Source organism: Schistocerca americana, chromosome 5, assembly GCF_021461395.2.
Source record: "Schistocerca americana isolate TAMUIC-IGC-003095 chromosome 5, iqSchAmer2.1, whole genome shotgun sequence".
Taxonomy (NCBI): domain Eukaryota; kingdom Metazoa; phylum Arthropoda; class Insecta; order Orthoptera; family Acrididae; genus Schistocerca; species Schistocerca americana.
The window spans coordinates 186,954,497-187,026,585 of record NC_060123.1 but is presented as its reverse complement, the minus strand read 5'-3'; positions in this window follow the sequence as shown (position 1 = coordinate 187,026,585).

Sequence of the window (72,089 nt, the reverse complement as noted above, 5' to 3'; positions counted from 1 at the left end):
GAGCGCATGGCGTTCCAGAATTTGAAGGGATTTGTAGAAGGTAGGAAGGGAGGAGGTCCAGGTGGGATGGGCATAGCAGAGGATAGGGAGGATGAGGGATTTATAGGTGTGGAGGATGGTGGAGGGGTCCAGACCCCATGTGCGGCCAGAAAGGAGTTTGAGGAGGCTGAGTCGGGAGCTTGCCTTGGCTTGGATCGTCCAGGAGAGGCGACAGTCAAGGGTGACGCCAAGGTACTTGAGGGTGGAAGTAAGGGTGATAGGACGGCCCTAGACAGTAAGATAGAAATCAAGGAGACGGAAGGAAGGGGTGGTTTTGCCCACAATGATCGCCTGGGTCTTGGAAGGATTGACCTTGAGCAGCCACTTGTTACACCAAGTGGTGAACTGGTCAAGATTGGAGTGGAGAAGCCGCTCACGTCTGTTACAGAGTGTATTTAAAGCAAACCTGGTTTGCATCCGCACACAGCTACCAACTTTACACTGCACGACTTCTTCTTGCGGCTGATATTTTTTCTCCATCAGCGTATTTGCAAAACGTTCAGTACTGGTATTAGTTCACAGTGGGTGATTGGTTCAACATTAATGGTATTTAATGTAGGCTTACGAATTAAGCACAGGAAACACTGCTAATGAAAAATTTCTCTTACCTATCTCTCGGTAATTGATCTCTCAGATTGCAAATCAAACCATGTGTGCGAATCGGAATTGGTGATGTATTCGTAGCACGACTCTGTAACTATCGGTCTAATACAACTTGCTAATTTTACTGCGAAAACGCGAAGTTAGCAGGGACGCATCAGAGATACGAAGGCAGCAGAAGCAGCTACGTTCTGCGAACGGACGGGGCCGGAACTGGCGGCAACATTAATTCCGCTGAAAGTAGCTGCTACAAAGGCGTAAGATAAACGAGTTGTGAATGTTTATGTAGCGGGCGGTAAATCAGCCGTCCATCGGATCCTGTTGGTGGTGGTGCCGGTGGGAAGAGGGAGGGGGAAGGGTGGGGGAGGTAATGAACGGGTGAGGCGGCGACCGCACGCGCCAGCGACCAATTTTTCATGACGCCGCGCCAAAGGTATACACGCGCCGGGCGAGCCCGAGTAATCACTTTAATTTGCCTGCCCGCCGCTCGGGGCGTTGTCGTCGCCGCCGCGGACCTGGGTGAAAAACAAAAGGCTGCTCTGGCTTTGCGAATTCTGCCGCCAACGGGCACGGCGGGGTTACCGTGCACTTCCTGACGTGACGGTAGGATTGTTGCTCCGCAGTCTTTTGTCTAGTTCAGAGCAAATCATCTTATCTTTATACTGTTGTCGATTTTAGAGAAATACACACACATACAGACACACACACACACACACACACACACACACACACACACACGACACCTGTCACAAATAAAAGGCTAGAGCAGCGTTACATGACACATCATACTACACCCACACTCTTTGAATCACTTTGAATTGCATGGCAGAGGGTACTTTCAGGTTTGCCAATTGGTTGGTTGGTTTATTTGGTGGAGGGAACAGACAGCGAGGTCATCGGTCCCATCGGATGAGGGAATAATCGTTAAGGAAATCGGCAGTCATTTGGCCAGTTATTAGCGTTTATTTCCGTTCCATTCACGTATGGAGCGAGGGAAGAATGACTGCTTAAACAAATCTGTGAAAGCTGAAATTGCTGTAAACTTGTCATTAGCAGCCTGTACACGATCATACATGTTTGTCAAGTCCGCTCTTCTTATTCACGGGTTCGTCAAACAAAAACATTCAAATAGCAACAACTGTTTTTGTTTTTTATTTTATTTATTTATTGGCTTTCAGAAGTTGTCGATAGGGCCTGCTAATCACAGGAAATATCGTAAAACAATAGGTTATTACAATTCATTGGGGTAGTCATTACTTAAGTCGTACGCTGGTACAAACTAACATAGGATTAACAAAGGACTGATTCGACATAAAATAAAATTTACAATCAAAGTTTACGGTGACGGGAAAACAAGACGAACACGGAACACAGGATGCGCATTGGTAGTATATTATAAAAATCCTATTATTAACACAATAAGAAATGATAAATCGCCGTTGGTACATATCTGGAATATTTCCAATTCATTCCATATTCCTGACTAAAATTAACAATAACATCTTCTTCGTACGCCCCGTGAGAATTACTTCAAAATTAATGGATCGAAAACTGAGTATTTGTGCAGTTCTTTAAGTACCATCTAGACATAACAGGAGAACAGTTTACAAGCGCCAGAGTTGTGTATTACAGCCACACAGTATTCAGAGTTGTACATTTAGGAGGTGAACATGCGATCATACAATTAAAAGCTAAGCGTTCCATAGTCTACAGAGAAGCACTCAGGGGTATGGACATTTAATTGAGCTTTGGTCCTTCCATAGAATTCTAAGTGCGAAGAGCATTAGATTTGCTACCAACAAAGTTTTTCAGCTATACCCCACTTTTGAAGCAGACGCTGTTCGTATCGTGAAGTGTTCTGATACTAGTGGGCATGACTAACAGTGCGGTCAAAGTATTTCTTGCGTAGTCTTTAGTTAGCACTGTGGTTAAAGAAGGAAAGGAAAACATTACCCTGGTCCACGGAATGATTGAAACTGAGAGCTGAATATACATGTGAAAATCTACTAAACGACATATTATAGTGAAAACATGATAATTATATCATATTTCTCAGAATGGGCTTGCAGACCTTTAGTAACGGAATTACTGCATCCTTACACTGAAAATTAAGAGAAGTATACGAACATCTGGAAGAACCGGAGAGCTTCAATTTTTTTAAATTTTTTTGTACTCCCGCTTGTATTTTATGCGTAGAATACTGATTTTCTTCTGAACCTCTTCCTGCGTCATACGTCGCTGGGAAAGACGCAACACCTCAACAACTTATTAACTGCCACGGCTGTTTTTAATCTTGATCTCAGTTTCCATAGTTGTGGAAACTGACGGCACAGTATGACATAGAGTAGTAAAACTTTTTCGCTCAACATGCTCAGCGAAACATACAGACAAACGACGTCCACTATCTTGTCAAATCTGACGTCAGTCAAAATTTCTCTCAAAGACGTCAAATACGCCCTGTTTTTGACAAACACGTGAAACAACACGGTGCACAGTCAAATATTTGAAAAGCTAGTAAAGTTTGACAAAGTGTTTGACGCTGTACAGAAGGTCTTTAACAATACTTACTGGAGGCACATGCAGGGGTTTGTAATACATTGCTGTGCAAGTCTTAATGGCGACGAGCATAAAGTACCATAACTACTCTTTGGAAATGACTGGAAGTGCGGGAGTATGTTGTCAGAGGTCTCCCAATCGTGCACAGAAGGCTGGGCGCCACATGGCTTGACATCACCGTGAGTACTGCGGCAATTAGACTATGGGTTGGCATCGTAACGCGAGGCAGTTGAGGGAACTGGAAAAGGCAGTGTGAGTATGTGTCAATCAGCGAGCAGTTATGGTGCACTGTGGTGCTTTTCTTGATTACAACATAGCCCGGAGACAACATCTGGATGACTTCACACGGCGAATCATCGGGAAACTGGAAGGAGGACGAAGTGTGACGAGTGTAGCCCAGGAGTTCGTCATTGCTCACAGAATGTAAGGAGAGTGTTTCGAATCACATGGATAGCTGACAGAAGGAGAGAAGGTGGTCGAACACTGTCAACTACGGCAGCAGACCATCGCTGCATAATGCAGAGGCATAAAGAAAACTGTGAAAACAACGGGAGCAATTGCAACCACATTTAGTAGGACTGCAAAGTCTCACACCCTACAGTGCCAGATCGACCGCATGAGAATGGTTCAAATGGTTCAAATGGCTCTGAGCACTATGGGACTTAACTTCTGAGGTCATCAGTCCCCTAGACCACTCAAACCTAACTAACCTAAGGACATCACACACATCCATGCCCGAGGCAGGATTCTAACCTGCGACAGTAGCGGTCGTGCGGTTCCAGACTATAGCGCCTAGAAACGCTCGGCCACCCCGGCCGACGCATGAGGATGGTTCCAAAGTCTGACGACCAGTACATTGTGATCCATTAGCAGCTCTACATTTGCAGTGCCATTTGCTACGGTTCCAGGGGCATAGCGTCTGCATGAGAGAGGAGTGGTGTCGCCTGCTGTTCTCGGATGAGAGCAGATTCAGTGTGAGCAGTTACTCTGTACGCGCCCTCTTGTGGCGAGAGGTGGCTCCGCGTAACGCATCCAGGTACATTGTCGAACATCCCCGATTTGGTAGTGTACGTGTTACAGTGTGTGGAGGCATACTGTTGAATGGCTGTACTGACCTACAAATCTGTGAACACATTAAACGCACTGGTCAACGTTAGTGAGACTCTGTGTTCCTTCCCCAGGTGCGTCTTTTCAGTGGTGCATTCGGCCGTGACTTAATTTTTATGGATTCATTCATTTCCTTGTCCGGTCAGTATTTCCAGAAGGTAGCAACTCCGATGGCCTTGTTGGTTCCCTCGATCAGGTCCTGTGTTGTGCAGGGTTGTTCAAGTTGAGGACATATTAGCAGATGACCGGGTCTTGTGTTGTTCCCCACTCGCAGGATGTATCTCTATCATCCGGAAGAATGCCCCATTTTCGCATGCTTGTCTTGCATAGAGGAAGGCCCACCCTAAGACAATTGAGCGATCTCCTAATAGGGTAGGGCAAGCTCTTCCTTTACAGGAATATCAAGTGGTAGCTTGCTCTTCCACCTGGTGATGCGTTTAGACTCTGGTGTTCCCTCTAGTGGTTGAGTTCTGGCGATGAAGCTGTCTCTCAACTACAGTCGACGTGCTACAGCCTGATGATCATGCAGTGGATGTCGGGGATGATAAGTTTGCTTACCCTTCTCTACATCAGCAGTAACAGCCCTTCTAATAGTGTGTGTGTATGTGTGTGGGGGGGGGGGGGGGGGGGGAGAAGAGCTATTCTAACAGTCGGGTAGATTTTATCGACTTGAGTTGGCTTCATACATCCCGACAAGATACGGACGGTGTCATTGATTGCAATATCAACCTGTTTGGTGTGAGTGGATGCAATCCACACAGGTGAAGCATACTCTGCAGCGGGCACACACAAAGCAAGAGCCGAAATTCTCAGGAAGGGAGGACTTGCTCCCCAGGCGGTGGATGTGAACTTCCTCACGATGTTATTCCGTGAACTAACTTTCAGCCTGGTGTTATGGCAGCGTTTCTTGAATGTCGGAGTCCGGCCAAGGGTAACACACAGATATACTGGTGTTGAACGATGCTCCAGTCGTGTGCCTTGCCATGTATCGTCCAGTTCCCGCAGGGCTTCTCTGTTTTTATGGATGACAATGGGCTATTGCGTCGAACAGCGCAGGTGGAAGAGAGGATATTCGGCGAATAGTGTGACCTGCCCCTATCCCCTGACCGTATCCCCGTATAGAACTCCGGCCGGAGTGGCCGAGCGGTTCTAGGCGCTACAGCCTGGAACTGCGCGACCGCTACGGTCGCAGGTTCGAATCCTGCCTCGGACATGGATGTGTGTGATGTCCTTAGGTTAGTTAGGTTTAAGTAGTTCTAAGGTCTAGGGGACTGATGACCTCAGCAGTTAAGTCCCATATTGCTCAGAGCCACTTGAACCGTATTGAACGTCATAGAACACGTGTTAGATACTTTGAGGGTACATACTGCAGCACAACCACGTGCACCAACGACCATCCAACAGTTCTGAACCGCGCTAGCGGAGGAATGGACAGCTCTATCACAGGAACTCTTTATAAGCTTTGCGACCAGCTGGCAGGACGTTGCAGGGCATGCACTACCGTTCGTGGTGATCACACACTCTATTAAGAACCATGCCTCGCTTTCTCTAATGGCCAGGGGACAGTCATAAATTGTGCTGTCTTAAATGTCGTTATTATCTTCGAGTAAAAGTGTCAGTTGTTTCCGTCTCATTGTGTAATTCTTTCAGCTGCCTTATGCACTATACTGTAGCAGTTGTTTCTATGTATTGTCCAAGTCTCATCGAGTTGAATTCCCTCGAAGAAAACGGTCTATTGACACACAGTCGCCGGCCGCGGTGGCCGAGCGGTTCTAGGCCCTTCAGTCCGTAACCGCGCGACTGCTACGGTCGCAGGTTCGAATCCTGCCTCGGGCATGGATGTGTGTGATGTCCTTACGTTAGTTAGGTTTAAGTAGTTCTAAGTTCTAAGGGACTGAAGACCTCAGATGTTACGTCCCATAGTGCTCAGAGCCATTTTTTTTGGAGACACAGTCAACGCAGATTTAGAAACCATCGTTTTGTGAAACATAACTAGCTCTTTACTCGGATGAAGTGTTGAGTGCTATTCAAGATTTTAAATTGATTCTGTATTTCTGGATTTCCGGATTGATTTTGACACTGTACCACACAAACGGTTTGTTGCGAAATAGCGTGCTTATGGAAAATCCTCTCAGTTATGTGACTCGATTCGTGATTTTCTGTCAGAGAGGTCACAGTTCGTAGTAATTGACAGAAAATCATCTAGTAAAACAGAAGTGATTTCTGGTGTTGCCCAAGGCCCTTATGCTGTTTCTTATCTACATAAACGATTTGGGAGACAATCTGAGTAGTCGTCTAAAGTTGTTTGCAGATGACGCTGTCGTTTATCGACTAGTAAAGTCATCGGAAGATCAAAAGAAACTGCAAAATGATTTAGAAATGAAATGTGCATTGTGCGAAAATTGGCAATAGAGTCTAAGTAACGAAAAGCCAGAGGTCCTTCACATGGATGCTAAAAGGAATCCGTTAGACTTGGGTTACTCGATAAATCAGTCAAATCTAAAGGCCGTAAATTCAACCAAATATCTACGAATTACAATTACGAACATCTTAAATTGGACGGAACACATAGAAATGTAGTGGGGAAGGCTAACCAAAGACTGAGTTTGATTGGCAGGACACTCAGAAAATGTAACGGATCTACGAGTACTAAGGAGACAGCCTATACTACGTTTGTCCGCCCTGTTTTAGAATACTTCTGGGCGGTGTGGGATCCTTACCAGAGAGGATTGACGGAGTACGTCGAAAAAGTTCAAAGAAGGGCAGCACGATTTGTATTATCGCGAAATAGCGGAGAGAGTGTCACTGAAGTGATACAAGATTTGCAGTGGACATCATCAACAAAAATGCGGTTTTCATTGCGGAGGAATCTTCTCACGAAATTCCAGTCACCAACTTTCTCCTCCGAATGCGAAAATATTTTGTTATCGACGACCTACTTAGGGAGAAACGATCATCATGATAAAATAAGGGATATCAGAGCTCCTACGGAAAGATATAAGTGTTCGTTCTTTCCGCGCGCTATACGAGCTTGGAATAATAGAGAATAGTGAAAATGGTTCAATGAACTCTTTGCCAGGCACTTAAATGTGGTTTTTAGAACATCCATGTAGATGTAGATGTAATTGTGTTAGTTGTTTGTGTCACATCATGCGAAAGTTACTTTCGTGCCTCAGTTTTGCACACGAGTATATTTAAACAGAGATGAAAATGGCACAGCAGCGATTCTGGAATATACGTGGAGATAGTAGTGTGAGCAGCAGCAACAGCAGATGGTGGCTTCAGGCACCGGGCAGAGGGCAGAACGCAGAGGGCAGAGGGCAGAGGGCACAGAGGACAGAGGCGGAGGGCGCCCGTGGCGCCGCGCGTGCGGCCAGCGGGCGTGCGTGCTGATTACGCTCCATTATGACGTAATTGTGATGGGGGCGGCGGCCGCTAATTAGCGGTGATTATGATCAGCAGCGAGTGTGATTCTATTAGCAAAATGCTAATGCACCGCCCTGCCGAGGCCGGCCGCTCGGCGCTCTGTGTCCGCACGGCCACTTACCGGGAGGCGGAGGCAGAAGGGGCGGCGCCAGCGAAAACGGCGCAAAAACGCTGGGGGCGGGCGAAGGGAAAAGCGGACCGGAGGGCGTTTCCAGAATCGATCCTCCTGGAGGGACGGGAAACAACCGAGTGAAAAGCGCGGTGTGGCGAACAGAGGTGAGAGGTCGTGCACTGTTGGGCATTAAAAGAGCAACTCCTTAAAGGCAGTACGCAACGTCCGTCAGATTTGATGCGAAAATGATTATCATATTAACAGAACTTCGAAAAGTGGGTAGAAACAATGCTGTCTACATTCTTTTTGTCGGAAAAGATTGCTCAGCAGGTTTCTCAATCAGAAAGAATACTCGTTGTTTGTGAGAATCTTTTTTTTTTCTTTATTATTGCTATTTCATTCTCCACCCACCATATGATCAGGAGGTGGGGTGGAATGTTAGCGGTAAATTCCTCCGCTCTTCAGCGAAGAGGATTCATAAAGATATAGTAAAGATGACAGAAGAAAATATGAAGACTGTTTATGTTTGAAATTGTTTTAAATAAAAATTTCTATTGAAAAGGCACTGGAGGACTGCATTTTCACCCACCACCTGAAGGACCTGCACTGTCTGAGAAGTATTGTAGGAGGAGAGAATATGATCCATAGAGGTTCAGGGGTCTGTTAGGTGGATAAGCTATAGGGATGATAGGTAGGAGATGAAGCGGATAGTGGAAATACAGGCCGTGGGAAGGACGGAGGGTGACGAGAAAAAAATGGTTCAAATGGCTCTGGGCACTATGGGACTTAACATCTGAGCACATCAGTCCCCTAGAAGTTAGAACTACTTAAACGTAACTAACCTAAGGACATCACACACATCCATGCCCGAGGCAAGATTCGAACCTGCGACCGTAGCGGTCACGTGGCTCCTGACTGAAGCGCCGAAAACCGCTCAGTCACATCGGCCGGCCGGTGACCTGAAGTAATGGTGTTTTGGGAGGGTAGCGGTACAAAAAAAAGGGATATAGGTGAGTGGAGAGGGAAAAGGAGAGAGGAGCCCTGATATGGAGTGGAATAGATGGGGAAGGGTTAAAGTAGGTAGGAAGGATAAAAATGAGGGCAGACCTCATTGATTGGGGAGGGTGTTGGCTGAAGCTGCATCTGGATAGGATACGGAGTGTGTGTAGATGTAGCGGTGAGGGCTGTATAGGCACGGCAGCCTACTGCAGTTAGTGATCAGAGGTGAGACAATGTGGCTATTGGAATCTTGTTTGCAGCCAGTATAGGATACGCAGAGATGTTCGATGTGGGTGAGGAGTGGTGGGAATTCGATGAGATGGTAGAGGATCTATGTGGGAGAAGGTAAACAGATGTGAAAAGCGAGTGGAGTACATGATATTCAATGATGTGGAGGGGCCTATGTAACTTTGGTGAAGCTGATATCCGTGCAACATTTGCCTATGAGAGGATGGTCGCATCAGGATTTTGTAGATGTGGAGAATAGCGGAGGGGTGTAATCCCAAACTCGGCCTGTTATTAGTTTCAGTAGTTTTTATTTATTGTCGGCTTTCTATTGGATGGTTTGTAGGTGAGCATTTTGCGTTAGTTGCTAGTCGAGGGTTAGTCCAAGATATTTTAGTGTGGATAGGAGCGGTTGTAAATGGTGAGGTAGAAGTCATGGAGGTGGAAGGTGCAGTGTGGGTGGTTCTTCCTATAATTATTGACCAAGTTTTGGACAGATTTATCTTAGGGAGCCATTGGTTACACCAGGAGGTAAACTGGTTGTGATGGGTTTGCAGGGATCGCTGGGATTTCTGGAGTGTAGAATAGAGGGCGAGGAAAGGGCTGTCATCAACATACTGAAAGAAGTGGACTGGTGGGGGTGGTTTGGGCATATCAGCAGAGTAGAGGAGATTTAGGAGAGGAGAGAGAATGGAGCCTTGGAGCGCTTATGCAGTATGATGTAAGGTACGGTCATTGATGATGTTTACAGTGACAATGGACAGGTAATTAATTGAGAACCTAGAAAATACACGATCAGTAAACCTCGTAGGGTAACAGTGGCACTACAAAGATAATTAAAGGCACGGAAATGTTAGTCGTCAGAAACTGGTAAGATTATTATTTCCTTCAAAATCCGTGGGTTATGACACCTCCGACTGTTTAACAATGAGCCAGTAAAATACGTTTTGAATCAATCAGCCATTTAGCTCATCTGTTAAGCGCTTTGCTATTCGCAGTCTTTCAATAGAATTACATCTTCCCTCAGTTAGCTTCTTATCTTTCAACATCACTGACAGTCTTTCTGAACCAATTCTGTACAAATGTTTATTCGATTTTTGTTAGTTTTTTCTAACATATTTTGTTAAGTACCTACTGAAGTTCTTTCCATATATTACCGCTGCTGTTTCTGTCCATCCTGTTACATCCATTGGTAATTTTTTTGTTTCACCTACTCACTTTTTATTACTTGAAAGCTATCACCCAGTTCTCTATAATAGTGCCAGCAGTGTAGCTAACTTATTAATGTTTGTTTATACTTTTCACGTATTTCGGTTTGTAATTGTCTGTTGGTTGTCGCGTATCATGGGCATTTTATTCTTTTAGTAGTGTACATCGTTATCGCAATTTTTAGCCATGTCACAACTAGAACAACTGATTACATTGTTCAATTTTTTGTTAATAAAAATTCCTCTGTTTAGTCTGATGCATTGATATTTTTATAATTACGTTAGATACGTATATTTTGTCAAGTTCTTGTATTCATATTTGTAGGTTATTCCGTTCTGCAAATGTCACGATGTAATAATAAAACAAAGAGAATATTAAGCAGATAGATAAATACACTGTAGGTTTCGTATTATCGACTATTTTGGATAAAAGCGAATATATTCAAAACTCATTGCATTCAAATAAGCTTAACTTTTATCTTTAAGAATGCCATGTAGTGAAATTAGCTCCAAGCAAAACCCTACTCTTCTATTACAAAAATGTTTCGAATGTCCCAGTCGGCATTTGGGTCAAAGTAGACGAAATGTATATTCTAATAAGTTTGAAGAACTCATTGTTGCACTGCACGTGACGTCAGGTAAATTTCCAATCTGCATAATCACAGCGATACATTTGTTTCTTGAAGTTTCCTCGGTATAGGAATTAATAATATCCCAGATGCACTCCCGAAAAATGATGGAATATGAGAGATGCAGCTTATAAATTTGGTAACATATACAAGAAGAGTATTTGACAATATATGCTGAATTTCAGAACAGATGATGCTGATCCAGCTTTTTAACAGTTTTTCTGACTGGCTGTACAGCTTCTAGCATATAGTTATTGTTACTGAAGTGTACTCTTTCCCTTTGTAGACGTCCGGTTATTGGCTGACGCTACAGATCTTTATTTATGAAAATATATAGTACAATCACCAACAAATTTTACATATTCACATACACCTTTTCCTTTTATCCAAATAAATACAGATTCATTAGGATTGAGTTTCCTTTTGTTACGTGTATACAATACAAGTGGAGACGTAGAGTCATAAGCAGATTTACCAAAATCTTTATTAGCAAGTTCAAACATATGCTAGGTACGTTAGGCAATTACATCTCTGTCGTTAAAACTTTCAAGTCCAGGCATGTTGCCTTACAGGAGATATCGACGTCGTCGTCACTCAACAGTTTACAAAACATAGAGAACGTCGAACTTACCACAACATCTGCGGACAAGGAGAATCGCATTCCAGTGAAGAGTGTTGCAGCCCACGCTCTCGTCGATGGGCCTTGTGTATTTCTTGGATGTTCTCTTAATTTTAGCTTGGATATTAACGATACATTCTCACATGGAAATGGATGGTTCACTGTTGCCATAGTGAGCGGTGGTAGTGCAGTGTCAAGTGTATCTGGACTTGAAAGTTTTAACAACAGAGATGTAATTGCCTATCGTACCTACCATATGTTTGAACTTGCTAATAAAGATTTTGGTAAATCTGCTTGTGACTCTACTTGATGTAATAACTGTTATTGAAAAAGTAGGGACTGGTGTCTTAGAATGTAAAAATACACGTGACACGCTACAATTATTTTAAAATTATGAAGTTTCCGATACTTGTGCGTGGCTCTGATACGTAACTAATTATGCGGCAGAAACTGAATTTAAAAAGAATGACGAAAGATGACTTCGAGAAACGGGAAACCAACGGAAACTCACATATCAGCTAATAAACCATATTGTTTACAATATATACAGAGGACAGCGAAAGTAAAACTGCTTAAAACAGCATAAAACATATCGACTGTACGAGAAAGAGGTACTGAATGCAAAAGTGAAGAAAGTGTCAAGAATGGGGGCGAGCTGGAAGTTTAGTTCTGAATGGAAACGATGTCAGGAAATGCTGTATCGTGGCGTTTTAGTCGCCTCCGTGCCTCATATATTCCGCTTCTCCTTCAGTAACAATAGAGAAGAAGTCGTTAAATGTGTTGTTATACGTCTAATCTTGTTAAATTTTGAGGAAGTCTTCCTCGTGTTTAGATGTATCCATGAAAGGTACATATAGCTTTAATAAGTTTGTAAGATATACGATATACATATATGACTTTTAATTTCTTCGAAAAACACAGAACAAAAGTTTTGCACACAATAGTGGAACCTCATAAAATGCCTTGTACGTAACACGGACTAACAGGAGTTTGCATCGGAACGAAATCGAATGGAACTGGTTGAACAAAAATGAGTGAAAACAATAGAATTAATCATTCTATTAATTTAAGAAACAATCCTGTATAGACGATTGTTAGTATCATTAGATTTAGCCACCGCTTCTCGTTGCTTTACTACGCGTAGTGTGTTTGAGTGGGTGAAATTCATTGAACTAGCTCACTTAATCTCAACTTTCTACTAGTAGAACCGTTATTAATCACATGCCTTTCAGCATGCAACTATAATGCTTAACGAGTTTACATTTAAGGAGGCACTATGTAGCATTTGTTTTCAGGTGTCACGATTTACTCATGCCACATGCAGCAAAACTTTCTCTTTTACGCCGCTGAAGCTGACAGTTAAATCGATTACGTCAACAGTAACAACGAAAGCAGAATGAAGGAGCCGTAGCAGAGGGCGGGGGAGGGGGGGGGAGGGGCAGGTGGGGAGGAGGATGGTGGTGTGAAACGAATTTGAAAACAAATTCTGAAACAATAGTGTGGCAAGACACAAAGTACTGGTTGTGTTATATCCTTGTATAGGGTCCTAATAACGTGAGCTGGTAGAAAGCTCGTGAGAAATTTAGGTTGCCGTTTTTTGAGATGATATACTGCGAACCCTGGATAAAGGGCAACAGGTAGATTTCATATTCTTAGTTTTCCGGAAAACGTTTGACACGTTGCCGCACTGCAGGCTGTTAGCGAGCGTATGGGATACGTTACCAAATATATAAGAGGTTCTGACATTTCCAACAGAACCCAGCACGCTGTCCTCGACGGTGAGTGTTCATTAGAGATGAGGGTATCGTCAGGAGTGCCCCAGGGAAGTGTAATAAGATTGCTCTTTTTCTCTGTACACATGAATGATCTGACGGACGTGGAGAGCAGATATCTGCGGCTGTTTGCTGATGACACTGCGATGTACGAGAAGATGTGGTCGTTGAGTGCCTGTAGGAGTGTACAAGAAGACTAAGACAAAATTCGTATTTGGCGTAATTACTGGTTCCTTGCTCCAAATGTAGAGAAATGTAGACGAGGAGGTAAATCAATCCCGTAACGTCATATAGCGTTACTAGTGTCCTTCTTTATATAGTCTCCCCGTCCATTAAATACCTGGGCGTAACGTTGCAAAGTGATATAAAATGGGACAAACACGTAAAGACGATAGTAGGAAAGGCGAATGGTCGACTTCGGATTATTGAGAAAATTTTAGGAAAGTGTCGTTCATCCATAAAGGTGCCCGCTTATAGAAAACTAGTGCGACCCATTCTTTAGGACTGCTACAGCCCTGTAGTGTTTGAATACAGCATAAGTAGTCACACACACACGTCGCCTAAATATGAAGGCGTAACGTTACAAAGTCTGATGAAATGGAAAGAGCATGTCAAATCAGTAGTTGGAAGGAGAACGGCCAACTTTGGTTTATTGGGAGAATCCTAGGAAAGTGTAAGTTATATATAGAAAAGACGGCGTGCAGAACACTTGTAGTACCAATTACCGACAACTGCTCTAGTGTTTGGGATCCCCACGAGATCGGACTGAAGAGAAACTTCGAACCAATTCAGAAGAGAGCTGCTAGATTTAGGTAGGTTCGATCAACACGTGAGTATTACAGAAATGCTTTGGGAACTCCAGTGGAATCCATGGAGGGAAGACGATTTTCTTTTCACGGACCAATATTGAGAAAAATTCGAGGACAGGCATTTGAAGCCGACTGCAGAACGATTCTGCTGACACTTAAATACATATTATGTAAGGATAACGAAGGAAAGATAAGAGAAATTAGGATTGGTACGGAGACCTAGATTCAGTCGTTTTTCCGTCACTGTGTTTGTGAGTGGAACAAGAAGGGAAGCGATAGGTAGTGGCATAAGGTACTCTCCGCCACGCCCCATACGATGCTTTCAGAGGACGGGAAAAGTTCTATATATGCACATTTGCCACTAAGCTCATCGGATGCGAACAATAAAGGACAAACAATAGTTACAATAACGTTTGGTAATATTTTCACTTCGTTCTCGAACACTCCATACCTAGATTCAGTCTTGAGTGTCTGACGAGATTTGTAGCTGTACTCGTCAGTTTCTATCATGTAGTACTCCAAATGACAGTCTTAACAGTATGAAGACGACATATGTAAACATAATTTCGAGAATATCCCAAGCCAGTATTAACAGTTATATCATATTTTGTTGCAAAAAATAGAAAAAATATTCACTGAGATTTGGCAAGCAGCTACGATGTATTGTTTAAATCATTTCGTACCACCTTCAGCTGTCATTTTCATTTATTTGTTGTACAGTTATACAATATAGGTGCTATACCATTATCAAGTATCTAAAATAGAAGCACCAAACATATAATCATTCTATTTTCGAGACTTGACAATGGTCTTGGATCGAAAATATACAGTTGTGCACAGTGTAATAAAAATGACAGTTCAAGGCCGTACGAAATCATTTAAACGAAAAGATCCGTGAGGCCATAGGCTCATTATACTGTTAGCTACAGGAAAGGATCCACCTCATAAAATTGTTGCAAATTGAAGCAAAACATATAGAGGATCCACAGGTGGTGCAGATACTGGCAGATGACCGAGACATTAAACAGTAACGTTTTGTTGAGGGATACACGAAGAGCTCCATTACAGATCTATTAGGTTATTGATGGTAAATCACTGGCAACAGGAACAGCGGTAAAATATGCAGCTGTAGCCGATCGGAACGACTTACAGTAGGATGAGGACACAAAATTACTTGTAGAAATAGCAGATGTCAGATTTATCGCAAGAGTCTTAAGGAAATGTAATTAATCAATGGAAAAAGTGGCTTACAGAACATTTGTTCAAGTAGTCCTAAACTATTGCTTCTCCGTAGAAGAATCTCGTTAGCCTGGATTAATAGAACTGACAGAGAAGATGCACAAAAAACTGCTTGTTGTGACGTGGGATCGCTTATTGCACTACCCAGATGTTCAGCAGACACCAGGCGCATGTAGTACAAGAGAAGCGTCGAGCACCACGCAGGGATTTGTTGTTGAAATTTCGAGAATATACATTTCAAGAAGGTGTGGACAACATATTACTTCCTGCCTCATACATCTGCAAAATAACAGTGACGAGGAAATAAGAGGAAGTAGAGCGTGTAAGAAGTTTATCACAAGTTATTCCTCCCCATGAAACATTAGCAAGTGGAGCAGGTGTGGGTGAAATGATGATGGTACCAGCAGACGGTCCACCACACATTGTAGGATAACTTGCTTAGTATACATTAACGGAAAAAAATCGTAACACCATAAACTAATTGACGTAGGGTAATGAAATGTAGGTAACATTTTTAAACGACTGAGGCTGAAAGAACACAGGGTAATGCAACCGCAAGCTAAGTCATTGCAAATGTGAAAGCTGGTGCGTTAATAACAGGTGTAGCCGCCAGAATGTTGAATGCAATCACGCAAACGTGTTGTACGGGTACCGGATGTCAATGTATGTTGCACTTGGTCAGTACAGGATCGGTCATTACAGGGATGTGGATGACTCTGGAGTTGTGGTCCGACGCTGTCCCATTCGACACGGTCTACAGCAGATTGGGTGTTATTCTGTTGGGAAATCCTCTGAATGCTCTTCAAGAATGGCAGCACAACGGGTCGAATCACCAGACTGACGTGCAAATTTGCAGTCACTGTGCGTTGGATGACCACGAGAGTACTCCTGCTGTTACATGAAATCGCACTCCAGACCGTAACTTGAGGTGTAGGTCCGACGTCAGGCGGCCATCACTGGCCCGAGGCAGAATCGGATTTCATCAGAAAACACAACAGACCTCCACCCTGCCCTCCAATAAGCTCTCGCTTGACGCCACTGAAGTCCAAATGGTGGTGGTTTGGGTCAGTGGAATACGCCCTACATGGCATCTGGTTCGGAGCTGTCCTTGAAGTAACCGATTTGTAATAGGTCGTTGTGCCACTGTGGTGTCAACTGCTGCTGAGATTGCTGCTGCAGATGCAGTTCAATGCACCAGCGCCATACGCCGAACAGGATGATCTTCCCTCTCGTGTGTGCGGCGTGGCCGTCCGGAGTCAGGTCTTCTTGCGACCGTGTGTTGTCATGACCAGCGCGGCCAGCAATAATTGACAATGGCTATATTTTTTGCCAAGTCTTTTTTTCAATATCGCAGAAGGAATATCAAGCTTCTCGTAGCCATAGTACACTACTGCTGTTGTGATCTTCAGTCCAGGGACTGGTTTGATGCAGCTCTCCATGCCACTCTATCCTGTGCAAGCTTCTTCCTCTCCCAGTACTTACTGCAATGCAACCTACATCCTTCAGAATCTGTTTAGTGTATTCATCTCTTGGTCCTCCTCTACGATTTTTACCCTCCACGCTGCCCTCCAATACTAAATTTGTGATCCCTTGATGCCTCAGAATATGTCCTACCAACCGATCCCTTCTTCTAGTCAAGATGCGCCACAAATTTCTCTTCTTCTATTCAATACCTCCTCATTTGTTATGTAATCTACCCATGTAATCTTCAACATTCTTCTGTAGCACCACATTTCGAAAGCTTCTATTCTCTTCTTGTCTAAACTATTGATCGTCCACGTTTCACTTCCATACATAGCTACACTCCATACAAATACTTTCAGAAACGACTTCCAGACACTTAAATCTATACTCGATGTTAACAAATTTCTCTTCTTCAGAAACGATTTCCTTGCCATTGCCAGTCTACATTTTATATCCCCTCTACTTCGACCATCATCAATTGTTTTGTTCCCCAAATGGCAAAACTCCTTTACTACTGTAAGTGTCTCATTTCCTAATCTAATTCCCGCAGCATCACCCGAATTAATTCGAATACAGTCCATTATCCTCGTTTTGCTTTTGTTGATCATAGTACACTATCTCGCTTAAACTCAGTAAGGCGTTGACAATGGCTTCCTTGTCGTCTTAAAGGCGTTCTTGACTAATATTAACTCAACAACTCAAATCTCAAATGCAGCTAATATTCACGGCCGTCACTGCGTGTACTTAGAGGAAACCACATTTGCAGCCTCATAGCTAGTAGCGCCAGAGTACTGACAAGCTTTTCTCGACTGCTACACTTTGCAGACTGTTTTCTCCTATGCACATGACCATGTTGTGCCTAGGAACATTCCTTAACATTTGGAAAACAGTTTTTGTAATTTCAGGAAAAGACTTCAGCCAAGAATAAGTGACTGCTACCATTTACAAAAAGAAATAATGAAATGTATTAAAATTTCTGAAAATTGTTCGTACATACAACACTCTCCTTTGAATACCTTCTCTGCGTGTTTTTCCACGTGCTTACGACGCTTTGCATACAGTTTTGAGACTTTTAATAATGTTTGCATAACTTGTGTAATACAATTTGTTTGTGTCAGTCACTCATTGGGTTTAGGGATTTACATTCATATCTTCAGATACTAAAACATTCAGCTGGTGACAACATAATATTTGTTGTTTCGTACCGATGTGACAGTAAAGCGTTGCAGTTGTGCGTTTTTCCTATAGATGAACAACCTTCAAATGTCACATATCTTTGGTAGCAATATTGCCTGTACAGTTGGAAGCTCTCGCTGTTGTACGATTAATGTGGACTTTCTGTTAAGATTTAAGTTATCTCATTATGGCTTAGAATGTAGAAAGCCAGTTCTCATCAAAATATGAAGTAAACACTGTTGTGGAATGTTAATACCGCAAACTGGGTACGCTTTGACCAAGTTTCAGATTCAAGGTGAGTATCGTAACTATTTTTTCAAATTCTGTGATATTTATGTTGGTGAAAATAGGGGTTTGAATGAAAGTATTACATACTAATTAGTACAATACATTTTCTAAAATGCAGAGGAAGTAATGAAAAAAGTTGCAGGTGGTAAAAGTTAGGTTGGATCTGGGGATACATCAACCGGGCCTATAATTCCACAACAGCTGTCAATTATCATTCTATTAGTGGACAGTATTTCAAGAAAACAATGAAACTTTGATCAGCTAGGTTAAATAATTGATCTAAATTTTTGTACTTGTTTTATTATGCCTTGTAAAAGAACAAACCTATTATAATACATAAATCAAACACCGCGAATCATAATCAGTGTTATGAGTATAATGAAAGGTTCTAGCATGGAGTACCGCTCATATAGTTCGAAAATTTAGTTAACCTTAATACTTTCAATTTAATTCATCTTAAACGTAAATCCGGGTTTCAAAACACCCAGTGGGTTAGAAGTAAGATTTTCAGTTCTTCATTTATTGAGTCAATATCTGGCACTTGTGAACAAACAACTTCACTTCTCGTTTCCAGAGACATTTAACATCATATGTTATATCCGAATCACTTCCTGAACCACAAAAGCTTGCAATTTGAGCAATATATGACTGACATTTGTTTTTCTTAGTTGTAGTCACACTACCAATTATAAATGAGACTTCGTCTATATACCGACGATTAATGTTAGTGTTTCTTAGTTCCACACTGTCATCTGCATCAACACTTTTTAATGAAGTACGTATCTGTAATACTAATGCAACAATGAGCGGTGATCAGAGTAACCCCAGAACAGAGAGATCATGCACATTACCTGAGAAATTGTAACGTACTGGCAGAGATGTATGTGAACAGAAAATTAATGAATGGTCTGTTTGGAGAACCCGATAGATTTTCAGTTAAATGATATCCGCGTATTTTGCACAACTAGTTTTTAAATAACTTTTTCCTCTATTATCGTAAATTGCAGCATGTTCGCCAACTGCTGCGCAAGATAATCGGCACTACGTGGTGCCATCTAGCTTATACTGATGGAAGTTTAGCACCAGACAGTATACAGGGTGATTCAAAAACAATACCACAACTTTAGGAATTTAAAACTCTGCAACGACAAAAGGCAGAGCTAAGCACTATCTGTCGGCGAATTAAGGGAGCTATGAAGTTTCATTTAGTTGTACATTTGTTCGCCATTTCAGCCAATAAAGTTTTTGGTCCCTTTTTCTTCGAAGGTGCTACTGTAACTGGACTACAGTATCTGGAGATGTTAGAGAATTGGCTGTTCCCTCAGCTCGAACAAGAAACACAACAATTCATACTTCAGCAAGATGGAGCGCCACCACATTGGCACTTATCTGTCCGTAACTACCTGAACGTCAACTACCCGAGGCGATGGATCGGCCGCCAGGCAGCCCGTGACAGAGCACTTCATCACTGGCCTCCAAGAAGCCCTGATCTTACCCCCTGCGATTTTTTCTTATGGGGGTATGTTAAGGATATGGTGTTTCGGCCACCTCTCCCAGCCACCATTGATGATTTGAAACGAGAAATAACAGCAGCTATCCAAACTGTTACGCCTGATATGCTACAGAGAGTGTGGAACGAGTTGGAGTATCGGGTTGATATTGCTCGTGTGTCTGGAGGGGGCCATATTGAACATCTCTGAACTTGTTTTTGAGTGAAAAAAAACCTTTTTAAATACTCTTTGTAATGATGTATAACAGAAGGTTATATTATGTTTCTTTCATTAAATACACATTTTTAAAGTTGTGGTATTCTTTTTGAATCACCCTGTATACTAAACAACCAACTGAAAGCCAATAGAGAGCCGTAAAAATTTGGTGTGTGGGTGGTGAAAGTAACCATGATGGTCGAAAGATGCCCGGTTTCGGTACTGTGTACTATTTCAGTTTCTAATAACTCTATTTTCTTTCGAGGTAACACGTAGAGCCTAATGATTGCCCCTCATACTTGTGCACTGTTCGATGATTCTGCTCAATTTCGGACGAGTCTACATCTACATCTACATGACTACTCTGCAATTCACATTTGAGTGCTTGGCAGAGGGTTCATCGAACCACAATCATACTATCTCTCTACCATTCCACTCCCGAACAGCTCGCGGGAAAAAAGAACACCTAAACCTTTCTTTTCTAGCTCTGATTTCTCTTATTTTATTTTGATGATCATTCCTACCTATGTAGGTTGGGCTCAACAAAATATTTTCACATTCGGAAGAGAAAGTTGGTGACTGAAATTTCGTAAACAGATCTTGCTGCGACGAAAAACGTCTTTGATGTAATGACTTCCATCGCAATTCGCGTATCATATCTGCCACACTCTCTCCCCTACTACGTGATAATACAAAACGAACTGCCCTTTTTTGCACCCTTTCGATGTCCTCCGTCAATCCCACCTGGTAAGGATCCCACACCGCGCAGCAATATTCTAACGGAGGACGAACGAGTGTAGTGTAAGCTGTCTCTTTAGTGGACTTGTTGCATCTTCTAAGTGTCCTGCCAATGAAACGCAACCTTTGGCTCGCCTTCTCCACAATATTATCTATGTGGTCTTTCCAACTGAAGTTGTTCGTAGTTTTAACACCCAGGTACTTAGTTGAATTGACAGCCTTGAGAATTATACTATTTATCGAGTAATCGAATTCCAACGGATTTCTTTTGGAACTCATGTGGATCACTTCACACTTTTCGTTATTTAGCGTCAACTGCCACCTGCCACACCATACAGCAATCTTTTCTAAATCGCTTTGCAGCTGATACTGGTCTTCGGAGTCATAAAGTTATGTGTGAATCTCGAATGTATTACCAAGATATCCACGTCTTCGATTGAGGAACAGGCCTTGCGCCGAAATTCTCCCGCACCGCTAACTGCTAACCCGGCGCACCGCCAAGTGCTCGGCAGTGCAGGGCAGTCGCAGCGCTCAGGGGCTCCCATCATGTGGATTGGTAAAGTTTAGCTATCGCCATCGCCGTGCGGGGCTCCTTCATTTATTATGTGCGGGCGCGCACCCGCACCGGCTGGCCGGCGGAGGGTGGTTCGCGCGGGGCAGTCCTCTGGCAAGTTTTAATGTAGGGCCGGCTGAATAAATCATGGCCGTGTGCGCGCCCGCCTGGCGCTCCTTGCCGACGCGCCGTCTGGCTGCGCCACTTCAGAAAAAGGAAAAACGACGAAAGGGGAAAAAATGCTCTCCTGGTAAGGTAAAAGGAAGGAAGCTTTTAAAACTGTTGAAATGTTTATCATACGCGACAGCTTATATATATATATATATATTTGCTCCGCGGGCGGAGACTGGCGAAAAGAGCAGGTCTGCAAGGAACTGGGAACTGCGCCGCGATGGCTGCTGCGTGCAGCGGAGAGACACGTTTCGCGAGGAAATGCGTCCTGCGAGACGGGGTCATTAGTGGCAGGCAGCGCTACCGGGCAACTAATTAGCTGAGGCTAGGGCACACGCTTCTCAGTTCGTTTTTAATGTGTGTCCGCGAATATTTGGTTGGTCTTTAGATACCTGTGGAAGTGAAGATCGTGATGTTAGTGTGCAAAAAGAAGAGCAGATGTCTGTGCGCCGACACAGCTCCGAAGCAGCCGTATGAACACCTGCGCAAGATTTATTTGTGACATTCGACGTTTTGCTCAGACTTCACCATCTCATTGCAGCTGTGCTAACTGCGAGCAGACGAGCACTGAGATTTCTGTGCAGTCTGTCTCCTCTGTCGTCTTATTAACGTATATAGTACCTCACATATCTCATCGACTTTCTGATCAACGTGGCAGAAACGCTTGATCCCATCATAGCAAAATATTTTCGTCCCACTGTATCATTTCGCTGCTTTCTCCATGTTGTTTACGGTAGACGGAAACCGATTCTACAAAAGCCACCTCCTGCATGTTGGACAACTGGATAACAGCTACACCTTCAGAAAAAGCTAATGACATACCTGCTGATTTCTTCCTTCCTACTTGAAACACTTCTTACTTCACTAAGAAGAAGCACCCTTCTTTCCGAGATCTTCCCCATAGACTAATCCATTAGATGGTACAGAGTACCTTAATTTCTCTCATTCAGAGCTCGCTATCTCAGAAAATGCCATTCTAGTACACCTGTAACTAGATTTTGTATCACTCACTATTACTACATTATTATTATTATCAGCGTTAATTCCCCCTTGAGGAGAATTCTTTCTTATTTCCAAAAACAATTCATATATTCACTGCGTTCCGCCGTTCTGTCTTCTTCCCGGTCTTTTTCGCTTGGGAGTTTCCCTGATATTTCTATTTTCTAATTTTTTTCTCTTATTATTATTCTTATCTACATGATACACGTAATTGAAGGCCACTGATTTTTATCATTAAATAAAAATATCAAAACATTTCGCTGATGCATGTCACTCATTTGCATTCCGTGTATAAAGGTTGCTTCTGGTATTAAAATCATCCTGTGATGAATATACGGTAAGTTCTAGTAATTAATGTTTCAATGTGATTCTATTAAAGTGTGGAATTTCACTTTCATTTAATTGCCATTGTCCAGTTGTTTGTCAGCCCGAGCACTATCATTTTGATATGCAATATAAACACCGGCTGGTGTGGTCGAGCGATTCTAGGCGCTGCAGTCTGGAACCGTCCGACCACTACCGTCGCAGGTTCGAATCCTGCCTCGGGCATGGATGTGTGTAATGTCCTTAGGTTGGTTAGGTTTAAGTAATTCTAATTTCTAGGGGACTGATGACCTCAGATGTTGAGTCCCATAGTGCTCAGAGCAATTTGAACAATTTTTTTGCAATATAAACAAAATAATGGAACATCGAGCATAATATTTGTTTCGTTTCCTCTATTCTCAACACTCGCGGCCCTGTATAATTTTAGGTCTCCTTTCCAAGACAAAAATTCACTTTGAATTCAGGAACTACTGACATAAAAACAAATAGAGTTAAAGAAACAGTTAAGGATTTACAGGTTTGTTGAAAGGAAATAAGATCTGGAAAATACGTAATAGTTACACTGCCTGACAAAAAAGGTGAAACACGCAGCAGACAACTTCATATGTCAATGAAATTTCGTACACCTACATACAATCGGTGGATATTAAATGGTAAGAGACACAGAACTTTTGTGGCAAGTGGAACGAACACCAAAGTGCATTAATGTTGTTCACGTGTAGTGTTGTTGCACGTATGAGCGGCGTGTGCAGCCTCAGATGTTGAGGAACGACTGGGAAGGGCACGAAGAAGCAATGAGCTCGTGTGAGAAAACGTTATCAGGAACTGAGAGAGTTTGGAACAGGCCTCATTATGACTTTCCGTTAGGCCAGCTGCTCAAACCGTGCCGTATCAACATTTGTAAAACGTTCGGATGTGTCAATGGTCGATTTTGGAAAGCAAGGGAACTTCAGGCCAGGCATATTCATCAAGATTCCACTCCACCCTGTCTGACCACAAGGGATGATCGCCATATTTTGCAACAGGCACATCGTAGACCCTTCAAGTCTGTGCTTGTCATCCGGGAGCAAGTAATGGACTCCGTGCATCTTACTGTGTCATCTCTCACCGTTGGTCGGAGGCTGTCACCAGCCGGACTAGGGACTAAAAAGTCCTATGAATAGATTGCCGTTAACACCACAAAACAAACGACTGCGTGTGTAGTGTTGCCGTGACCGGCAGAATAGACCGCTGATGAATGGCATCGCAGTGTGTTCAACGATGAATCACTGTTCAGAACTACCCCGGGTGACCATCGTCGGCGATTATGGAGCGACGAGGGGAGATGTTCCAATCATCTACACTTTTGAGAAGCAGAGTGGTGTTACTGTTTATGCCATGATGTGGGAGTCATTGGATTTGCCTTCAGGTCACGGCTGGTAGCTACTGAGGGCACTCATATTACACAACCGTACGTCACGGACATCGTGTGTCCTCATGTGTTAACTTTCAAGCGACAGAATCGTGGTGCCATTTTTCAGCAGGACAATTCTCGCCCACGCTTGGCACGTGTCCCTGAACTGTCTGTGTGGGATTGAGGTATTCCTTGGGCCAACAAGATACCCAGGTTTGTCCCTGATAGAACATGTGTGGGACTGGCTCAGACTTCGAGAGGTCCCCAGTGGTCGGATCGACTTTTTTAAAGCAAATGAGCGGTGATGTAGGTTAAGGTCCCAAGTATATTCAACACTCACGGCTCTGTGTAATTTTCGTTTTCCTTTCCAAGATAAAAATTCAGTTGGAATGCAGGAACTTCTGTCAGAAAAGCAAATAGTGTTAAAGAAACAGTTAAGGATTTACAGGTTTGTTGAAAGGAAATAAGATCTGCAGCCATTCATTCTCATGGGCCCGGATTTGCGAGTAATTGACGAAAAAAGCAATTGTAATTAATTGTGATTCCCAGTAACGTTAAAAATTTCAAGTTACAAAACCTGGTTGCGTGGAGTAATAGAGAGGAAAATAGCTTGACATGCATGAAGTTGTGAGACCGAATCTCGTCAGGTACACTATTTTTTTAATTTTTAAATCTTTATAGAAATGGTTTTGTTCATTGTTGTTATTTAGTTAATTGGTTTAAATGGTTTACAACATAACCTAAATACCTATTGCACTATGGACATAATAACAGAGATGAAAATTTAAATGAAAGAAAGGTTTATAATTATAAAGAAGTTCAGACAAAATGGGAAATATATATAATTAATGCGATAGGGTGGGTAAAGAAACAGGGTGACAAAAGAAAAGTAACTAAACTGAAATTAATACATGAAATTAATTAAAAACTCCTAATCAAAGATTTCAACCGAAAAAGAATGATAGGAAGAAAAACCGAAGCAAATGAAGAAGTTGATATTATGATTAAAATGATCTGAGAAATGAATGGGAGTAAAACATTACATTTAAATCAATTAGTTGAATTATCAAAATCATTTCAATAAAGATTAAAAAATAGAAAAATACTGCACCAGGCAAGATTCAAATTCACAACCTACTGCATATGAAGCTACCATCTTTTCCATTACACCACGCAAGCAGACTATTTGGGGCAACTTATTCAATGCTATTGCGTCTTATACAAAATTCCGAACTTTTCTTCCCTCAATTACTCGCACATAAGTGTTCACATGGGTGAATAGCTGCAGTGTGTGATACCTAGGATCTTAATCTATGCAACTGTCAAAAAATTGATCCCACCGCTAGTGAGCTCCTTGTGAGTCCCAGTGCCATCATCCACGATGTCAAGGACCAGTTACAACAGCAAGACAATTCCCGTCTACACATGTCATGTGTCTCTACGAAGCATCTGCGTAGTGTTGAAGTACTCCTGGGGCCAGCAAGATACCCAAGTTTGTCCCCAACAAAACATGTGTGGTACTTGCTCAGACTTCATCTCACAAGGAGAGGTCACCGGTGGTCGGATCGACTTTTTTAAAGCCAAATGTATGGTGATGTACGTAAAGATCCCAAGTATACTCAACACTCCCGGCGCTGTGTAACTGTCGTTCTCCTTTCCAAGACAAAAATTCAGTTTGAATTCAGAAACTTCTGTCAGAAGAACGAATATATTCATATATTCACGTAGTTACAACAGATGTGGATCAGCTTGTCTCAGGTGATGATACAACCGGTTTATGACACCCTTGACAACCGAATCAGTGATTGCGTTCAAGATACAGGCTTGGGAACGTCATACTGGCAAGTTGGCTCATACTGCCAAGCTCCTTGTGAATTTGACTGTATTTTGTAATCACTGAAATGACATGACGTACTGTCTCAACCCATGAGGTTTCATTCGTTTCCTCATACTCTTCTGGTTGCTTTACTTTTTTCACTTTAACACAATGATATTTCTCAATAGATGTGTCACATAGGGACTTCGGAGTTGTAGTTGCAGACTTGCATTGTTTTCTTTGATTTCCTTAAACTACTGAAGACAGCTGTGGGATGATTTTCTTGAAAACGCCATTACCGACTAATGATCCTATATCGCTGTCTCCCCCATTTTTATCCTAAATGTTGTCATCGTAAACATGTCATTGAAACCATAATTTTTCTGCTCATTTTGTACAGTTTAAGAGTCATATGGACACAAACTATTGACGGTGTCTGTGACCATGGACACGATATTCCACAATTTATGAATGTGCAGGGAACTTCGTGTTGATGTGCCTTTGATGTATGACGTCACGGGATTAAATGCCAGGTCCTTTCAAATTCAGTGGAACTCTTTTCCGAATATAGTCCAGCTCCAGAATGGAGCGAAATGGTTTAATTTGTTTGGGTGTATCCCGCAGTGCTCTCTGATCTGTCGTATACCTTATCGCCCTACAGGGGGCCGAGTTTTGTGTGTCGCAGTCAGGATCGTCACAGTAAACAGATTTGCGATTTTGATTTGATACAAAAAGAACGAATAAAGAGAACAACAAAATGAAAAGAGCGAAGAGTAGCAGCGGGCGGAGCGAGCGCAGGCTGTACCCGGTAAGTGGGTGGAGCGGAGCCGAGCCGAGGAGGCTGATAATTTTTGCTCCTGATTAAATTGGCCGGCAGTAAGCGGATTACTCGCAGCGGACTCATTAAATTTGACTGTGGGTCCGGATCCACCGAGCAGCCGGCCTGTCTCCTGCCTACTTCCCGGCCCACGGGTGCGTGCGCGCGCCTGCACTACACTTATACCACACCTCTCTACACTACAGTACAGCAGAGGAGACCAGTGCCTCGCTAGCGTTGTAGGCCGCAACCTCTGCGCCGTGTTCTGATGTGCCGAAATTTCGTCTGCATCTACAGGAGTTGAGCAAAACTGTGAGAACATCGTGACAGATGCCTATTTGAATATAAACACAGGTGCTAGCCAAGCCTGCAGGTTGTTCTGTTGTATTTGAGCAGGGATGGCGCCTGTACAATGTCCTCAATACGTCGCAGTGGTCATCCGTGGTCAGAACAGTGTCCAGTATAGCTGGGAGTAAATTTCAACTTGGGCAAATTTTAGAAGCTTGTACGGTAGGTGCTTGTATAACCAAGGGAATCGAAGAATGTCGTGTTTCAAGAGACACCATATTGATGTCTATACTGCATACTGGGTAAGAGGAAACATCATCGGCTGAGTCACAACGCGCGAGAAAGTTTGTGTTGAGTGATAGTAACGGACGGTCATTGAAGAAGACTGCGACGAAAAATAAGGGAACGACAACTGCAGAACTCACTGCAGAACCGAACGTCACACTTGCGAACTCTGTCAGCATCAAAACAACACCAACGAAATTAGTGGGCGAGCTGGAATTCTACCACCACTGATTGGTGAAGAAAATGCCCGAAGCAAATGCCCGCAATGGGAAAACGTCGTGCCAGAGCTACAAACCCTCAACTGTGGAGCAATGGAAGAACGTCATTTGATCGCAAGAGTCTTGTTTCACACTATTTACAGCTCCTGGCCGAGTTTACATCGCAAGACTGAAATTTGGTGAGGATTCGTTGATGATTTGGGCAGCCACGTGGTGGTGTTCCATGGACCCCATGGATACTCAGGATGATGACATTACACACAAGGATTGTGTGACCATTATGGCCGATCAAGTCGATCCCATGATGCAATGTTTATTCCCGAGTGGTGATACTGTGTTCCAAGAGGAGAGGGCTCTTGTCCCAACGCTCGCGTCGTCCAGGATCGGTTTTGTGAGTCCGGGGATGAACTGTTCCATCTCCACTGACCACGATAGTCAACAACTCTCAAGATTATTGAGCCTTTGTGGTCTACTTTGGAGACAAGTATGAGTGCTCGCTATCGACCTCTATAGAGTGTTTTCGTGAGAGAGTGCAAAAATGTAACAAGGTAAGAGAATGCTCCACTGAAGAAGTTGAAGTAGAGAAACTGGGGCGGAGAAGCCAGATTAAGGAGATATGGAAATTAACTTGTCTACCTCTTGGTCTAGCATTACCGTTTTCTAACTTATTTACAAGTAACATGCCTACAAGTTTACAAGTGCAATGCTGTTTCTTTACATGCACATTCTTTATTTCTTGCAAGGAAACAAGAAGGGCGAGCATGATTACTAGGAAGTCATGATGCAGGTTTTTTTTTTTTACTTTACTCGTCCATATGGGTCTCTGTTGTTTTGTATTTAAGTTGTCCCATGATAGGACGTGCTATGAATCAACGACAGACCCATTCGTCACTCAGTGCTAGTCAGGGACGTACAGTGCAATACAGTAGACCACTAGCGGTACAGTTTTTCCTGGTTGCTGGTTAGGAAGGAGAGGTCCTGTTCCACGGACTCCTAGGTCACGTGACCTGAATCTCCATGATTATTTCCTCTGGGTACATCTGAAGTCACTTGTGTATGAGACCCCAGTGGATACGGAGACGGAATTAGTTCAAAAATGGTTCAAATGGCTCTAAGCACTATGGTAGTTACCATCTGAGGTCATCAGTCCCATAGACTTAGAACTACTTAAACCTAACTAACCTAAGGACATCACACACATCTATGCCCGAGACAGGACCTTAGCAGTAGCGCAGCTCTGGACTGAAGTGCCTAGAACCACTCGGCCACAGCGGCCGGCATGGAATTAGTTGCCTCAATTGTAGCTGCCTGTGATGTGATTCGAAACACACCAGTGATATTTGTCAGGGTGCATCAGAATCTTTTTCGCCCATATCATGCTGGCATTAAGGTCCATGGCCGTCAGTTTCAGCATATTTTGTAAGATACAGTACGAATGGTAAGTTCATTAGATTGGATTAGATTCAGTTTTCGTTCCATAGGCCAAAAAATGAGATGATTCTCGCGTGTATGGGACATGTCAGTAAGTATTGCACAGAAAACATAAAAAATCTGAATATAATACTCAATTCACTGATCATTTGTGAGGAGATCGTCCGAATAGGTGAATAGATTATACTAAACTGGACCTGCTAATATTTACGGAATTAATACTCCGTCAGTGTTAGTATTAGCAGTTAACTAATGTAAATAAGAAAATACACATTAATGTGATTTTATTCGTACTAGTTCCTTAACCTGACTTCTCCGACCCCAGGTTCCTCACCTCAAATTGTTCAGTAGAGCATCTTCTGTGTCCCATTAAATTTTTGTACGCTCCTATGGAAACAACCTGCGTACCGCATACAGGGTACGAAGGAGCATGATCCTCTATGTCATACCGCGGAAGAAAGTGTGTTGAGTGATAGTAACGAACGGTCATTGAAGAAGATTGCTACAGAACTGAACGTTGCACTTGCAAACCTGTCAGCGTCAAACCAACACCAAAGGAGCTCCATAAGCAGGGAATTGAAGGGCGAGCTGGGATTCTATAACCACTCATCGGTGATCCAAATGCCCGTAATTGGAGAACGTGTTGCCCAAGCTACAAAGAAATGGAGCAATGGGAGAACGTCGTTTGTTCGGAAGAGTTTTGTTTCTCACTATTTACAGCTTCTCACCGATTTTAGGACCCAAGAGCGGAACATGGTGGACATTCGTTGGTGATTTGGGCAACCTTATCTTGGTATTCCATGGGTCCCATGACTACTCTGCGAGATAGCATTACTGCCAAGGATCATGTGATCATTTTGGCTGATCAGGTCCATTTCAGGATACGATGTTTGTTTCCCAGTGGTGATGCTGTGTTCCAGTACGAGAGGGCCCCTCTGCACAATGCTCGCATCGTCCAGGACTGGATTCGTGTGTCCGGGGATGAACTGCCCCTTCTCCACTGACCACCACAGTGAACAACTCTCAATATTGTTGAGCCTTTGTCGACTACTTTGGAGAGAAGGATGAGTGATCGCTTTCCATCTCTATAATCGTTACCTACACATGGTACTATTTTGCAAGAATAATTGCATTAGATTCCTTTGACAAACGCACACTATTGATCCGTTCCGACATGACTGGAAGCTGTTTTGAACGCCAAGGAGATTCCTACACCATTTTAAGCATAATAATGAGTTGTGCTTTTCATATTTCCGTACTTTTGTCCGACCCCTGTGCCTATTTACAAGGAGGTCTGTCTCATAAACCAAAAAAATGTGAACAAAGTTCCATGTCAAGTAGTGTAAGATGGAAGAGGTGGTGGGGGGGGGGGGGGAGGGGGGTAAATGAGAGACTGTGTTACCAAGAACGCGGCCGTCTTGGAAGCGACAAATTCTAATCTTCAAATAAAAATGGGATAATGTAATGTGTCAAACAGATAGCATCATTTATTCATTGTCGACTTACGTATATCACACTTGTTGCGGAGAGTGTTGTACGTAGAGGATTGTGTACCTAGGAACATACGCCGTGTTTTGGTCGGTACTTCAGTCCAGTAAATGATTTTAGAATCACACTAAGGAATGCGCAATAGCGAGCGCCACAAGCGGTTTCCATGCGTTTCCGGTTTTAAATTTATTTATGTTTTAAAGACCTGAGATTGTGTTTTGCCCATCATTTGTAAATATGTTGCGTTCTCTGATAATTCTTAAGAGTACAGTATCTTATAGTGAGTAAATGCTGTAAATTTATAGAATTACATATATAACAAGTGGACAGTTAAGCCATACTCATTTAGTCGTCTTGTGCTTTGAAAGAGAAGATCTTTTCCATGCAACGCCTGGTACTTGCAAATGAACTGAGTTTTTTTAAATGTCTTAACGGTTTTACCTGTTTTGAAAACAGAAATCTGTGCCTCCTACTGCTTCTATTTCAAAATTAAATTAACCTGCAACTGCTGTTTTGATATTGCGTGCGGTTACTTTGATTCCACTTTCTAATTATTGGTGTGCAACAGAGTAATAACGTAACTTATAGATTATGAAATACAGTATTGGCAAGATTTTTCTCAATTGTAATACATCTAAATTTCAGCCAAATATTTGTTCCTCTGTACATTACCATGATGTACCTTGAACATATTTTCATATTTGGAAAAACCATAATTGTCCTGAGTAATTTTTGTAACTTCAAGAAAAGACTGCAGAACATAAAACGTGAATGCCATGATTTTAAAATGGTGTAAGAAAATACATAAAATATTTCTTACAGGGGTGGTTAGAAGCGGAAGTGCGAAGCATGTAAACCGTAATTGTCCTGAGTAATGTTTGTATCTTCAGAAAAAGACTGCGGAACATAGAAAGTGAATGCCATGATTTTAAAATGGTATAAGAAAATACATGAAATATTTCTTACAGGGGTGGTTAGAAGCGGAAGTGCGAAGGATATACAGACTTGAATTAATACGTGTTCCGGCCTTGGTAAAAATTTTCATTTGTCGGCTCACTCTGCGTGTACAATGATGAGCCAAATCATTATGAACACCTGCTTAAGAGCTTGTTTGTCCGCCTCTGGAACAAAATACATCGCTGATTCTGCGTATCTGGGATGCGACAGTTTGTTGGTAGGTTTGAGGAGGTATGTGGCATTAGATGTTTACGCACAGTTCATGTAATTCGCGTAAATAACGGACCGCTGATTTGCCACAGTATTTACATCGGACGAATTGGGCGCCGAAACATTAACGTAAGTTCGCTATAGTGCTTCTCAAACCAGTGTAGGATGGTTCTGGCTCCGAGAAAAGGACAGTTATACTGCTGAAAGATAACATCGCCGTCGGGGAAGACGTCAAGCATGGAGGGATGCAGGTGGTTCGTAGTTATCAGCGTGTGTTCGATTAGCACCACAGGTCCCATGCAAGCGTAGGAGAACGTTTCCCACAGCACAATACTGCTCCAACCAGCCTGGATCCGTGGCGCGCTGCAGGTTTCGAGCCGTCGTTCTCCTCTATGACTGTGAATGTGGAGACGACCGTCGACCTAGTGAAGAAAAATGTGATTCACCCGAAGAGCCGACACGTTTCCATTGACCGACGGTTGAATCCCGATAGTCCCGTGCCCACTGAAATCGTAATTGATGACACCATTGGGTCAACATGTGAACATGTAGGCGTGATCTGCTGCAGAGCTGCATGTTCAAAAATGTGCGATGAACGGTGTGATCCGAAACACTTGTGCCAGTACTAGCATTGTGCTCTTTCGGCAGATATGCCACAGATCACCATCTATCCAACTTTACAGAACAGACAAGCCTCCGAACTCCATTTTCTCTGAAGAGTCGTGGACTTACGAAAATTTAGCACTTAGTGGAAGTTTCCCTGTCCTACCTCATTCCGTGGATTCTGACGACAATTGCACGTGAACATTCGACCAGCTGCGCCATTTTCGACATACTTCTTCTCAGGCTCTGCGTAATAATAATCTGCCCTTTGTCAAAGTCGCTTATCTCAACGTATTTCTCCATTTTCAGCCTGTATCTTCACTAGGGCGATCTCCCTCCGTGTCTGCTCCGCTTACATACTTTTGTTATCGCGTCACTTGCCTGCAACGCCACTAGAGGCATTCAGCGTTGCGGTTTTGACTCATCACTATATACATCATAGACGTTTGAGACTTGAGAAGGTCTCTGGAACCATATAGTTCCATCTGATTAACGCACCTATGTCTGGGTTTCAGGCAGGATCCTCCGTTTCGTTCCATGCTGTGGTGCTATTCCACTGCAGTTGGGCAGCCTCTGCAGTGATGTTTATGTTCAAGGGGAATACCAAATGGGCTGAGGGGTGAATGGGAATTTGGGCTGAGAAGTGAGGCGTGCTGTGGTAGTATGTGCAGTTGTGCAAAGCCACTGTGCAGTGAGTTTTCACGTCGCGTTTATTTTTGATACAACAGTCATAGCTCGAGAATAAATAAAGGTATTCTCAAATACAAGACACCATTGTTTTTCTGTTGTAATTCTCCATGCGTCTGAAATGTGACATGACCCCCTTTCTATCTGAAAATTGTGAGCTGTATACAAGATAATCTATCCAAAATAACCGTCGTGTTGATAACGTAGCTTCACAGGTTATCCATCTCTCCCGTCGCATAATACTACGCTTTATATTTGTGTACGTCCTGCTGTTTTTTTCCGCACCTACGGATCATCGACATCTACATACCACAAGTCCCCTCATACTGAGAAGAGAAATTCTCTATCGCACCTCCTTCAGATTTAGTGGTAAAATGGCCCAGTGAATAGTCTGTCAAAAACTCAACACGGATCAGGCACGAAAACAGGAAGAAGGTGTACTGAACTGTGAAAAAAGAAGCAAAGTAGAAATAGTGAACGGTCGAAGCTCAGGATGCGCAATATCGAAAGAACTGCAAGAACTACTGCGTCGTGCTTGTGTGATCACGGTGTTGGACAGCAAAGCGGGAGATCTGTGTTAAAATCTTCCGCGCGTCCCATTTCTTTTTTCACATTTCTACAAACTTTCTGTTCGGTCACTGACGTGTCTGCTTTCCTTCAGTGGTCTTGACAACTGTCACAAGAGACATTGGTTATGGAACGTGAGTCATGTGCTAAGGATATATTATCGTCGCAAGTAAATGTGATGAATAGTGAGAGCAGGCGAGGTGCCGCGTAGACTTCGCACAGAAATGAAAACAACAAATAAACTGGAGTGAGCTGTTGTAACAAAGGAATTCAAGAGTCAAAACTTCCAAAATCGAATGCAAGAGCCATAACATGTGGTACTTGTGTAGAACAAACAGGTGGTGCGTACATCTGGAGGTCCCATTCTTATACCTCGCTGTTTCAAACGGACGTTACGCCACGACACAGACGTATATTTGTATACTGCGAACAAACACGTCAATGACAAGGCGAACAGTTCATAATTTTGTGAAAAAAAGGGGGAGGGGGACACGAGGGAGATTGGATACGGATCTGCCTCTTCGCCGGCCAACACCGTGACCACACAACCACACCTTCTGAAACTCGCTCGATGCTGCACATCATGAGCTTCGACTGTTAAGTCTTTCTACTTTGCTTCTTTTTTGACAGTTCTGTACACCTTTAACTTGTTTTAATGCTTGATCTGTGTTCAGTTTTTGACATGCGATCCCCTCGCAATCTCAGGGGGCCGGGGGAGGGGGGGGGAGGGGGAGGGGGTATGGGGTGTGCTACGGGGAGTTTCGCGGGAAGCACGACTGCTGGTAAGCCACCTTAGGGACTCGACACTCTTTAATTTTACGTTCATGGCATCTCACAAGATTCGTGTGTGTAGTATTCAGCTACAATCAGTTTGTCACTCTGCAGCGGAGTGTGCGCTTATATGAAACTTTCTGGCAGATTAAACCTGTGAACAGACCGACACTAGAAATCGGGCCTTTACCTTTCGTGGGCAAGTGCTGTCGGCAGGTAGGAGATGAGATTATTGGCGAAAGTGAAGCTATGAGGACGGGTTGTGCGTCGTTCTTGGGTAGCTCAGTCAGTAAAGCACTTGCCACGAAAGGCAGCGGTCTCGAGTTCGAGTCTCAGTGCGGCACACAGTTTTAATCTTCCAGGAAGTTTAGTACTCAGCTATTCGTTGGGTTGATCTACTAGGACCATTTTTCTGTTGTAGTCTACCATTTGAAGACTGGTTTGATACAGAATTCCACGTTAGTCCGCCCTGTGCGAGCGCATTCAACTCTGTATAACTACCGCAACACACATCCATATGTACTTGCCTACTGTAATCAAGCCTTCGTCTCCACCCGCTATTATTACTTCCATGCCTTCCTCTGTTACTGAACTGACAATTTCTTGGTATCTCAGGACGTCTCCTGTCAACTGATCCCTTCTGTTAGTCAAAATGTAACATAAATGTCTTTTCTCCCCAATTCGATTCACTACTTCCGCAGTAATTATGCGATACACCCAGGTATCTTGAAACTTCTTCTCTGGTACCACTTTTCAAAAGTTTGTACCCTCTTCTTGTGTGATATCTTAACTGTCAACGTTTGGCACGCATACAAGGCCACGCTTCAGGCAAATAGTTTCAATTACTTCTGTAGTCGATGTAAAAAATCCCCCGTTTTCACAAATCCTTTCCTTGCTGTTATCATTCCGCATTTCTTATCCTCTCTACTTCGCCCATCTCACTTATTTGTCTGCCTAAATAAGAAACTCGTATACCAATTTCATTGTCTGTTTTCCTAATCTCATTCTCTCAGCGTCGCTTGATTTCATTCGATTACATTTCATTACCCTTGTTTTGCTGTAGCTAACGTTGACCTTAAAACCTCTTTTCAAGACACTAGAGATTCTCATCAATTATTCTTCAAAGTCCTTTATCGTCTCTGACTGCCATGTCATCGGTAAATCTCAATGTTTCAATTTCTTCTCCAAGAATTTTAACTTTCCATACTTCTTTTTCGTGTTCTTTTCCCCTATAATCCTCAGCGTTATTGCTTCAGCATTCTTGCTGAAGAGTAGATGGATAGATCAGGCCGGCCGTAGTGGCCGTGCGGTTCTAGGCGCTACAGTCTGGATCCGAGCGACCGCTCCGGTCGCAGGTTCGAATCCTGCCTCGGGCATGGATGTTTGTGTTGTCCTTAGGTTAGTTAGGTTTAATTAGTTCTAAGTTCTAGGCGACTGATGACCTCAGAAGTTGAGTCGCATAGTGCTCAGAACCATTTGAACCATTTGGATAGATCAGGTAAATAATGGGAAGGTACTAAATAGAACTGGGGAAAAGGGAAATTTCTGGCGCTACCTGACTAGAAGAAGGGATACATTCTGACGCATTACAGGATTACCAATTTAGTATTTGAGGGAAGTGTCGCGGGTAAAAGTCGTTGAGGATGACCAAGAGATGAATATTGTAAGCAGATTCAGAAGCATGTAGGTTGCAGTAGTTATTCGAAAACGGAAAGGGTTGCACAGGATAGAGTAGCAAGGAGAGCTGCATCTAACCAGTCTTCCGGCTAAAGACCACAACAAGAACAGTGTTTGCTCTATATACAGGGTGGTAAGAAACAGTCTGAAAAGCGTTTAGGGTGTTGCAGTGGAGGTTGTTCTGAGAAATAATTTTTAAGATAAAAATTGAATACATTTGGCCGTTTCCGTGTTATTTAGCACTGCAGGTAACGATCCAGGTCGTTGCGCCCGCAAATTCAAAGCAGTTGCTCACATTAAAATACGGTAATGGAGGAAGAGGAGTAGGTTCGTGATTAACGTCTCGTTGACGGAGCAGAAGCTGTGATTAGGGAAGGATAAGCAAGAAGTAGCCATGACTTTTCAAATGACCCACCTCGGCACTTGCCTGAAGCGGTTTAGGGAAATCGCGGAAAACATAAATCAGGATGGCCGGCTACGGGTTTGAACCGTTGCCCTGCACAATGCGATTCCAGTGTCCTAACCACTGCGCTACTCCTCTCAGTAATCTGGTAATGGATAGACGTCTGTGAGTCGGTGAGTTACCACTTGTTCAAATGCTGATTACCAGTAAAAATGTACCTTTTCCGAAATTTAAGCTAGGTCAGCAAAGGCTATGTTTGTTCGGTTTGGGGAAACCAAACTAAGAACAAGTTGCCGACACTGTCTCTGGCAGGCTGCTTAAATTTTCGCGCGCGATCTCCTGATTGGATAATTTCAGCGCTAAATAAATGAGAAACGCAGCAGCGTAAGAAATTTTTTTGTTAAGAATGGTTTATCAGCACCACATCCACTGCAACACCCTTACAAGCTTTTCTGTCTGTTTCTGACCAACCCGCATCGATTAAATAACATCAGGGATGTGCTACAACCATGTCTCAGGCCCTTCTCAATTACTGCTTCCCTTTTATTCCCTTTGACTCTTGTAACTGCAGCCTTGTTTCTGTACAAGTTGTACATAACATTTCTCTCCATGTATTCTATTCCTGCTATCTCCAGAATTTCAAGCAGTATATTTCAGTCAAGGTTCTCAAAAACTTCCTCTATACCTACGTATAAATAGGGTGAGTCAGAAGGAAAGCTAATAACATATCTTTCCACTTATTTAAGAACAATACGTTACATTTGTTTATATTGAGTAACAGTTGCCAAACCACCAACTAAGAATCGATTTTGTTCAGTCTTGCGTACGTCAACAGAGACGGAGTACTAGCTCTGACTGGGGCGAGGCTGTACCTTTTGAAAGGAACCATCCACGAATTCATCTTAAACGACTAAGGGAAAGCAAGCAAAATCAAGCTCTTCGCGACTGATGGGATTCTGAACCACTGTACATCGGAGTAAGAGTGCTCTAGCCTTATCCGCCAACAGCACAGTGAAGCTCTCCACGGAATTCAACTGGTGCAAGTTCTGCACTCATTATGAGGAGTTATGGTCTTATAGGACTCCCCTTGGGTACACTCGGAGCTATTTTTGCTTTTTAAGGTTTCTTTTCATTGTTGACAACATCCTGATTTACATTTTCTATGAACGACTAAGAAGATACGACACCCTCACACCCTGTCCAAGAGAAGATTTTTTATGCTTACGCACTACTTTGGAAACAGTTTTCATGAGCAATTAACAATCCTCTTTCTTGTCTTCTGAAGGTCATTCTCACTTTAAAACTTGCTTTTTCTTAAATTTGAAGGTGCAAACTTAAAAAAGTTACGTGTGCTGTTACAGACAACAAGTAATGGAATGTCTAGCCACTTCTCACCCTCCTCCTCACAGTATTATTTTTCTTACAGTGTGTCCGAAAAGTACTTCTATGAGGAAACAGTAAATTGTATACTGGTGTCATCGCATATAAAAAAGTATGTCTCCAACGGATCTATATGAGCATCGTCCTGCCTTCCAAAAAAATCTATGCATCTCAGTGTCCTCTTCGACATACTTCGAAGCATATCAAAAGCCGGCCGAGGTGGCCGAGCGGTCCTAGGCGCTACAGTCTGGAACCGCGCGACCGCTACGGTCCCAGGTTCGAATCCTGCCTCGGGCATGGATGTGTGTGTTGTCCTTAGGTAAGTTAGGTTTAAGCAGTTCTAGGTTCTAGGGGACTGATGGTCTTAAGTCCCATAGTTCTCAGAGCCATTTGAACCATATCAGAAGCTATGCTTCAGAAAGCCACTTAACAGTCTTGCGCAGTTCTTCATTAGTCTTGTACAGACGTTTTGCGACTTGGGACTCGATTATTCTCCGAAAAGGTATCGTAACTCTTGCACCTAAAGGGGATTTTCCTTTAACCAGGACATCACATTTCTCTTGTGTGAATTATGGTTTATTTATTTAACTTGATAAGAACAGGGACCTTTGGCCCTCTCTTACATCGGACCAGCGTTTTACACATACAGTATTCTTGCACCAGAGTAATTTTAGCATGACAGGTACCAGTTGAATGATATGAGTGTGGTGACAGTTGAATAAACAGTACTAAGAGCTAATAAAGTTAATACTGGCATTGTTTCTACTACTGTTGGTGCTGCTACTGCTGTCTGAAATAATGGTAACGATGGAAATTGTAATAATAATTACAATAATAGTGAAAATAACGATAATAATAGCAATAAAAAGAAGAAGAAGAAGAATAGTGACAGCTGTAACAAGTATTTATTGGTGTAGAAAATTGATATTTTGTGATATTATAGCGAGTTCTGGGGAAGGGAAGTTTAAGTAGACCGGCTAAGAGAATTCGGAAACGACGAAGATCTGGTTGGAAAGGAGGATTTAATGGGTATCGAGTGCGTATAGGGGCACAGGTAGACATTACTGTTGCTTCATTAACTGTCTTTTGAAACTGGAGATGTTATTCAGTTCGCTGATATAATGAGGGAGGTTGTTCCCAAGTCAGATTCTTGTTACTGAAAACTACTTTGAGGAGGCGACAGAGTGATGGAGTGGGACAGAAACGGTTCTGCTCTGATGAGAATGACTTCTTCTCGCATGTTGTTCAGATACGATCGTTAAGGTCTAGGAGAGATAAGAGAGAATTGTGTGTTGATAAGATGTTAGAGGAGACACAGTGTACGGAAATCTCTATGCTTGTCTGCACGCAGCCAGGATAGCTGTAAATATCATGGTGAAATATCATGAAAGAGACAAACTTCACAGATGTATCGAATACGGACGTTCATAACCAGTTCCAAACATCGTGAACTTTCCTGAGGAAGACCTCGCAGGATAAAATCATTGCAATCAATAATTGGAAGAATGAGCGTTTGTACAAGTTTGACTTTCTGGTCAAAAGCGAAGAGCTTTTTATGTTTTTGTAGCGCTAGGATATACACTGATGCCTTCTTTCACATTGCAGTTGTACTCTCAGTCAAATTTAAATTTTCGTCTATTTTTACTCCTAGACTCTTTGCTGAGCGAGAGGAGTTGATATTTGTCACGTTTACGATTAAAGATGATAGGGTTTCATAAGTTTTGGGGGCTAATGAGACTGGAATGACCAACAAGTACTGCTTGAGTTTTGGCTGAGTTGAGCTGTAACACTATGTCCAGTGTCCATTTTGATTGTGCATACAGGTAAGTACTGAAATTCTTGATAGTTATCTTACAGTTAAGTGTTCTGGTAGTTAGATATAACTATAGGTCGACAGCATATATATGTATTTCCAGAATGACAAAACTCATTACCTATCAGTTACATACAGTGAAAAGAGTGTAGGACCTAATACTAAACCCTGGGGACGCCTGATACTATCTGTCTCCATTGTGACCCCACGGAGCCGGACGTGAGACATTGCTGGCAAGACGTCAAAAATGAGCGAAACCATTGCACTGCGTCTCACATTCATCAGAAAATAAGTTTCTTGGACGAGATGTGACATTTGTAAATTGTGCCGAGAAAGCACAGCATGCTGCAACTCGCAGTTTTATGGCATTGTCAGATAATTCGTTGAAAAGTATCGATCTATATCTTCAATTTCAAATCTTTTATAACGTGGCCATGCACTATTACCTGTGGTACTCGACAGCTGCTCTTTCCCAAATACATTAAATTGGAGACAGCTCAGTTGATTGAGCGACAGTGTATCGTGTTTCCTCTTGCGTTTTCTTAGGTATACTGATATTTCTTGGACACAATGTATGATGTAATATATCTGTGTAACAAGTTCTGTTGAAAAGACGGTCCAGTGCCATGATATATCAACCGTTAGTTAATTCCGTGGACCCGTAGAGTGATCCAGAGCCTGCTCGTAGGTGTATGTTTGTTCACGAATTTGTTTCCCGGCTAAAAATATTTGTGCAGATGCAAATTTATTGTAATCTTTTTCCTCTGTCGTCGGACAAACAAGTAACAATTTAAGATGAATTCAGATATTGTGATGGCATTATTTGTGAACAGAATATCAAATTGCGAAGCCAGTAATGGAAAATGAGCTCTTTTTCTGAATAGGAGCGGCAGCAGCGCGGAACATTGTTATCATACAGTTGAAAAGGACTGCCAGATAATGAATAGGCATTCAGTCAGGGACAATTATAAATCGGGATTACGTTCTGCTGGGCGGTGGCGTTTGCAGGGGTCGCAGCGCTTTTTGCTACACGTGTGTCGCAGACCCTTCAGGGGTTCGTGACCCCGCCGAGTGACGTCCCTTCGTCATTCAGATCTCGCCACCAACCTTTACCATGCAAATTCCTCAGATACAACTTTACCTGAGTTCTCTGACGTAACATATTCAGCCTTCGTCGAGCAACTCGGTGCACTAGGTGACCAGACAGTTCGAAATTTTATCTTGAATAAAGCATGTATAATCTTTGATTTATAAAAAAGTAATATTTTTGAGGACCACAGTACATTTTTGCATAAAATGTAACACCATGGAATTAGCGGAAATCTGAGCAATGTTTCATATCATTTCTAGGACACAATGAAGGAAAGCTTATATTCTAGTGTCAATAGACAGAGAACAGGCTTGAATTACTGCAGTGCTCCGCAAGAGACGAAAAAAGTAGTAATTCTCCTAAAACGTTTAGATTCACTTACATTTGCTGTAAAATAACTGGAAAATTTAGGGAGACAGATGTCGGTAAGTGAAAGTAATTTAATTCATTGAGACGACACAGTAAAACCTTTTTGGGTACCTCACACGTGCAAGTATTCATTTAGAGAAACAAACTAATCAGAGTTTTTTGTGGATTCACAGTCACCCACCTAGATCAAAATTTCATTTCTTTCCTCTTATTTGTTTAAGAAATTGGTAACGTCAAACACGGACTCGCAGAACACGAGTTTATTCACAAAATTTATTGCCTTCAAACCTTGTGAGTTTCGGATTAAGAGAATTTTTCATATACACAAAACTAGAAATAAGTAGGAATTTTTCTGTCGTCTAGTTAATCCAGTTTTGGGATAGGAAGAGGTGAAATTTGCAGCTAATGAACTCTTCGAAAAGCTTCCCAAAGAAATAAATTTTTCATCACTTAACATTTCCGGGCTGAGATGCCATGGTCTATACATAGAACTCTCCCCTGACGTTTCACCTTCCGCAGTGATTGTCCTCGGAGGATGCCTTCCGCAGTCGAAAGCGAAACGTCAGGGGAGAGTTCTGTGTGTGGACCAAGTCATCTCAGCCCGGAAGTGTTAAGTGATGACAACACCTGCCGTGAAAGCCTTTATTCTAAAGTAAATTTTTGTCTGAGAGTAACGGTACTTCAAAATACAAACTAAAAGTATTTATCCGTTACAGGTGCTTCAAGACTGTTGAAGAATTCTCGAATATAAGCAAGTAGTTAAATACAGATTGTCCCAGCGGAGATTCGCTTCCTCCCTCGGGCATGGCTGTGTGTGTTTGTCCTTAGGATAATTTAGGTTAAGTAGTGTGTAAGCTTAGGGACTGATGACCTTAGCAGTTAAGTCCCATAAGATTTCACACACATTTGAACTTTTTTTTTTGAACAGATTGTCTTGAATGTGACTGTATAAATATATTTTTGTAAGTTGTATATACAATTTATGATAAACAGGCACGTTGTCCATCAGAAATTGTACAGCGAATGTCAAGTACGGGACACATAACCAACAGACTAACTGAACCTGAATACCTGTAAGTATTTCATGTGGTCTAATAAGATGTAGCCTTCAGCGTAGATTTGACAAAGAATATACTTTTCAGTGTGACGTACTGAAATAGCGTAATGGATCATTTTAACGAAAGCTGTACACGTCCTAATAGTAATTGTGATTGCGTGAAAACGTCAACTGATTGTAGTATTGTATGGCAGGAAACGTCAAATCAACTTCCCTTCTTCCCATCCTGCTCGTACCTTTTGTTATCTTTCTGGGGTTTGGACAAGACACAAGCCGTTTACCGTTTGTGGGTTCGTCCTTTCGTGGCATGCGAGGAATAAATAATGCAGTTGTCTGATCTCTGGACAGGGAGACGCGAGATGTCTCGTCTGGAGCTCGTTAGGGACAGCGCAGCCATACGACTGAAATGATTTTAATGAAAGCGGCCACTAGCTATTTCTTTCTCTTACAGTTTATGATGTGAGCCTCAGATAGTGGTAACAAATCTTGGTTCTTCTGTTACAGTCAGTGTAACTATTATAAACATGTATTGAGAAGCAATATTCACCATTTGTTTCCAGTCAATTACAGTAACGCTGTAGAGACTTCGCAAGCCACCGCACGGTGCATGGCGGAGAGTACCCTGCACCACTACTTGCCATTTGCCCTCCTGTTCCACTCGCAAATAGAGCGAGGGAAAAACGACTGTCTATACGCCTCCGCATGAGCCCTCATTTCCCCTATCTTATCATCGTGGTCCTTACGCACGATGAGTAGTTCGGTAGTCAGCTTCAAATGCCGGTTTTCTAGATTTCCTCGATAGTGTTCTTCGAAAAGAACGTCACCTTCCGTCCAGGGATTTCCATTTGAGTTCCCGTACCATCTCCGTAACCTTATGTGTTGTTCAAACCTACCGGTAACAAATCTAGCAGCCCGCCTCTGAATTGCTTCGATATCTTCATTCAGTTCGACCTGGTACGGATCCCAAACACTCGAGCAGCACTCAAGAATAGGTCGCACAATTGTCCTGTACCTGGTTTCCTTTACAGGTGAACCACTCAGTCCTAAAATTCTCCCAGTATACCGAAGTCTACCATCTGCCTTTCCCACCACAATATTAACATGCCCGTGCCGCCTTATACCGCTTTGCAACGTTACACCCAGATATTTAAACGACTTGACTCTGTCAAGCAGGACACTAATAATACTGTATCCGATCATTACAGGTTTGTTTTTCCTACACGTGCACATTAACTTACATTTTTCCACATTTAGGGCTAGATGCATTTATCACAGAAACTGGAAATTTTGTCTAGGTCTTCTTGTATCTTCCTACAGTCACTCAACTTTGACACCTTACCGTAGACCACGGCATCATTTGCAAACAGCCACAGATTACTGCCCACCCTGTCCGCTAAATCATTTATGAATATATGGAAAAAGAGCGGTCTTATCACACTTCCCTGGGACACTCCTGACGATATCCTTGTGTCTTATGAACACAAGCCTTCGAGGACACAATACTGGGTTCTATTATTTAAGAAGTCTTCGAGCTACTCAGATATCTGTGAACCTATTCCGTATCCTCATACCTTTGTTAATAGTCTGCATTGAGAAACCGTGTCGAATGCTTTCCGGAAATCTAGAAGTATGGAATCTGCCTGTTGCCCCTCATCCATAGTTCTCAGTATATGATGTGAGAAAAAGGCAAGCTGAGACACCTCAGGTGGCCGTTGCGTCAGAGAGGTTCTAGGCGCTTCAGTCCGGAACCGCGCTGCTGCTACGGTCGCAGGTTCGAATCCTGCTTCGGGCGTGGATGTGCGTGATGTCCTTAGGTTAGTTAGGTTTAAGTGGTTCTACGTCTAGGGAACTGATGACCACAGATGTTAAGTCCCATAGTGCTTAGAGCCATCTGAACCATTTCAGATACCTCAGTTTTTCGCCGAGAGTCATCCCAAAACAGTTTAAAAAATAAACTAGGTAAAACCTAACCCTTCTTAGAGATGTGATTATCAAAATAAGGGAGATATGATTATCCAAATAAGGGAAAGACGGATAATATTTTGTGATAACAGAGTCCATAACTGTACTTCTATTACCTTTCTTATTGTGTTGTATGATGTTACCTGACAGTAGACTTAACAGTGTTTAAGTTTTCGGCAGTCGCACAACAAATCTAGGCTTCATACAAAGGTTAATGGAGGGCATTCATACTAAGGTTAATGATGGTCATAATTTCCGAATGAAAGATTGATCTCCTAATAATTGCTAAGTAATGGACTACTCCACAAAGTACGATAAATATCGAATTTGTGCTTAACTGTACACTACTGGCCATTAAAATTGCTACACCACGAAGATGACGTGCTACAGACACGAAATTTAACCGACAGGAAGAAGATGCTGTGATATGCAAATGATTAGCTTTTCAGACCATTCACACAAGTTTGGCGCCGTGGTGACACCTACAAAGAGCCTACAAGGAAAGTTTCCAACCGATTCCTCATACATAAACAGCAGTTGACCGCCGTTGCCTGGTGAAACATTGTTGTGATGCCTCGTGTAAGGAGGTGAAATGCGTACCATCACGTTTCCGACTTTGGTAAAGGTCGGACTGTAGCCTCTCGCGATTGCCGTTTATCGTATCGCGACATTTCTGCTCGCGTTGGTCGAGATCCAATGACCGTTAGCAGAATATGGTATCGGTGGGTTCAGGAGGGTAATAATGAACTCCGTGCTGGATCCCAACGGCCTCGTGTCACTAGCAGTCGAGATGACAGGCATCTTATCCGCATGGTTCTAACGGATCGTGCAGCCATGTCTCGATCTCTGAGTCAACAGATGGGGACGTTTGAAAGGCAACAACCATTTGCTCGAACAGTTCGACGACGTTTGCAGCAGCATGGACTATCAGCTCGAAGACCATGACTGCGGTTACCCTTGACGCTACGTCACGGACAGGAGCGCCTGAGATGATGTACTCAACGTCGAACCTGGGTGCACGAATGGCAAAACGTCATTTTTTCGGATGAATCCAGGTTCTGTTTACAGCATCATTATGGTCGCATCCATGTTTGGCGACATCGCGGAGAACGCACATTAGAAGCGTGTTTTCGTCATCGCCATACTGGCGTGTCACCCGGCGTGATGGTATGGGGTGCCATTGGTTTCACGTCTCGGTCACCTCTTGTTCGCATTGACGGCACTTTGAACAGTGGACGTTACATTTCAGATGTGTTACGACCCGTGGCTCTACCCTTAATTCGATTCCGGCGAGACCCTGCATTTCAGTAGGCTAATGCACGACCGCATGTTGCAGGACCTGTACTGGCCTTTCTGGATAAGGAAAAGTTCGACTGCTGCCCTGGCCAGCACATTATCCAGATCTCTCACCAATTGGAACCGTCTGATCAATGGTGGCCGAGCAACTGGCTCGTCGCAATACACCAGTCACTACTCTTTATGAACTGTGGTATCGTGTTGAAGTTGCATGGGCAGCTGTACCTGTACATGCCATCCATGCTCTGTTTGACTCAATGCCCAGGCGTATCAAAGCCGTTATTACGGCCAGAGGATTTTGTTCTGGGTACCGATTTCTCAGGATCTATGCACCCAAACTGCGTGAAAATGTAATCACATGTCAGTTCTAGTATAATATATTTGTCCAATGAATACCGGTTTATCATCTGCATTTCTTCTTGGTGTAGCAATTTTAATGTTCAGTAGTGTATAATACTTCACAATTCTGTCATGTGGAAATCACTTAATTACCGGTTTAGTTTCTCATTTTGAATCGGGATGGGCGATCTGTGATAACAGATTAGTGAAGATAAACTTCTTTGCCAAGATCACTATTAATAACCTTTATTCTCGATAACCGGTATCAGTAATTAACGCTACCATCTTCAGATCTCGACAGACAGGTTATTACATATTTCTTAAAACAGCAGTAGGAGTTCTTCTATCAAGAATTGGTAAGTACGTAACAGACTGTAATACTGACACATCGTCATGTCGAAATTAAAACAACTGTGTATATAGTTACTCACTACGTACACTTGTCTTATGCCAGTCACAGAGCACATCATTGGAGCCATTTTGCCGCTATACTTGCAGGCCGTGACCGGTAAAGGATAAGCGCTGACAATTGGTCTGACAGGTGTCGCTAGTGTAATATGTAGTTCTTACTTAAAATCATTTATGTGATTACATTACTGTGTGCTTTACTGGTCACCGCCTGCCAATATAGCGGTGTCCTTCCTGCAGTGTTGATCTGGTGAATAAATGTGTATATAGTTGTTTTAATTTTGACATGCCGATGCATCAGTCTCCAAGTATGTTAGGTATGTGCCAACTCATGAGAAAGAGTACTCTTATTGCTGTTTTAAGAAATGTGCAATAACCTGTCTGTCGAGATCTGAAGATGGTAACATTGATTATTGAACCGATTATCGAGATCTTGCCAAAAAAGTTCATCTTCTCTCATCTATTTAATTGTCATGTTAGCAGAACGAGACATGAAATGCGTACTTTTCGGCAACTAGCAACACCTTGACCCTGTTCGCCCTGATATTGTGACCTCAACATCTGCACATGCGAGAAATGACGAATCGGAGCGTTATTCTGCAAAAGGGCTCTCGTGTAGCGGTGGCCGAAGCCCGCACACCATCCATCACATTTCGTGTACAATGGACGTCGGCTGTCTATTGTCAACAGGAGGGGGCCGAATACGAAGTTGATGCCACGCCTGATACCGAGGCGTCCTTCGTGCAACGGCCTAAATACTCTTGCGTGCTCTTTGTCTGTAACAAATATCAACGACAATTCGGAGGATGACGAAACAGATATGCTGCACAACGCTTATGAGAACTTATTTGTCACTTTTAGGAATCTGTAAAAGTTTTTTTCCTGTTTCATTGTTGAAAATTGTCTCTTAGAGTAATCTCAACATTATCTAGCAGCTACGCAATCACAGCTGAGGTGGTTGGGCTGTTTTTAGAGACAGAAACCAAAGAAAGAATAGAACATGATCTTCTAAGTGCGCCCGGAAACTTCTGTTCTTGTTCCTAAGTACACTGTCAGCATAACTGCCAACCTTAGGGACAAAGTTATCTGCATGAAAGTTGATTTAATTTTATTTAATTAAACTTCAGTATATTTGTAATTATTATCTGTTCTTCTGAACTATGTACGGAAACGTGTGAACTTCCGTCTCTGACAATAGTAATATTCCGATTGAAAACAAAGAAAAACAGAAATTAATTACCCTTCCTATTAATAATAAATATCTGACTGCGAGTTTTAAGAATTCACTAACGTCTCCTGATAGCTATGCTGCATTGCTCCTGTACGCAACACTTAACTTACCTCGTCTTGCCCCTGCAACTGCATGACCAGCAACATGTTAACATAGCTCAAAAGAAATGCCGCCGTCATGCATGGTCACAACTACTGGTACAACAACTGCCAAATTTTTTTTATGTAGAAATTGAATGATCGGGAAGGGTTATGCTCAACCAGTCTCTGGACTGAAGACTACTACAACAACAACAACAGCAACAAACTACAACGTATCTCCATTTCCCGTTACAGATTGACAATTTTCAAATTAAACGTCAGTTAAATACGACAATTTCAGCTTTGCTGTAAAAACTGGATATTTTTAACAAACAGACAGGAGGATAAGTATGGAGAACAAAAATTTTCTGTAGCTTATGCAGCTCTTTATACCGCGTGAACTTTTATAAAGCCGACAAACTGCAGCGACCGATCACTGACTGGAAATGAAGGTAAAAAGTCGTATGAACATGTGTCTGGAAATGCATCACTGCCACGATAGATGGCGCTGATGGTTGAAAGTTCCTCTGACCATTTGCCATGTGTTCCTTGCGTGTTGGAGGCTGTGTGAGTGACGCAGCGTGCTGTGAGCAGCAGAATGGTCCGGTGTTCATGTCGGGTACAAGGCGTTCGTGTATGGCCAGGCAGATATAAAAGGTCAGGAGGCAGCAATACTATACCAACTATACCAAGATAAGTACCCTCAAAGACAACAACCACATCACGCAACATTTGAAGCCCTTTTTGGGTGGTTATGTCCCCCCCCCCTCCCCCCTGCAGTTTCCTCGCTCTTCCCCCGTCTTTCTCACTTGTACTTTCCCAGTCATTGCGCTCCCTCCCATCTCTTGCCTCTTTTTGTGCTACCGACTCAACCCCTTCCCCCCCCCTTCTCCCCCCTCCCTGTTCTGTCAACCCCCATCTCTCTTTCCTCTCTCCATCCTCTCCGACCTACCCTCCCTTGGCAGGCCCTAGAAATTTTAATGCAGTTACTTTGTCATGTTTTGGTGCTCGCCGTGTATCTAACATCAGTTCAGTGCGTGTACAGTGTCTTCGTCCTATACTGTGAACGCTGTTTTTAATTGTGCTGTTCGTGCCGCCAGTGTTGAAGTGATATATCTTCATTGAGTGCCATTTTAACTGTATTTGGATTTTATATAATCTTGTCTCATTCAACTACCCCTTTTTTGCATATTTTAACTCCAATTGCTTCCCCATTTCTTGTGTATGTTTCATCTTTTGTCCCTCTATTTTATATACAGTGAAAGTAGGCTGTTTAGGTTTTTATGTTGGTAACACCACGTAGCGCTCTGTATGAAAATCGCTGACTGTGCTGTGTGCAATCTGTGGCTGGTTTGCATTGTTGGAATTTTTCCTATTGTAGTGTTGGGCAGTTGGATGTGAACGGAGCGTAGCGTTGTGCAGTTGGAGGTGAGCCGCCAGCGGTGGTGGATGTGGGGAGAGAGAAGCCAGAGTTTTGAGATGTTGTATGAGCGGACGATCTGGACGTGCGTCCGTCAGAAAAAGGAAATTTGTAAGATTGGATGTCATGAACTGATATATATATTATGACTTTTGAACACTATTAAGGTAAATACATTGTTTGTTCTCTATCAAAATCTTTCATTTGCTAACTATGCCTATCAGTAGTTAGTGCCTTCAGTGGTTAGAATCTTTTATTTAGCTGGCAGTTTGGCGCCTGTTGTATTGCAGTAGTTCGAGTAACGAAGATTTTTGTGAGGTAAGTGATTTATGAAAGGTATAGGTTATTGTTAGTCACGGGCATTCTTTTGTAGGGATTATTGAAAGTCAGATTGCGTTGCTCTAAAAATATTGTGTGAGTTTAGTGATGATTAGAATATGTAAAGAGAGAAATGTCTGAGTACGTTCAGTTCTGCTCAGCGGTTTGAAAATCAAGTAACGTAAGAGGTTTATCAGCACAGTAATTCACAAATTTTTCTAAGGGGATGTTTCAACAGTATGTAATGTTGTCCTGTGGTACTTCATGTAATCTCTTGGCAGAAGACCGGTGAATTATGCCGCTGCTAGCCCACCCATACCCACATGGGGTAGGGAATGAAATGACAATAAAGGAAAAAAAGCGGTTGTGTGATCATGGGCCTTTTCAGACAGAGGAATGCGCTGGGAGGCTATCACCTGCAATACTATGAACGCCGCTTCGGACGTCTGTTGTGACTTGGATGCGATGCAGCTCTATACTGTGTTTGAGAAAGATCTGTTATCGTGCATTCACACCGTCCATATCCGGACACCTTTTTCCCCTCCGTTTCCAATCAGGAATCCGTCCCTGCAATTTGTCGGTTTTATCAATGATCAACCCGTAGACCTTCACGCAGTTTCTAGACAATTCGCCACCTTCGGATTCTGGGGAGTCTAGTAACACACTGATCGTATACGCAAAAGAAGCGACCAAAATGAGGTAATGTCCGACAGGTATGCAACACACCTAAAGTGCAGTGTTTTAATCTTTTTTCTAATACACATAAAAATACAAATGGTTCAAAAAATGGTTCAAATGGCTCTGAGCACTATGGGACTTAACATGAGTGGTCATCAGTCCCCTAGAACTTGGAACTACTTAAACCTAACTAACCTAAGGACATCACAAACACCCATGCCCGAGGCAGGATTCGAACCTGCGACCGTAACGGTCACGCGGTTCCAGACTGAAGCGCCTAGAACCGCACGGCCACACCGGCCGGCAAAACTGCAAATTAAAAAACTGCAAAATGAATGTAGGTATCGAAAACGGGTTCTTTCCACCACAGCCATATGTCTTTTTTTTTAATAGAAGGGCTGGTCTCATTAACGATACCTAGCTAAAGAAACCAAAAGCAGCACTAATTGTATGGGCACCGCCTCTTGTGACCCTAACAAACAAAAATAAACTGATCACTCTTCTGGCGTTGTCGCCCTAACTACACCTAAACCTTCCTCCCACCTAAGGACACTTAGATAACTGAAATGAGTGATCGTCCGAGCGCCATTGCTTTAGGACGATAGGAATCGATGATAGAAGATCCCAGTAACTATGAAACGGCGATTTTTTTTTGTATTGCATCCGTTCCTTGAAATGTACGTGTTGGCGTACTTGCTGTGGAAGATGATCATGGATGTGTCATGAAATGGGGAGACAGGGCACACACCAACTGTTGAGAGGTTACCTGTAGGGAGACCAGATGCAATTGTTTGAAAATGAGGACAAACAGCTTCAAGAAGGAGGACAAAGGAAGAAAAAAGAGGACACATCAAATGGGTCAACTACAGATGAGGATAACACCCGTCAGCTTTAGACAAGTCACGTGACTGCCGGGAATTACCGGTAAAACTCGTAGTTAATTGTTACTGGTGGTCAAGTGGTGATTCCCAGAGCAATATTTTTAAATTAAAAACATTGATTGTGGTGACAGTGTGGAATCAATTGTTTTTATATTTACGCGTAGTTTTAAGATTTATCAAAGACGGCTGCCTAAACGCCACTCCTGATTGGCTACTTTCATGTGACTTGTCCAAAGCTGACGGGTGTTATCCTCATCTGCAGTATTCCCCATCAAAAATACGGTCAATTTTAATAAATGAGTTTATTATTTATAAACGTAACATATATACATTCCTTAACAATGATTGATACTTCTGGGAGGAACCAATGTTTTCCAGAAGTTTAGGCTTACTTAACAGATAATTGTAAAATAACACACACGAAATATCTTTTAAATTATATAGGCCCATCAACAGATCTTTCACTGATTCAAGGTTTAATCTATTCCTCTCATCAGTCCACTGTGCTTATAGGTCGATCAACGATAACATCGAGGATCCTGGCGCCACCTACTAACACCGCCTTCGTGCGTGTTTATCACGAGGGCTGTGCCAATAGTTAAAGTATTTAAGAAAAGAGCAATAGAACGGGGCGAATTGTAAATTTACCTGTATTACGCTCAACTTTGCAAAAAATGCTGGACACTGTAAAAATCCGCCCGGACCCCGGACGAAGAGCTAAAAAGGAGGACATGTCCGGATTAATCCGGACGTCTGGTCACCCTAGTTACCTGAGAGAAGGTAAGAGACGGTACGAGGAAAACTACCGTACTGTACGTTAACTTGTGATAGTCTACGGTAACCTACGGTAGGTTTTGCAGCTGTACGTGTGGTACAAATCCGGGCCGGGAACAATGCGACGTGTTGGCCGCCTCGTGGTTGCAGACTCGGCCGCGCTTCAAAAGCGCCGCGGGCCGGACGGGCTGTGGCGCGGCAGGCGACGCGGGGAAGTCCACAGCCGCAGCAGCAGCCGCCGTAAGCGCATAATTTAAGCCGACCAGCGGCCGCCGCTGCCGCCTGGTTTTAGTAATTAGCGGCCCGGACTGCGGCGCCGCTTTGAAGTCCGGTCCTCGCCACGACGCGTCACCGAAAGGCCGTGTGGCCGCGCGGCCAGGCGGCTGGGCGCCCAGGGGACCGCGCCGCGCCGCGCCGCTCGCTAGTCGGATTAAAGCCGCCACGTTAGCCACAGCGAATTGGGCGGCCGGTCGCTACTGATTTTCTGCGTGGGACCGCACGTCACCTGCTGTGAGGGCGGAATTCCGTGTCCGATTCATTTAATGCGTTTACGTACGGTATTCGGGACAAAAAACGAGCTTACTAACAATTTGTTCACGAGAACCTACTGTGATATCTTGGCATTGTACGTCCTTTGAATGGGCAGTCTAATGCACTGAGACATATGAAGGAGAGAACCCTTTTCTTTTTTTTTTTTTTTTTTTTATATATCCGGTCTCTCGAGCGCTGTTGGCAAGCGGGGTCCACTCACTCTTGTGAGGCAAACTGAGGAGCTACTTGACAGAGAAGTAGCGGCTCCGGGTCTCGTAAACTGACACGCGTCCGGGAGAGCGGTGTGCTGACCACATGCACCTCCGTATCGGCATCCAGTGACAACTGTGAACTGAGGATGACACGGCGGCCGGCCGGTACCGTTGAGCCTTATGGCGGAGTTAAGTTTTTTGTATGCCAGTGAGTATCAGTGGGGTCATATGGATCTCAAGTAATTTATAACGGATACATCGGCAGTATTTTTATGAACTAACAAAAAAAATTGGTCATTACTGTTGTTCAATATAACAGTAATGATTCTATTTTTGTAAATATTACATTGAAGGGGAAAAATAGATTGGGGCATACTGACACCAATGGTACTCACTGCAATAAAAACCATGTATGACTTTTAATATGATGTTAATATAGACCTGAACAAATCATCACTGGATACAACTGACTCAAAGAGAGAATGTCGTAAATTAAAAAAAGAAAAACAAAAACGCTTTCAAAGCAAGGGAGATATGATTTTCGAAAGTGATTATGGCATCATATTTACTCCAGTCGTGCTAGGAAAGATACAGTAACAACTGGTGCAAGAAAGCCTAACAATGGGTACAAAAACAAGCAGGTAATAATATTTTATTTGTTGCAGGTGTCTCGTATAACATAACATTCGTCACTGTATTTTCGTAAATAGTACTTTCAAGAAATAAACGACTTAATTTAGGATCATATTGTCCCCAGTGGTACAAAAACTATGAATAAATTTTAAAGTATTGTAAATACAAAAATGAACGAAACACCATTGCATAAAATTGATGCAGAGGTGGAATGTCATATGTTTTGAAAATACGAGTTTTGGAAACAAGAACTACATGTATTCCCATTGTGCTTATGGGGCATTCTGACCCCAGTGGTACTAGCAGGGTTAGTCAAGAGAGTGACAGTAGCAATAGAGCTTTTTATACTTGTAACTGTTGTGTTGGTTCTTACTGTATCACTAGTGTGGGCCATATGCTTTTGCAACAGCACTAACAGCAGTAGGCGATAAAGCTGTAAAATTACTCAAAAGAGATTGAAATAACGAAAAACTATAGCTTTTTTCTGTCACAGAAAAGGAATTCGTGGCTGAGCGTACAGGTTGCCATCTAAATGATAGAGCAACAGTACTAGAAGGAAGCAGTGGTAAGGAAAAATGGTAAGATAGGCATTGCAAACTTAGTTCAGTATTAAGAATAAAGAAAAGGAAAAGAAAAAAAAATAGATTAAATATCACATAGATCCATATTAAATCAAATTTATATGTAACGGTACATCATTGTCATCCAGACAGTGAACTAAAGTGAATCAATAACGAAAGACTAACGCAAAGTTGGTGGTTGTGAGTTTTTACGAAGATGTGAGCAAAATTTATGTACACTACTAGGTAAAAAGGCTCCAATCTTGGTTTCAGAATCATCAGAGAGAATCTTGGCTTTTTGTGTCATAACTACCTGGTTATCGGACGTACAACACCGTGAAGTAAGTTGCCGATCTGTTGAAACACCAGCGGAGATTGTCCAACATGTGCACAAGGAATTGTATGATTCTCACAACCAAGGAAGTCGTCTTACAAATATTCTAACCCACAGGGGCAGGAGACGATTGTAACTTCTTGTCAGTAATGATCGTTGCAAACCCAACAACGGAATGAGATGAATGACCAGTAAGTTGAACGACGTCCCATCCACACTCTGCAGCTTTGGACAAGCACTGTACCTTGTATTATTGCCAAGAACGATTCGGTGTCGCAAGCAATGACGTTTCACACCTATTAATTGTGCATTCGTGTGTTCCTTTCCTTCACTGGGACTCTGGCACACTGTTGGTGGAAGTCATTGGTAAGAAATTTACTGGACACCAGAACACCCACGTTCTAAGACAAGCGTCTGGTAATGTTGCAGGTACACATTAGACATGTAAACAACGGTTAAATAGGCGAAGATAAAGCTATAGCACCCTGCTGTGTTTACCATCGTATAAGATGACTTCTTCATGGAAAAGTCTGTTTATGGCGTCAGCTTCAGCTATTTATAAATACCAAGAAGTAAACCTTGTATCTTCACACGCTTGGGTATTCTGGAATGAATGGCTTACTTGTTTGGTGATATGTCAAACAGCCAGGTACGCGCAGTTACATAATGGGCCAACTCACAAACGTAAATAATTGGGCAAAAATCCGTCCATTTTTACACAGACTGGCACAGCGTACTCCACTGACAAACAAGGGTGAAAACGTTGATCATCATGCACCATCCCCTGCAGTATGTCTGTTTATCTGTGACTAAAGGCTCCAAGTATATTACTTTGGAAGGGATACCGAACAGTACACGTAACACTGCACTAATCTCGAACGGGACTGTATTACAACCGCTCCTTGACAATACACAGAAGGCATTTGCTTTCCGAATCAAATGTTTACTATCTCGAGTAACTGAAATGCATAATGGTGCGTCGTATTTTCTCATATACTTCAGTCACTCCCAAGTACTTTTGCTTGCTAAATCCAGATATGTCGTATTGGACGGTGTAAGTTTGATAGAAACGAATGTATCTCTAGAATGGCATTAACAAGAAAATCACACGGCAGTAAGATTTTTTATTTTTTTTATATTTTTGTCAGATGAAGTTCAGAACTCAAATATCAGTCCCCAACAGCAGTTCAACGCAACTCTCAAAAATTCACTAGAAACTCGACTTTTGAATCTCCCAGCGAATGCCATGACATAAAGGAAGGTCAATTTTTGGCCAGACAGCGTAGCTTTGTGACAGAGTGGTCGCCTCTTTGGATTCACAGTCGATCCATGATTTTAGACAATGGTGCATGCTCTACTAGCATTTCCGTGAAGTGTAAGATATATAAACCCGGAAGAAATCGGTGGTGCTAGAGACAGGTAATTGCTGGATCTAGTCTCATTTAGGCTATTTCTTTCGTTTTTAGCGCTCCGCACTTAAATAGACAATAACGGAACCCTTGTAGTGCCGCCTTGTCCGTCTGTCTGTCCAGCTGTTAAAAATTCTTTTTCTCAGGAACGGATAGACGTATGAAACTGAAATTTACGTCACATACTGAAGGCAATGCTCCCTTGGCGGTGTATGCAATTGATGGTTCTAAGTAAATGCTCTCAAAAGAAACAATAATCTGTGTTACATATTTTGATACACGCCGACTCACTCATCAAAACCTATAGGGAACTTGCTTTTGGCCTAGGATCTTGACACTAGACAAGAAGAAAGACTTCACAGTACAAGTAAAGGGAAATATCCGGAACTATTAATTTGCTATTACATCACAAGAAAATTTTTTTTTTATCATTTGCTATCCGACATTCTCTCCGTCCGTACGCCTGTGCTCAGGAACGGCTGTACGTATAAAATTGACATTTATGTCGCTAAGTTCTGTCGTCCCTTGGTATCGTAAAAACTTTTAACTTCTAAGTCATTGCCATCAAAAGATGTGGCAATATCTGACACATATTTTGAGGCTCGCTAACACTCTCATTAAAGCCTATAGCGCACTTCCCATTGTCCCAGAATCATGAAATTTGGTAAGAAGAATGGTTTCGCAATACAAGCAATGGAAAAACAAGGAAAATGTTAATTTGTAATTGTATCACACGAGAAACATATTACTTGTGTTATTTATTATCTAGCTTCAGAAATTAAAGTAAAATATTCTCGAAAATCTTGGAGCTCTCGCGGTGGTCTCGCGGTTCTAGGCGCGCAGTCCGGAACCGTGCGACTGCTACGGTCGCAGGTTCGAATCCTGCCTCGGGCATGGATGTGTGTGATGTCCTTAGGTTAGTTAGGTTTAAGTAGTTCTAAGTTCTAGGGGACTGATGACCACAGCTGCTAAGTCCCATAGTGCTCAGAGCCATTTTCTTGGAGCTCCCGGGACTTACATCTTGTTAGTATCAGTGTCGATAACTGGCAAAAATCGTCGAAGTTCTCGATTCCCATGGTGTATGAAGTGTCTCAAGATGTGATTAAGTTTGCACGGAATCCTCAGATCGTGAGTCCTACTCGCACCTGTCAAATTTTTTTCCCATTCAGTTCGGGTACCTAAGTAATTCATGAATTATACGCGACTGAACATTAAAATTGCTACATAAAGAGGAAATGGAGCTGATAAACGGGTATTCATTGGACAAATATATTATACTAGAACTGACACGTGATTACATTTTCACGCAATTTGGGTGCATAGATCCTGAGAAATCAGTACCCAGAACAACCACCTCTGACCGTAATAACGGCCTCGAAACGCCTGCGCATTGAGTCATACACAGCTTGGATGGCGTGTACAGGCACAGGTGCCCATGCAGCGTCAACGCGATACCACAGTTCATTAGGAGTAGTGACTGGCGTATTGTGACCGGCCAGTTGCTCGGCCACCATTGGCCAGACGTTTCCAATTGGTGCGAGATCTCGAGAATGTGCTGGCCAGGGCAGCAGTCGAACATTTTCTGTATCCAGAAGGGCCTGCAACATGCGGTCGTGCATTATCCTGCTGAAATGTAGGATTTCGCAGGGATCGAATATAGGGTAGGGCCACGGGTCGTAACATATCTGAAATGTAATGTCCACTGTTCAAAGTACCGTCAATGCGAACAGGAGGTGACCGAGAAGTGTAACCAATGGCACCCTATACCATCACGACGGGTGATACGCCAGTATGGCGATGACGAATACACGCTTCCAATGTGCGTTCTCCGCGATGTCACCAAACACAGATGCGACTATCACGATGCTGTAAACAAAACCTGGATTCACCCGAAAAAATGACGTTTTGCGATTCGTGCACCCAGGTTCGTCGTTGAGTACACCATCTCAGGCGCTTCCGGCTGTGATGCAGCGTCAACGGTAACCGCAACCATGGTCTCCGAGCTGATAGGACATGCTGATGCAAACATCGTCGATCTGTTCGTGAAGATGGTTGTTGTCTTGCAAACGTCCCCATCTGTTGACTCAGGGATCAAGCCGTGGCTGCACGATCCGTTACAGCCATGCGGATGAGATGCCTGTCATCTCGACTGCTAGTGATACGAGGCTGTTGGGATCCAGCATGGCGTTCCGTATTACCCTCCTGAATCCACCGATTCAATATTCTGCTAACAGTCATTGGATCTCGACCAGCGCGAGCAGCAATGTCGCGATAAGATAAACGGCAATCGCGATAGGCTACAATCCAACCTTTATCAAAGTCGGAAACGTGATGGTACGCATTTCTCCTCCTTAGCCTACACGAGGCATCACAACAACGTTTCACCAGGCAACGCCGGTCAACTGCTGTTTGTGTATGTGAAATCGGTTGGAAACTTTCCTCATGTCAGCACGTTGTAGTTGTCACCACCGGCGCCAAACTTGTGTGAATGCTCTGAAAGGCTAATCATTTGCATATCACAGCATCTTCTTCCTGTCGATTAAATTTCGCGTCTGTAGCACGTCATCTTCGTGGTGCAGCAATTTTAATGGCCAGTAGTGTATGTTGAATAACACATAAGTAATTACAGTTTTTAAGAAAAATGCACTTCTTCTTATTTCTAATTACTTGCTACACAAAAAATCCAGTTTTCATAGCAAATATAAGTTCTTGAATACCGATTGTTAATAAATATTGTTAAAATGTTTAAAAAATATTATTATTTTCATTTCCATGTATGTTACTCTTCATGGAAATGCTGGCAGAAATGCACCTTTCTTTAAAAAATGACTACGACAGGGAATCGAACACATGTTATCCACCTTTCGGGCCAGCACTCTACCACAGAACCAGGGCTATCGAACAAACGCACTTCTCTTGTGGTATTAAAGGCAGTCGGAAGAATTCAAAGTCGATTTGCTCGAGAATTTTTTGAGAGTTGTGTCGAACAACTTCGGTGTAATGGTATTTGTGTACTGAACTTCACATACCATAAATATAAGTACAAAAATACCACTGTCGTGTAGTCTTTTTGCAATACCTCCTAATACGGCTGTCAATCTTCTCAGTATAGAGTAACACTTGGCAAAACCGCTACACGTAGCAGAATATACACGAGTATGTATGAAAGGAGCTATTTACCATAGATTAGGTACATATTACAACTAACTGGAATTAATCTACTCGAAACGGTCACTGACTTCGACAATTCTGTATAGTGTACAGCTTCTGTATTCTGCTGTGAGAGAATTTAAACTTCATACCAGGGAAACAAAGCGTCGTGGATATGTTTCTGGAGATTTTTCCACCGTGCTCAATGCAGACGGTCCAAATAGCTTCTACAGTTGTCGCTAGATGACAACCACAACACGTTATAGACCAACTACACCACATTTATGATCGGTACCCGTCTTTACGGGTGAAAGTGCGGATCGAGTAAACAGATTTATCAGTCGATCTTCAGGAATGGCTTGCTCTTTAGTCTCTCTCTCGGCATATTTCTGCTGAAATACTGTATGTTGATAGGCCCGTTTCTCGGGCACCCAATGTCCCCGACGCAGTGGTTGTTGCTTGTATGGTGCTCAATACTTGGGAACTGTAGTTGGCGGTGCCCTAGACCACTGTATTTGATATTCGCCCGTTCAGCCACTCCTCAGTACAGGCCACCAGACTGCACTCTCTACAGTAGCGTACGACACGTAGCCATTATTGTGGAGTAGGTTGATCTGGTTCTTCTAACGGCCTTGCTTTCTCTCTCAAAATTTTATGGCCCAATGTTACGACCTCTCTTCGTCTAACGTCGTTTTATCGCAATAACGACAAGTGTAACAACCCCACTTCCAACTATTGTTCAGCTCTGAATTGAGGGTGGAAGGGTGGGGCGCGGGGGAGAGGAGGGTGAAAGAAAGTCCCGATGCAGCTGACATGAATAATCCCTTCACTTTCGTTTCCATTCTCCTCCCTCCCCCCCCCCCCCCCCCCACCTTCAACGCAGACACAACGTATCACAGCTGCGGATCCGCGTTGTGTCTGCTCTTTCGCACATGTATGAAAAAATAGACACCACGCATTTTTATCATCGTTTAGCTGTTTACACATTGCAGTGACAATAGCCATTCAAGATTACTTATGCAATTAGTATTGTCCAGTTATATTCATTAAATCTGTTAAAAGGTTGTCTAATAAATTTGTTGTTATGGGTATCTTTAGTGACGAAATAAACACTTGTCATCCACTTAGGGAGATTTTTCCGGTCACGAGGTTTAAAAATATACTTTCATTTTCGGGTATTTTGACTCTCTGTAGTCTTAAGGATATGCGATCAAAAACATTCTGTCGAGAAGTTATTCTTCGTAACTGATAATCACGTTTCAATGGAAGCTTGCATATACTCATTCTAGCCTCTCTCGGCGCTTGGGCCTTTTTGCGAATCAAACGATATCTCTTACTTTGTAAAGCAATTGTAACATTCTATTCTAGGTCGAAGAAAGTATCTATATAGGTGCTAAAATTGTCCACCAGATGTCTCAAGTAGATGCTTTCAACGGAAGTGACACATGAGAAAGCGGTTATAGCGATGCTTTATCGTAGGAGTTCAACGAATGACAATCAGCAACACGATTAGTATTTTGAAAATTGGTGTAAACAGAAGCAAGCTGAAATGAACGGCACACTGGATACTTTCAGTCATAAACCACAACTGAGAAGTAGATTTGATGATGTGTACAAACATTTGAGTGATGACAATTTGGTGGAGAGAGGACTTGAAGCCTATACGCGGAACAACAATGTGACTTTGAATTCATTAATTTGGACACGTGCTCATAAACGCATGATCTCTAGCGTAAATGTCGTCCAAATTGTTAACAATCAGGCGTGCGTCATTTTTAACAACGGATTTCAGGGCGTCCAGAACAACATGAAAGTCATGGGAGTTTTTATCGGAACCACGGCTTGCTCATTCGCCACGAAAAGGGACGAGAAGCGCCTCAGGCTTTCGGACCGGTGCTCGTTCCAGACCAACGTTAAGGCTGTAATTGCAGGTAATAAGATTTGTGCTTTAAAAAATGAGACCTTCGAAGGAGATGAAGATTTACTGCACGGCTCAGGAGTAGCAGATTCATTTAAAATGGAAAAATTTTAAAGTTATACACACAAAAATGTAACTTAAAAAAATACTCCGTAAAATTGTATGCTCCTGCGGATTTAATAAAATAGACACTTGTAACTTCGGCGTGAACTTCGAAAAACAGTATGTTTTTCGTAATGTTTGTTCTTAATTTAATAAAAATGGCTCTGAGCACTGTGGGACTTAACTTCTAAGGTCATCAGTCCCATAGAACTTAGAACTACTTAAACCTAACTAACCTAAGGACATCACACACATCCATGCCCGAGGCAGGATTCGAACATGCGACCGTAGCGGTCACGCGGTTCCAAACTGTAGCGCCTTTAACCGCTTGGCCACCCCGGCCGGCTGTTCTTTATTTACATTCAAAGGGAAAAGGGTCGGTTTTCACCACCTACGTTTTCAAGTGGCGGCCACTTTGAAATTCACATCAGTAAATTTCATTTTAGTGGTTCACCTCATAGAGAATTTAATTCTGACAAAGTGCAGATGTTTAATTTTGACTGCGGACATTTACCTCATCCTTAATTGTGCGAACCGTTTAGTTGCGCAATCCACGCAGAGTTACTGTGGCCGCCATTTTGTGGTGCATAGCCTCATCAATTTACGGCCAAAAATTGTTTACCCAGTATGTGAAATATGTACATTGGTTTGTTGATAAAGGTTTGTTGTTTTTGTGGTCTTCAGTCTGAAGACTGGTTTCATGTAGCTCTCCATGTTACCGTATCTTGTGCAGGCCTCTTCATCTCCCAACAACTGTTGAAACCTACATACTTCTGAATCTACGATTTTTATCCCCCATCCCCAACTCACACAGAAACAGAGATACTTTCCTCCAGTATTTGTATGAACAAATAATTTTTGGAAAAAAAAGTTGAACATGAGCATAAAATAAGGCGTCGAGTCCAGATAACCACCTTCATTTGTAACGCAGTAATTAATCTGCTGTTAACAGAAATACTTACCATTTGTCTGAAAACTGACCAAACTGAATACCATAGGCAACTAGTATATGAATCACGGTAACACATCGGAGTGCGACTGTTGCTACACATCACTTCTAGAGCGTCAGCACAGTTTGTGGCAGCGCAGTACACGCAGCTATGACAGAAGATAGCAGAACTTAGCATCAGAGAAACTACCTGAAAGTTTTGTGATTCTGAAATGTTGTAATTTGAATTGAAAATTTAGGTTTGGCAGAATCTGAGTGCTGTTTCTTATGCATTATCTTTAAAGTTGCAGAGCTATGTTATTCACTAACCAAGTATACGTTTGTGTGAAACAGACTAAAGTGCTTCGTCATGCATTTGTACAACACACTGCATAAATCTCTAAAGTTGAAACTATGTGTACTGTAAAATTTGCTTTACTACATGAATTTCGTGATACACGCAAAAAAATTCTATAATTAATGGAAATTATACTTATATGCACTTCAAACAAGTTACTCAGATTTAACTTTGTTATAAATGCTAAATTATTCCATTTCTCTTGATTGTAAAAATACGTCCACTTCAGTACTGTCACATTACCTTATTTTTGAGGTATCAAAACTGCAACATTTCCATTATCAGTTAATCCAAGAATGCGTGCATTTTAAAATTTGCGTGAACTCTGAAATAAAGTGAAACTACCACATTTATTATATAGCAAACAATGTCAACCCTTAAACATGATCTGTCTTAATAAGCATTTTACAAAGCTTAATTTACTGCAATGGCTGCAGAAAATAATGAAACTGTACTGGAACAAGGTGGTTACTACATCAATGATTTTAAGCAATCTTGTCAACACGATACACCGATTAAGGCTTTTTAATGCTGAAATCTGTTCTAACACCATAAAACGTAGCTTTGTTAATGGAGCACACTTGGATTCGTATTATGAAGCAACTCTGCTAATCAAATCTTCAATGAAGCAAATATTCACAGTACGTATTTATTATTATTACACCAGTCTTACGTGATATAACGTCGACCTGAGGCTGGTAATCCTAGAGTAGAACACACCAATTTTTGTTATCTAATATTCTTCTCTTCATAGCACCAAATAGCCACAGCCTCAATAGAGAACGCGATGCAGCCCGTAAGACTACCGTTCCCATACGACTCCGCACTGTAGTGTGTTTTAGCAAAAATTGTTAGCATCGCGTTCTGCTTATTCTTCCACTTGATGCATACGATGTTTGACTGCTAACTACTGTAGTCGAGCAGCGGAAAGGTCTCTGACAGCCGGAGACTATATTACCAGTGTTACTATGCGGCTGTTTGTTGTTAACCCGTGTCGGTCACCCGACTACGAACGAAACATCCGAAAATTGTACAGCTGTTGTAATGCGTTACTACTGAAGCGTGAGAAACCACTAATAACATGGAGGTAATGAAACATACTCTCCATGTAATTAAAATGAAAAGGTTTAAGATAATTGAAGATAATAATGCAATGAAACGGAAGTTTTGTCAATGTCGTGACATTAGTTGCTTTCACGAGTCCCAGCATTTCTGTCTATCTCATTTCCCATTTACCTTTCAAATGAGTTTATGCCATTTTTTTTCTAGCCAGTCTACGGTGAATTCAATCGAGTGATACAGTGCATAATCGAATGTCTTAGTGGAGTTTTTTTCTATCTTCTGAACCGCTCTTCAAATTCCGTTGCCGTCATTTTCCTTTGGACGTTCCGAGATTTGTCTGACGTAAACAACAACAAAACATTTCGCACAAACCCACTGATTGTGTAAAAGAATGTGCCAACTGCCTTTTCCTGGAGCTTTCATTGATTTTCGTGAAGTTTCATCAGTCCTCGCAGTCGGTCCTGTATCAGCATCATTTATCTATGTTTCATCCAACCAAATAATTTCGTGAGTTTTGGAGTTAGATCCTTGCCTCAAAGTACAGTACGTCCTGACGACGATATCCTTGCTGTGAAGGAGAACTCTTCTTCCAGAAAACGTTTTCCATCGAAACCTTTCCTCTTCAGTATCACTGAAAGGCTGGTTTTTTCCTCTGAAGAACCGTTCGTAATATCGTAGCAGAAGAAGCAGCTCCTTCCGGGTGGGATATTACTCTCGCGCTTAGTAATCAACTGTATGTCGTCGACGTCTTTAAAATTTCCGAGTTCCGTCATTTTAGCAACTCGCACTCTGGTTTTTCAAGGAGTTGAAAGAGCAGCAGTTGGTTCCTACACATCTCTAACACACGTCTCCCTCGTCATTTTCTTCAAAGAGGTCGCTAAAATTTTCAGGGCTGTAGCTACTCATTCGACGACTTTCGACAAAGGTATAAAAGGGTCGCCTGGTATCACTTTCTTGCTCAAAATACCGTAGTAAATTATGTAGGAGCCCAAGAAATAGGCTCTTTAAAGTAATACCCCGCCTTAATTGCGTGAAATTGTATCACACAGGTTTTAAATTAACAGTACGATACTTTACACCACTTCGTTAACTTCGACATACGAAAAAAGAAGTACAAATTCGTGTTGCGTGTGTGCAGTTAGTGTTGTTACGTTACAAACTCATTAGAAAGCAATACGTTTTACCACTCAGCACATGACCACAGGGTGCACACACCGCATTCTGCCACTGCTAGTTGTGGGTTCTGGAAAGTAAAAGCCGAGGTCGAGCTTAGGATCATACATGACGGAAACCAGCGCAAACAAAACTTACTAGTACAGCAATTCACGCTCGTGGTTTTCTAGCGGGCAGACCACAAAACTATGGCACTGGAGATCTCAGGCTCAATCCCAGATCATAGCTGGGGGGAGGGGGGAAGGAGTTGGGGGGGGGGGGGAGGGGAGTGTTCTTGTTGCAGTCCCTGAAGGACTACCCCAGATCCACTCAGCCTGGTACCGAAAGAGCGCTCAAGATCTTCCCAGGAACTAAAAAGCGGCCGTTGACTTTAGAAGCCAATGTAATACACCAGGAAGTAGGTAATATTGGCGCGAAACACGTTCCACCAGGCACTGTGCAGTAGATTAAGCAAGTTAAGGCTACATATTAATTTTGTTTAATAAAGTCTCTGAATGGTAGGGTGGCGAAAGTGACGTTATTGAACATTCAGTGTGTAGCATAGAGTATCATAATTACAGTTACATCAGCGCCTTATCAGATTGTACCCTGAGATGTTTCAATACAATTCCAGAAATGCTTTGCGACAAAGAGAGAACACTGCAGTCACAAACTCTTAGTTTTTTGCGAGGAGTTGGAGGATGTTTGTGACACGGGAGCCCAAGGAGTAGTGACAAAAATAAAGCGCTAACCCTGTCTGACGAATGCAGTGAAGACAATAAACTTCAAATTACCCTGAAATTTTCTAATTACCTGCGTTTTTAATTAGAGAGGGAGGAGAAAATAATACGAAAAACAAGAAATTTCATTCCAAAGACGTCTCTTCTCTCTCTCCGCATACCTGTGTCTTTATTTAATGGAACAATAGTATATCGTGTTTTGTTTTTGAGCTAAACATTTTTTGCAGAGAGTATAAGTTTCAGAAATACAGACTCTAAACATGAGGTCTCGTTTTAGAGAAATGGCAATAATTTCAGTACGTCTAAGGAATTTACGAGAAATTTAGATTCCGAGCATTTCTCGGAATTATCTGGATAAACAGCGTTCAATTTAACACTCTATTCCAGCGGATGAGACGAAAGATACTGAGTGCGGAAGTTAAGGCCATATTTCATACCAAAGTTTCATGTTCGTCACACGCCTCTTCATACTTTCTTTTGTCCCTCACTGATATCATTACGACAAGGAAAACTATACGATAAGTAGCTAACTTAATGATATAGATATATTATTTTCAGATACCCCCTTTTAAGAGAGCATTTGATCTCAAGTGTCATGATTTATTCTTTTTAATTCGTTTTCCACAACTTCTCTTCATGCTCTCACTGTGCTCATTCTTGCATTCATCCAACAATTCATTTCCTGTTCTCTTTCCCGTGTATTTAATTTTTCTTACGATGTTTTTGTACTGTTCTAGATTGCTTACGGTATCTTGTGCGATACCCACTTCTTTAATATCTTCTTCGGTTTCAATGACCCATTTTGTCTTGTTGTTTGCTACTGTTTGCTATCTCTAAGATTTGCCTTGTGAGCATGTCCTTTCCTGCTTTACAGTCTCTCTCAATTGAACATAAATCACCGTAGTTTTTGCAGCGTAGGGTTCTTCCGGTGAAACTACTGTCTTTTAATGTCTTAATGTGTCCATTCATAGTGACCGGGCCAAATATCTCAAGAAATAAGCATCAAACTAAAAAACTACAAAGAACGAAACTCGTTTAGCTTGAAGGGGGAAACCAGATGGCGCTGTGGTCGACCCGCTAGATGGCGCTGCCATAGGTCAAACGGATATCAAATGCGTTTTTTAAAATTTGAACCCCAATTTTTTATTACATATTCGTGTAGTATGTACAGAAATATGAATGTTTTAGTTGGACCATTTTTTTCGCTTTGTGATAGATGGCGCTGTAACAGTCACAAACGAATAAGTATGTGGTATCACGTAACATTCCGCCAGTATGGACGGTATTTGCTTCGTGATACATTACCCGTGTTAAAATAGACCGTTTACCGTTGCGGAAAAGGTCGCTATCGTGTTGATGTATGGCTATTGTGATCAAAATGCCCAACGGGCGTGTGCCATTTACGCTGCTCGGTATCCTGGACGACATCATCCAAATATCCGGACCGTTCACCGGATAGTAACGTTATTTAAGGAAACAGGATGTGTTCAACCACTACCTGCAACAAATTATGATTCCCAAGCAGGTGTTTTAGCTGCTGTCGCGACTAATCCGCACATCAGTAGCAGACAAATTGCGCGAGAATCGGGAATCTCAAAAATGTTGGTGTTGAAAATGCTACATCAACATCGATTGCACCAGTACCATGTTTCTATGCATCAAGAATTGCATGGCGACGACCTTGAACGTCGTGTGCAGTTCTGCCACTGGGCACAAGAGAAATTACGGGACGATGACAGATTTTTTGCACGCCTGCTATTTAGTGACGAAGCGTCATTGACCAACAGCGGTAACGTAAACCGGCATAATATGCACCATTGGGCAACGGAAAATCCACGATGGTTGCGACAAGTGGAACATCAGCTACCTTGGCGGTTTAATGTATGGTGCGGCATTATGGGAGGAAGGATAATTGGCCCCCATTTTATCGATGGCAATCTAAATGGCGCAATGTATGCTGATTTCCTACGTAATGTTATACCAATGTTACTACAAGATGTTTCATTGCATGACTGAATGGCGATCTACTTCCAACATGATTGATTCCAGCACATAGCTCGCGTGCGGTTGAAGCGGTATTGAATTGCATATTTCATGACAGGTGGATTGTTCGTCGAAGCACCATACCATGGCTAGCACGTTCACCGGATCTGACGTTCCCGGATTTCTTTCTGTGGAGAAAGTTGAAGGATATTTGCTGTAGTGACCCACCGACAAAGCCTGACAACATGCGTCAGCACATTGTCAATGTATTTGCGAACATTACGGAAGACGAACTACTCGCTGTTGAGAGGAATGCCGTTACACGTATTGCCAAATGCATTGAGGTTGACGGACATCATTTTGAGCATTTATTGCATTAATGTGGTATTTACGGGTAATGACGCTGTAACAGCATGCGTTCTCAGAAATGATAAATTCACAAAGGTATATGTATCATACTGGAACAACCGAAATAAAATGTTCAAACGTACCTACGTTCTGTATTTTAATTTAAGAAACCCACCTGTTACCAAATGTTCGTCTAAATTTGTGAGCCATATGTTTGTGACTATTACAGCGCCGTCTATCACAAAGATAAAAAGTGGTCCAAGTAAAACATTCGTATTTCTTTACGTACTACCCGAATATGTAATAGAAAAATGGGATTCCTATTTAAAAAAACGCAGTTGATATCCGTTTGACCTATGGCAGCGCCATGTAGTGGGCCAACCATAGCGCCATCTGGTTTCCGCCTTCAAGCTAGACAAGTTTCGTTCTTTGTATTTGGCCCAGTCACGATCAATGGACCACACACACACATATATATATATATATATATATATATATATATATATATATATATATATATATATATATACACTCCTGGAAATTGAAATAAGACACCGTGAATTCATTGTCCCAGGAAGGGGAAACTTTATTGACACATTCCTGGGGTCAGATACATCACATGATCACACTGACAGAACCACAGGCACATAGACACAGGCAACAGAGCATGCACAATGTCGGCACTAGTACAGTGTATATCCACATTTCGCAGCAATGCAGGCTGCTATTCTCCCATGGAGACGATCGTAGAGATGCTGGATGTAGTCCTGTGGAACGGCTTGCCATGCCATTTCCACCTGGCGCCTCAGTGGGACCAGCGTTCGTGCTGGACGTGCAGACCGCGTGAGACGACGCTTCATCCAGTCCCAAACATGCTCAATGGGGGACAGATCCGGAGATCTTGCTGGCCAGGGTAGTTGACTTACACCTTCTAGAGCACGTTGGGTGGCACGGGATACATGCGGACGTGCATTGTCCTGTTGGAATAGCAAGTTCCCTTGCCGGTCTAGGAATGGTAGAACGATGGGTTCGATGACGGTTTGGATGTACCGTGCACTATTCAGTGTCCCCTCGACGATCACCAGTGGTGTACGGCCAGTGTAGGAGATCGCTCCCCACACCATGTGCCGGGTGTTGGCCCTGTGTGCCTCGGTCGTATGGAGTCCTGATAGTGACGCTCACCTGCACGGCGCCAAACACGCATACGACCATCATTGGCACCAAGGCAGAAGCGACTCTCATCGCTGAAGACGACACGTCTCCATTCGTTCCTCCATTCACGCCTGTCGCGACACCACTGGAGGCGGGCTGCACGATGTTGGGGCGTGAGCGGAAGACGGCCTAACGGTGTGCGGGACCGTAGCCCAGCTTCATGGAGACGGTTGCGAATGGTCCTCGCCGATACCCCAGGAGCAACAGTGTCCCTAATTTGCTGGGAAGTGGCGGTGCGGTCCCCTACGGCACTGCGTAGGATCCTACGGTCTTGGCGTGCATCTGTGCGTCGCTGCGGTCCGGTCCCAGGTCGTCGGGCACGTGCACCTTCCGCCGACCACTGGCGACAACATCGATGTACTGTGGAGACCTTACGCCCCACGTGTTGAGCAATGCGGCGGTACGTCCACCCGGCCTCCCGCATGCCCACTATACGCCCTAGCTCAAAGTCCGTCAACTGCACATATGGTTCACGTCCACGCTGTCGCGGCATGCTACCAGTGTTAAAGACTGCGATGGAGCTCCGTATGCCACGGCAAACTGGCTGACACTGACGGCGGCGGTGCGCAAATGCTGCGCAGCTAGCGCCATTCGACGGCCAACACCGCGGTTCCTGGTGTGTCCGCTGTGCCGTGCGTGTGATCATTGCTTGTACAGCCCTCTCGCAGTGTCTGGAGCAAGTATGGTGGGTCTGACACACCGGTGTCAATGTGTTCTTTTTTCCATTTCCAGGAGTATGTATATATATATATATATATATATATATATATATATATATATATATATATATATATATAATATTAGTGATTATATATATAATATTAGTGATTCCACGTGTGCTATATACTATTTTTAAGTCTGAAGTTCTTTCTTGAGTGGCTATTGTGTTCACTCTCTCCTATATATCTGAAGTGAGTATCTTGTGACGCGTCCATAAACGGAGTTTTTATGTGAAAATTACCGGTAGGCTTCCTTTCGATGGGCTTTCCGTGAAATTTCATTGTAATCGTCTGGGGCCAGTTTGGCTTCTCTACTAGTGCTTGTCAAACTAGCGATATCGTCTGCGAAAGCCAGACACTTCATATTGACTCTCTATTTATTTTTAATGCCGAGTTGGATTTCATTTTACTGTGTCTTCACAAAACGGATGTAGAATTTTGATGCGTAGGAGTGGGAGAGATCCCATCAAATGTTCAGATGAGTGTGAATTCCTAAGGGAGAAAACTGCTGAGGTCATCGGTTCCTAGACTTAAGCACTAATTAAAGTAACTTAAACTAACTTATGCTAAGAACAACATACATACCCATGCCCAAGGAAGGACTCGAACATCTGGAGGGAGGGGACGCTCATTCCGTGACATGGTGCCGCTAACCGCGCGGCCACTCCGGTTGGCTTGAGAGCCCATCGAGGTGACGAACAGAGATGTGGATTTGAAATGCTTTTGCTGGCCCTGGTGGGTCTCGGAATAGTGCTGTAGAATTGTAATGCGGAAGTCGCGCTTGCGAATGCCTACTCGAGCTTGTATGTAAATTTTAAACGTGCCTGTACTCGGTTTACTAATACTTGTAACAATGACCGAAAGTATCAAATGCAAGGTAGCCAGGAAGTTTTAACTAACACTTCGACAATATGAAGCTACGGGATTAATAATTTATCTGTTTGTCTCTACAAAAAAACATGTGTGTGAAATCTTATGGGACTTAACTCCTAATATCATCAGTCCCTAAGCTTACACACTACTTAACCTAAATTGTCCTAAGGATAAACACACACACCGATACCCAAGGGAGGACTCGAGCCTCCGCCGGGATCAGCTTGTCTGCAATTTTCTGGTACGTACTCAACTCCCCGCACCACTGCAGGAACCAAAAAGGATACGCAACCCACTTATAAAGTGGAGTACTGCACGATTATTCGTTTGCTGCATTTAAAAGGGGCAGTGCCGCAACAGTCAGTGCTCAGTTGGTGGAAACATACGACAACAATACTCCGTGTATTGTCACTCAGTGGTCATGGGGCATAGAAGGTTCCTGTGTGTACAAACAAGTGATGAAGAATTAAGTATGGAGCATCCCTGTGTGAAGAACCGAAAATCGCCAAAAAAGTGGAGTCACTGGTGCTTCAGGTCGGCGTATCATAATCGACGAAGAAGTGAATATCAGTCACGTATCGGTTTTCAACGTACTGCGTGACGTTCTGCACATGACAGAAATCGCCTCCCACTGGATTCAGCGAATACTCACACCCATTCGAAATGTCCGTCGAACTCAGGGAGCAGCTGCTGTGTCATCCCAATCCAGACGATTTGCGATGGAAAAGGGTTGGCTGTATTACTATGATCTTAAAGAAGCGAAGCAAGCGGTGGTAACGTGTGGAGTAGCCACAGTAGGAAAAGGAGAATACCCAACCACCATCAAGTAAGGCAACGCCGATGGGCCATGGCATGATGTCCGGAGCTTATGCTGGTCTTGTAAATCTCCTGAGGAGGTTATGGGAAGGTGTCATGACCAAACATCGTTGGAAGCTGTCCCGGGGAAGGGGGTAGCTTCTGTTCCACGACGATGCCACCACCAATACTGCACACTGCGCTCAGATGTCCGATTGTTTTCCGTGGCTCTGTGTGCTCTATCGTCTTCGTTCAGAGCACATCGTGGATATAGTAGGATTTCACGCGTTACCTAATTGATAGCCGTGGTTTCGCTATCCCACGGGGAGCGGCAACGCGACGGACACCTCTGTTTCACAGTTCCGCCGTTGAGGTCGCTGACTGCTGGTGGTGTCTTGCAATTATGATCTTGGCACACTTGCGAAACGCATTCGGGGTGCTACTAAATTATGTGACGTGGACAGCCGATGGCAGTCTTTAGTGGCTCGCCAGACGGTATCTCGCAGGATCCACATTAAAAATCGTGCATTGTAGAAAACATCAATAGGCTGTCCTCCCGCAGTATTCATTACGCCGCGCGAATTTCAAAATCCACACCATTTTAGTGGCCTGACGCTGAAATAGTTCGCGCACGAACGATGGGACACAGCATCTCCGAGGTAGCGTTGAAATGGAGATTTTCCCGTGCGAACATATCACGAGTGTGCCATTAATATCGAGAATCCAGTAAAACATCAAATCTCCGACATCGTTGCGGCCAGAAAAAGACGCTGCAAGGAAAGTACCAACGACGACTGAAGAGGATCATTCAATGTGACAGAAGTTCTATCCTTCCGCAAATTGCTGCAGATTCAGTGTGGACCATCAACAAGTGTCAGCGTGTGTATCATTAAATGAAACATCATCCATATGGTATTTTGGAGCCGAAGGTCCACTCGTGTTCCCTTGATGATTGCACGACGCGAAGCTTTACGCCTCGCCCGTTAAACCGACATTGGACTGTTGATGACTGGTAACATGTTGCCTGCTCGGACGAGTCTCATTTCATATTGTATCTAGCGGATGGACGTATACGGGTATGGAAACCACCTCATGAACCCATGGACCATGCATGTCAGCAGAGGTGGAGGCTCTGTAATGGTGTGGGGCGTCTGCAGTTGGAGTGAAACGGGACCCTTGATGCATTTAGATACGACTCTGACAGATGACACGTACGTAAGCACCCTGTCTGTTCACTTGCATCCAATCATGTTCATTGTGCATTCTGACGAACTTGGGCAATTCCAGCAGGATAACGCGTCACCCGACCCGTCCAGAATTACTATAGAGTGGCACCAGGAGCACTGTTCTGAGTTCAGAAACTTCCGCTGTCCACCAAACTCCCCAGAAATGCACATTATTGAGCATATCTGGGATGCCTAGCAACGTGCTGTTCAGAAGAGATCTCCACCACCTCGTACTCTTACGGACTTATGGTCAGCCCTGCAGGATTCATGGTCTCAATTCCCTCCAGGACTGTTTCAGCCATTAGTCAAGTCCATGCCATGTCTGTTGTGTTGCGGCACTTCTGTGTGCTCACGGCGGGCCTACACGATATTAGGCAG